Source organism: Megascapheus bottae, chromosome 21, assembly GCF_031878675.1.
Source record: "Megascapheus bottae isolate mThoBot1 chromosome 21, mThoBot2.hap1, whole genome shotgun sequence".
Taxonomy (NCBI): domain Eukaryota; kingdom Metazoa; phylum Chordata; class Mammalia; order Rodentia; family Geomyidae; genus Megascapheus; species Megascapheus bottae.
The window spans coordinates 9,917,256-9,989,344 of record NC_143529.1 but is presented as its reverse complement, the minus strand read 5'-3'; the positions used below and the strand labels follow the sequence as shown (position 1 = coordinate 9,989,344).

General features: G+C 37.3%; 3 protein-coding genes and 1 long non-coding RNA gene across 5 annotated transcripts; 2 read left to right on the top strand and 2 right to left on the bottom strand.

Annotated features, from left to right (window-relative positions):
* Positions 1 to 15,469: 15,469 nt before the first annotated feature.
* Positions 15,470 to 24,847, bottom strand: Maip1 (matrix AAA peptidase interacting protein 1). The gene is made up of 5 exons (XM_090354354.1): positions 24,397 to 24,847; positions 20,886 to 20,957; positions 20,255 to 20,381; positions 18,307 to 18,454; positions 15,470 to 15,688 (listed from the first exon to the last, which is right to left on the bottom strand). Exons 1-5 carry the CDS (start codon positions 24,844 to 24,846, stop codon positions 15,610 to 15,612), a joined length of 876 nt encoding a protein of 291 aa, XP_090210480.1. The 5' UTR covers position 24,847; the 3' UTR covers positions 15,470 to 15,609.
* A 222-nt stretch (positions 24,848 to 25,069) lies between these two features.
* Positions 25,070 to 47,791, top strand: Tyw5 (tRNA-yW synthesizing protein 5). The gene is made up of 8 exons (XM_090354564.1): positions 25,070 to 25,254; positions 29,736 to 29,890; positions 34,355 to 34,424; positions 37,744 to 37,788; positions 39,043 to 39,180; positions 42,154 to 42,241; positions 42,895 to 43,011; positions 46,315 to 47,791. Exons 1-8 carry the CDS (start codon positions 25,177 to 25,179, stop codon positions 46,569 to 46,571), a joined length of 948 nt encoding a protein of 315 aa, XP_090210690.1. The 5' UTR covers positions 25,070 to 25,176; the 3' UTR covers positions 46,572 to 47,791.
* Positions 47,792 to 51,562: 3,771 nt separating this feature from the next.
* C21H2orf69 (chromosome 21 C2orf69 homolog) lies at positions 51,563 to 59,113 on the bottom strand. Its single transcript, XM_090354563.1, has 2 exons — positions 58,749 to 59,113; positions 51,563 to 52,997 (listed from the first exon to the last, which is right to left on the bottom strand). The coding sequence occupies exons 1-2, from the start codon at positions 59,091 to 59,093 to the stop codon at positions 52,176 to 52,178; spliced, it is 1,167 nt and encodes a 388-aa protein (XP_090210689.1). The 5' UTR covers positions 59,094 to 59,113; the 3' UTR covers positions 51,563 to 52,175.
* Positions 59,114 to 59,445: 332 nt separating this feature from the next.
* LOC150048601 (uncharacterized) lies at positions 59,446 to 65,693 on the top strand. Of its 2 annotated transcripts, none has more exons than XR_016539088.1 (3): positions 59,446 to 59,523; positions 59,869 to 59,918; positions 65,594 to 65,693. It is a non-coding gene; the product is annotated as an uncharacterized LOC150048601 (long non-coding RNA). The 2 variants fall into 2 exon arrangements; XR_016539087.1 differs by having other exon boundaries at positions 65,516 to 65,693.
* The last annotated feature ends 6,396 nt before the right edge of the window (positions 65,694 to 72,089 follow it).

Below are 72,089 nucleotides of genomic sequence, written 5' to 3'. Positions count from 1 at the left end.
CACAAATTTTCAGTAGGGAGACTGTCCTGCAAACAGGGGAGGTTAAACTGCAAAGGAAAATGTTAATGGATGAAGCAGCCTAACCAAATAATTTAAACACCTTTCTAGAAAGCATTTGATGCCATTCTTTATTGAAAGGAAAAAAGAAAGAAAGAAAGAAAGAAAGAAAGAAAGAAAGAAAGAAAGAAAGAAAGAAAGAAAGAAAGAAAACCAACAACCCTAGTGTGCAAAAATATATTCTAGCAGTTACTGGGTAGGTTATTTTAACTATATGGAGAAAAAGAATCCCACAAACCAATTTGGAGATACGCTATCGTATTACAGTCAATACTCTGGTCTGGCAGGAAGAACACTGAGGCTCATTTGAAATCCTGTGTGTGGCTCTGATAAGAACATAAATATGAAGAAAGAGGAGCAGAGAGCATCCAAGTGATAAAGAGACGCAGAGGAGGCATACTTTACATTAGCACGTATCTTGCAAAATCAGCAACTGCACAGGACTTGGTCAGCAAAGAAGGGGATTTGTGAGAGAATTTCGTTGAGATGCTAGGAAAAGAAATCTAAAGGGATTACACATGATAATGCAAAAGGGCTGCTAGAAGTTGAATGTAAAGACAGGGTCTGCAAATGTAGGGGAACAAAAACATAATTGTTTGTTGAGGGAGGGTTTAAAATTTGAGAGGTGGGAAAAAAGTCCTTAAGTAATGCTGAGTGGAAAAGAGGGACAGTAAGTGCCAACATAGTGGAAGGAACAAAGAAAGAAGCAAGTAAATTTTATAACATCTTACACATGCATTCGAGGAGCATTAGACTAGAGAGCCAGACATTTTCTGTCTTGGGTCTGCTGCACAGTTTTATGTATAAATATTTCTCTTCTTGGGTTCACCTCAGAAATTGTGTGTAGTCTGCTGTAGGATATGGAAAGTACCTTCCTTTGCTGATAGAGAATCTGAATCACACAGCTCAGGCTTTTTAATAACCTCTCTGGCTTTCTTTTTTATTTCAAGAAGACATGCTTCAAGAGTCAGTTCAAATTCCATCTGTCTCTTCCATTATATAGTACTACCTCTCACAAACATAATTGTACTGTGAGTGAGAGAGAGAGATAAGTGAGTGAGAGAGAGAAGGAAGGTGAGAGGTCCCTAGCTAGATGCTATATATGATACCTATGATAAGTTTAATTCTTCTCACTACATTTTTGGTAGAACTTGACAATGAATTAGTGTTTACTAAGTAAATTACAAGTATAGACAAGCATTTCTACTGAGCTTATTACACCTTATTTTTCCTAATGTTTGATTTTTCAAAGAGAGACCCAGGTAATGATGTGGTACTAATAAAGATATGTAATTTATTGTGTACCAATTTCATCGCTTGCATAAATTATGCTAAGAGAAAAGAAAAAAGTGGTGAGAGGGGTTAAATATGACATCTTGAGTGAAAAGATGCAGCAAAAAGCTAGGCACCAGCAACTCATGCCTGCAATCCTAGCTACTCAGGAGGCTGAGATCTGAGGATGAAAGTTTGAAGCCAGCCTGGGCAGGAAAGTCTGTGAGATTCTTATCTCCAATTAATCACCAAAAAAGCAGAAACTGGAGCTATGGCGCAAGTGGCAGAATGCTAATCTTGAGCATATAAGCTTAGGAACAGTGCCAAAACCTTAAATTCAAGTCTCAGGAAACACACACACACACACACACACACACACACACACACACACACACACACACACAGAAAAGAAAAGAAAAAATAGAAGCAGGAACAAATTAAAACTAGAGAGCTAGGATCTAACCTAAAATTTAAAAATGAAAAAGATTCCATTTTCATAAAAAGGGAAAAGAAAGCATTTATTTTTTAATAATTTTACTACATTTCTCTTATGTGATCCTTCTCTTCAATATATGAATATGTACATGCATTTTTGTAGATGTATTTGGGGGAGTGGTGCTGGGGTTTGGCCTCAGGGATTTGCCTTTCCTAGGATAGTGCTCTACCACTAACCTAATCTCCACACCCTTTTTGCAGTAGTTATTTTGAGACAGGGCTTTACCTTCTGCTGGTAGATGCATGTGGACTACGATCCTCTTATTTTTCACTTCCCAGGGAAACTAGAGTGACAGACTCTGTCATGTCAACTTTCTTCCATTGAGATAGAATCCTGTGGACTTTTCTCCCCAGGCTGACCTGAAACTATGACTCTTTCCAATCCCAGCCTCTGACCTGGCTAGGGTGACAGGCATGGCCACAGTACCTGGCTAGATCTTGGTTAGGAAGACTCACAGGTTTTTCTGCCTGAGAGGCCTAGCAGATCCACATAGCTAGGATGATAGGCATACACCACCACAGTTTTGTGAGGTTTTTTGGTTTGTTTTGTTTTTTGTTTTTTTTTTTTAGTTCTGAAAGGAAAGACATCTGATAACTGTGTTTTCCATTAGGGAATGGAATATCCAAGTGATAGACACTCAAGGGAGACATAATTTACCTGACCACATCCAGGATTGAGTGTGATTATGAGGAAAGTGTTATTGATAAATGGCAATTTCCCTTTCCTTCTGCATTATTTTCAGTTTTCATAAATGTCTAGTCATGAGTATATTAGCCAAGATCCAAGCAAAAAGATGTAAACCACTCTGGTGATTTCACCAATGAGAATGTAATCTAAAGAGATTTTAACGTGGGTACTAAAGACTTCAAAAAAGCAAAAATGAGCCACTAAAGTATCACAGAGATAATAACAGGAGAAAGCAGCTCACTGTCCCAGGCAGAGAGAAACAGAGGGTGGGGTTTTGTTGGTGCTAGTGTCACCTCATCTCAGAGGACAGATTCAGATCTCTGAGAAAGGCTGTCTGTAAGTGCTAAGAAAACTGCACACTGGAAATGAACTGCCTCTGCTGGGGTAAAAGGTCACTTCTGGGCAAGCCTAGGAAGAACAAGAAGCAGCTTGCTCTTCCTTTTCCTTCCAACGTTGTCTCTCTGTGGTACTCCTTCATGGAGGCAGATGACTGAACTCTTTTCTCAGTCCCAGGGGAAGTCATAGACCTTATTAGAGAATCACCCAATAAACTGTGCTGCAAATGTTGTTGATGTAAGTGAATAAAAGAAACAATTTTTGATAGCTCATAGTTGCAGGAGTCAGAAATGTCTGAAAGAAGAAATGGGTCTGCTGCTCATTTGTTACTAGGTCTAGTGGTTTAGTAGAACATAGATTCATTCACAATTATGAAACAATCTAGGCAAACTTATTTTTTAAAAATGACATACTTTCTTTTGAAATGCTCATCACCAGAATTAAGTTATATGTATCACTAACCATATGCCAGGCAATGGATGTTCTACATATGTAAACTAATTCAACCCTTGGAACAACTCTATAAACAAAACCATTCAACAACAGCCCTAAGGTCTCAAAATGGTAAGAAAATGACAGGTGTCACCCAGCAGTGTGATTGGGAGATTGTCTCTTCATTATCAAGCTTTCCTGCATCTCAAACACTAATATGTGCCAGGGACTATAGTAGGCCCTTAAAATTTAGATGCCAGCCAGTGCTCAGAACTGTTATCTCCATTTTACAGATGAGGGAGAAGCCCCTGACACCCTCAGACCTATATTTTCCTTTCTGTCCAGTGAGCAGGTGTAGTTTCTTCTACAAGACACCAGGTCCTAAAATGAGAGAGCTCCAGTGTCTTGCCTCAAACATGACTAGGAAATAAAGGCTCCTTCACATAACCATAGGCCCCTAACCTCATGAGCCTGTTATAAAATACATTTACACATGAGTACACATGAGTACACATTTACCAACTCTACATGGGGTTTTATTCCCAACATTTTATTCTCATGCTAGAAATTAGATGAGAAATAAAAAGAGGGAATGAAATCAACTCATTTAACGAAATCTGCTGCTGCTTGCTTTTGGCGAGTACCTCTCTAGCCATTTCCATATAAGACCATCATTCTTTATATTATGTTGGGGGGGGGATAAAATATTTTTTATTGCTCTGATTTATATCCTATTTGATTTCCATTTTCTGTCTACTATAAGCCTCGGGGATGAGATAATATTGCTGGGATGGAAAGACCCAGAGCACAGAGAAGCTCAAGAACTTGCCTGAGGACACCTACCTGGTAAGATCTGAGATGGGATTTGAACTAGTGTTGAGCTATACCTAAACCGACAGTATTAGATCTTAGAAATCCCCTCTCCATCCTTTTAATTCTAATGAAAACTCTCCTGTCAGTATGTAATGTGGTAACTCCTGACAAGACAGAATGCCAGTCTCTCTGCCAAGTGAACTGACATTACAGAGTCCCTGACAGCACCCAGCATGTGAGGTCTACAGGCATCAGCTGATCCCAAGACCTAAACCATGCCCTGAGGATGCAGGCATGTGGGGCAAGGAAGGGCTTGTGTGAGCTACAGAACTGAGAATGATTTCATAAAGACAAATTCATTTTGCTGGAAATGTCCCTAGCTGAGAAGGGGAAGAGATAGATTCTGCACTTGGTGGAAAGCAGTCCTCTGCCTTCTCTACTGGCAGACCGCTGAAGTCAGCCCTTTTTTAGAGCCACTTGAGTTTATAAAAATGTTCCTAATATACGCTGCTGGGAAATGGAGGGCTTGCTGTGATAAGAGGCCTGCCTCAGAGAAAGAGCTTAACTCCTCATCTTGAACATCTGCGGAGCCTCCCAGCACTATCTGGCTAGGGGTGGCAGAAACATTGTTTAGGCAATGGCATCAGGAGGAATTCTATTGCTGCTCCAGGGGAGTTAAGGAAAAACAGGGCGGAGCTGCCCCTGTTCCAACACTTCCCTCCACTGGGAATTGTCTTTGCCTTTTTTACTACAGAGCTGTGTCCAGTGACTGCCCTCCCTCAGATATGAATAATCAATGGTCCATCAATCCTTGATTAAATCCAACCCTAGAGGAGAGTGCAAGGTCTTGGGTTCACTTAGGTCACAGTTCAAATCCCAGGGCACCATCAGCTCTGCAAATCTTTATCTACTTTTCTTCAGGAACAAATTGGGATAAAAATACTTAGGCACTCACGGTTTGTGGTAGTATCACCCCTCCCCCACCCCGCTTCGATCTTCATGTGGTCTCTGAGTATCACCCCAATTCAGAATGATCTTCTTGATCTTTAAGTAATTGCATGTGGAAAGATCCACATAAGGTCAAATTTTGGGGTTCTAAGTGGATTGAATGGGGTGCGGCTGGTTGGAGATGTATGGAATGGTATGGTTAGACCACCTCACCCAGTCCTTGTGCAGTATACATCTTGGGAACAAAGCGGGGCGGGGCATCTTGTGGTGTTATTACTGCTGCTGAAGTCATCATTGTTTTTCTTAAGGAATGGAGAAAAAGACATGATCTGGGGATGAAAAGGCAGACTTGAGGAGTTCTGGCAAAGGGGTCTCCTTCTGAGAGGAAGGGGGAGGTTCCCAAAGGGGAGGAGAAAATGCTGAACTGAGCACCTTCCAGTGGACTCACTTGGCCTTGGAGACTAAAAGCCAACGGTAGGCTGGCAGAGTTGGTCAGAAAACTAGACAACTCAGCTGGCCCAGTCTTGAGCTGGTCCTCTTGTTCTTACTTCCCTTAGACAAAAGAAACAGAGGAATGTGGGAAATAACCTGCGTAAGCTTCCCATTCTTTCTTTGCTTCTTTTAAAAGTATTTTTTAATAAAGGTGATATACAGAGCAATTACAGTTACATATGTCATGAATGAGTCTATTTCTTTTGAACACTGACAACCCTTTCCTCACTCTCTCCCAGTTTTCCCCTCCTATCCCCACATGAGTTGTATAGTTCTTTTTCAACATTGTATCCAGTGAGTACCATGGCTACATTTATTTATCCTTTGCACCTCCATTTCTTCACCCCCTACCCTTTGTCTTCCAAAGACTGATAACCTTACAAAAAAGACAAAAAGAAACTAAAAACAGCAACAAAAGGGAGAAAATGTCTGTTTTCACGTCTTGGAATTTGTCTTGACAAACATTATTTTATATGCTCATAGGAGTATATAAAAATGAAGGTATTCTTGTGTGACTGGGAGAAGAATGGATTCTGGAAGCAACCCTACTAGGGTTCCGGTAGTCCTCTCCCCACCGGAGAGTAAGTAAACCACAGTGATTTCAGAGGATTCCTGCTTCCTGAACAGCAATCAGACACAACCAAAATATAAAAGCAGCTGTGAGCACTGGGGGTCTTCTTTCCAAAGCCAGCATGGCAAGTGTCAGGAACACGCTGAAGTTTACTCAGTCAGCATACTTGGGAATACACTGAAATTTTATCCCGAGGTTCACACAACTCTGCCACACATCATGGCAAATAGTTTTGATATAGGTGTGGTGCATGTTTATGTCATTGGAAAAAAATGGGAGGGGAAGAGTTGAGTCAAAACTAAATATTATTGAGCACAAAGATTCCTTTTAGTCAGAAAACTCATTTCTTTTCTATAGAAGCCATCCAATATCTGCTCAGCCAGATGTTTTTAGAGCTTTTATTTATTTTTTGTATCATGAACCATTTGACAGTACAGTGATATTCAATGGCCTTATAGAGTTACGTGCTAAACTAAATATGTTTTTAAATGAAATAAAATGAAGTACAAAAAAATATATAAAGGCAATCATTAAAATGAGAAAAACTAATTTGTATGATTCTACATGTGCTTTAAAAATTATTAATTCATTAAATAATCAGAGACAGCAGCAGGTTTTTATAGCTACTGGAATTTTAAAGCTCTGAGAGATGTAAACAACATTTCAAGGTATCTGCTGCAACTGTAGTGGGATCTGCAAACACCTGTGATTTGTTGCCTATATTCATAATTGAATAAAATGCTAAATTTCTGATGAAGAATGAGGGAAATAAACGCATGGGATTTTCCCCATGTCAGTTCTCAGAATTCTGTCCATGATGTGCGGGCCCCAGATTTAGAGCTTGCTACTCAGTGTTTGGTAGGGCTCTGCCTGCAAACCTGAGCATCAACTCAGTTATGTTCGCAATGAATGCCCCCTGCTGGACAAAATGGCTCATGTTATTTCACTCACAGACTCACTTAATTGGCCCTGTTAGAAAACAATAGGTTAGGCAATTTATTCTCTGCCTCACATCAAGAAATGGAGCAGGGGGCTACTTGTCAAATAGGCCCCACAGCATCTAATCAGTACAAATTTAAATGCCTCTCTTGGCTTCCTGGGAAAATGCTGATGGCTAATGCTGCTGGGTCATTAGCAAAGGAGGACAGGATGCCAGCAGGGCAGGCTGTTTCTTAGGGGACTGTACCCCCAAGGTCTAGTCTGTAACAGCAAAATGCTACAGATTACTTAAAGGTTAGATTTCCCAGCGGGCTTGTCTAACAAAGGTCTTTGGATGTGCTTTCCGTGCTTGGAGTTTGGAGCCAAATGTAAAAGAGGCGAGGAGGAAAGGAATTCAAAACTTCATGTATGCCAGAATCCAGTTAAGTATTTCCACATGTGCTATTGCATTTCATTCCTAAGGCAATTCTGTTATTGTTAATATTGGTGTTTGGGAGAGAGATAACTAAGTCTTAGAAAGGAAAGTTGTCATTTGCCCTTGGTTATTGGGAATGAATGGCTGTGTGGACTGGGATGTGGGAGGTGGCCCATTTATCCCTCAATCTCTGCCAGGCAAAGATCTCCACAGCAGCTCCTGCTCTAATTAGTGTAAAATTCTGGAACCTGTCATCTGGTTTGAGTCCCAGGTTGCACTTAGCAATAGGAAGAAAAAAAAAACTTTAGACAAGTTTGCCAATCATCCCGTGCCTCAGTTTCCCTATCAGGTAAAGGGGTGAAGAATAACAGTATCCATTGTGAGAATTGCTGGACATATTAAATGCAAAGTCTCTAAAACTTCCTGTGGCTGCAGGAAATCATGAATTGGGACTTTTGTGATCTAAGGTAGCATTCCTCCTGAGAACCACACAGACTCCACACCAGTAGCCAAGAGTCCACCAGCGCTTCTCAGTCACATGCGATGTTCTTGCCCAGAGGATATTTGGTGCTATGTGGAGTTGGTTGTAACTAGTATCTTGCTATGCACTTAATGGGTAGAGGCCAGGGATATTATTACACATTCTATACAGCCCTGACAATTCCCCCACAGAGAAAAATGTGATCCCAAATGTTAATAGTTTGAGACCAAAGAAACTCTACCCTAAATGGAACACCACTGATACAGAGAATATTATTACCAATATGCTGAAGTGCCAAATTGGAATTCTAATGGAAAGGAGGCATAAAATAAACAAGAACTGTCATATGATCATAAATGGGCGGTAAAAATAAAACGATGCGGCAGGAGAGAGTGATGGGGTAGGATTGCTTTAGACTGAGTGATCGGGACAGTTTTCTCAGAGGAGGTTATATTATTTATTTATTTATTTTGTGCTGGTACTGGGGCCTGGGTGCTGTCCCTGAGCTTCATTTCTCAAGGCTAATGCTCTATCACTTGAGCCACAGTTCCACTTCCAGCTTCTTGGTGGTTTAATTGGAGATAGGTGTCTCATGCACTTTTCTGCCAGAGTTGGCTTTGACCCCTAATCCTCAGATCTCGGCCTCCTGTATCATTAGGAATACAGGCATGAGCCACCAGTGCTTAGCCAAGAGGAGGTGATTTAATCTGCATCAAACAATAAGCCATGGCCACCTCTTGAAGATCTGAGCAGAGGTTACAGCTGGCAGGGGGAATAGCTGCTGCTATTCTTGACAGTGGAGGAATAGAAAGAAAAGTCAGTTGTAGTCCTGGAAGCAAGGTGTGGACAGGGTATGGATGACTAGAACTGGTCATGTCACTTGGAGCAATCTTTATGTAGCTCTGGAAACAAAAGGCTTTCTTTAAATGCTGTATTACAGTTTTAAAAACTAATCAGGGGGCGGGGGGAGGGTGGGAGGGAAATGAGGACCATGTCATGAGAAAGGGTATCAATGTTTGTGAAGTTATGCACCTTCTATCTGGTGAATATAATGTAATCCTTCTATTAATCACAATAAAAAATTATTTATGAAAAAAAACTAATCAGGCAGCCAGGCTTGGTGGCTCACACCTGTAATCCTAGCCACTCAGGAGGCTGAGATCTGAGGACCAAGGTTCAAAGCCAGCCCAGGCACAATAGGACCTGAGATTTATCTCCAATTAACCTCCAGAAAATGGGAAGTGGGGCTTGGCTCAAGGGTAGGGCAGTAGCCTTGAGCTGAAGAGCTCAGAGAAAGTGCCCATGCCAAGTTCAAGCCCCATGACCCACAAATAAATAAATAAATAAATAAATAAATAAATAAATAAATAAATAAATAAAAGCCACTCTAAGCCTAGGCCTGCCACTGCTCAAGTAACCCAACTATGGAAAATTTCTAGGTGCCTACACCCAAAAGCCTATCTTCCCTTCCTCTGTAGTTTTGCTTGGGGCAACAAGATATACTCACCTTAAAAGGTTATTTAACCCAGGCCCACCAAAATTATGTGTGTCCATATCAGTAATTCTTGGTGAGTGAAATTACTTGTATTTTTTTTTTTGTAACTTGCAGGGCACCATCCTAAAAGACAGCTGATGTATATCCTTTATTCATACTTTTCCATTTCTACTGCTTAAAAAAGGGATATGAAATTGGTGGCTCAAGCCTGTAATCCTAGCTACTCAAGAGGCTGAGATCTGAGGATCATATTTCAAAGCCAGCCCAGACAGTCTCTGTGAAACTCTTATCTCCAATTAACTCCTCAAAAGCCCTGAAGTGGCTCAAAGTGGTAGAATGCTAACCTTGAACAACAACAACAAAAAATCTCAGGGACAGTGACCAGGCCTTGAGTTCAAGCCCAGTGGCTGACAGCCCCCTTCCCCCCAAAAAAGGATACCATAGCTGAATCTCAATTACTATTTTGTGGTATGCAGACAACCAATGGATTATTATTGCAGCATAATCTGTTATCCTGGCAAATATATTACATGACCCAAAAAAGCCTTTGAAGTATGTGAGGAAGGACAACCTTGAAATGATGTAATCTTTGGTTCTAGTAACCGAAGAGATGTGGCTAAAATCTTTCACCTTGATCCATTTGTGTCTACCTTTTAAAGTCAAAGAATTATATTCATAGAACATTTTTTTTTGTGAAGCAGCAATTTGTTATTATGTATCTTAACTATAAGAATCTATTAATAGGCAAAGTTCCTCCAATTCCTCAGTGGATTCAGATCCTGTTGTCAGCCAGTGCTGACAATTCAAATTCTATACAATTAGCTCCACCATGTGGTACTTGGAATACATAACATTTCTTATAGGCTCTAAAACTAAAGTCATCTATCCAATAATATCATGCATTCTTTCATAAGTGAGTTGCATGTATTTTTTAAAAATCATATCCTGCTTCTTTGGGGGTCAAATCAAACCAAAAGTGAACTAGTATGATCAACGGAAGTAAAGCTCACCGAGTTACCTATTTATTTTATTACTGTTTATGAAGCTTCACTGTATGTCAGATATTGTTCTTCCTCCTGGAAATAAAGTAGTGAATAGACAGACAAGTTCCTGCCTACCTACAAATACAGACAACAGGATAAATAAAGTCATAAATACCACAGTGTCAGACAAAAATATGACCAAGGCAAGTGATGGAAGATTATTTTAAAGAAGGTAGTCAGAAATAAAGATAAAAGTCCACATTTTAATATCCCCGAATGAGCATTTTCTTACATACTTAAAATAAGCAATCTAATAAAAAACTTGTATAAATCTTGGTTTGTAACTTCACTACATCTAAAGGAAATCAAGTCTTATGGAAGAAATGGCCAATTCCAGGTTTCTGACAGGAAATGAGTAAGAAGATCATGTGATGTATTTTTATGCCAGAGAACATAAGAATGCTCAAAAGATCAGCATCAGGCCATATTAGTCTTTAGTCTGTCATGTGGGCTCTCACTGACAGAAATGGGACGTAAGGGAAGGTATTTAAGCATTAACAAGTATAACTGCAATTGATACTAATTACATAAAAGTTACTACCCAATTTCTATATAAGGAACACAAATAATCTAACAGATAATCTAATCAAGATAGCTTTAACAAACTTGCAGGTCCCAGAAATGAAGCTATGATGAAATAACGAAGCACATTAAGAGGAGGGCTTCCTGTATGTCTACCATGTCTGCTCTAGATGCCTCAAATGTACTAAGTCACTCAGAAAGAATGAGCATGTTCAAAAATTTTTTAAAGGACTAGAGATGTAATAATAAACATAATGCAAAAAATTGGATGACTTTTTCTGGGTGTGAAGTTCTTGGGACTTCAACTCAGAGCCTAGGCTTTTATGGCCATCACTAGTAACTCTACCACTTGAGTCACAGCTCTACTCCCTCTCTTCCTTTGGGATTAATTGGAGATAAAAGTCTCACAGACTTTCTTTCCAAGGGCTGACCTCAGATCTCAGCCTCCCGAGTAGCTAGGATGACAGGTGTGAACCATTAGTGCAGCGCCTGGTTTTGAATGCGTCTTAAAGTCACTTAAAGACAATTGGTGGACATTTAAGTATAGATTAATGTTAACGACATTATGGTTTTATGGTTCCCAACAGATTCATTTGTAAAACAAATGAAGTTGTGAAATTTTGAGGTTTTTATGCTGCAATAAATAACTGGGACACTTTTGGACATGTAAGACATAATAAATATTTAATTTTAACCTCTGTTTGGGGAATAGCTTTTGCCATAATGACTTCCAGTAGTACCCCAAAATATAATGAAGTTTAATGGGAACTAACAGCTTTTCCAAACGTGATATTTCAATCCATGAAGCCATTACTGTTACTCACTTTGGCCAATCTTCCACAGTGGAAGTCCTTGCAGGTAAGTTTGTGCCTTTTAACATTGAGGATTTCTCAACCAAGAATGTCTCTCAAGCTAATCTTGCTTATTACTTTCTGTACATACCTGGAAATGATTCCAAAGACTGGTACCTTTTAAAAGTATCACATAAAACTCCTGCAATGTGGGCATTAGTTATTTCTTCCTTACAGCTTTACTGAAGTATAATAAAGAAAAAATCCAACTACATTAAACTATACATTGACCGTGTATTTTTTTGTTGTTGTTTTTTGCCAGTCCTAGGGGCTTGAGCTCAGGACCTGACTACTGTCTTTGGACTTTCTCAAGGCTAGAGCTCTACCACTTGAGCCACAGCACCACTTTCAGCTTTTTCTGTGTGCATGGTACCGAGGGATCGAACCCATGTCTTCGTGCATGCTAGATAAGCACTCTACCACTAGGCCAAACTCCTGGCCCCTGACCATGTATTTTTTAAAAAGCCTTTGGTGATACATCTTAACATTCATATTGTGGTAATTTAATTGACTTTTTCTTTTTGTTTGGTGGGACTGGGAATTGACCTTAGGACTTCATGTGTGCTAAGAAAGCACTCTAAAATGGAGCCAATTCTCTAGTCCAACTGGCTACATTTATGTTTTTTGTAATGTATGTAGTATATTATCCATTTTATCTAAGATGGATCCATCTAAGATTAGATGAATTACATGAAGATTATTTGATTTTTATATGGACTAGATTAGTCTTTTTATAATTTATAAAAATAGAAGTGACCACAAGCATGGCTTAGTGGTAGAATGCCTGCCTAACATGCATGAAGACCTGGTTCAATTCCTCAGTACCACATACACAGAAAAAGCTGGAAGTGGTGCTGTGACTCAAATGATAGCGCAGCTAGCCTTAAAGAAAGCCCAAGGATAGTGCCCTGGTCCTGAGTTCAAGCACTAGGACTGGTATTTCAGCTATTCTGCAGTTTACTTTTCTTGCAAAATATCTTCTTACTATGAACTTTAAGTATAATTTATATATAACACAAATAATTAGTGTAACAAAACACTATTGTAAGTCTACAAAATGATGAGTCACAGTCGTACAGACATATAACAATGATCAAGGTATGCACAATTTCTATTACTCTTAAAACTTCATTTGTGCATGTTGAAACTGAAAACCTCCTTTTTCACATCTATCTTTCCCCACCCTCCTTCCACTCATTAATTTTGTCATTATAGGCTAGCATTAACATCTTCTAAAATTTTGCAGACCTAAAATTATACAGTGATGTACTTAGTCTTTATCTGGCTTTGTCATTCACTTATAGACCTTTCCATCTACTGAAACATCTCTGGGTTTTCCAATTATTAAGAAAAATGCTGGTTTGAGAGCGTAGCCTAGTGCTCACCTAGCATGCACAAAACTCTGAGTTTAATTCCTCAGTATCACATAAGACAGAAAAAGCCACAAGTGTAGCTGTGACTTACGTGGCAGAGCGCTAGCCTTGAGCAAAATGTATCCAAAGCCAGTGCCGAGGCCGAGTTTGAGGCCCAGAACTGGCCAAAAAAAAAAAAAAAAAGAGAAAATACTGCTAAGAACATACATTCTATATATACAGCATCATGTAGATATTTCCTCCAAATATCTAGGAATGAAGTTGGTGGAGCCAATGATAAATACATATTTAACTATATAATAATGGAATGATTTTGCATGCCTACTAGCATTGTATGTGAGTTCCACTTTATCTCTTTTACTAACATTTGGAATTGGCATAGCAATGATTAGTATATGGATTGAAATCTTTAAATCATTATTGAAATCTTGAAATCTTCATTATGAAATGCTAAGGCCCTGGATGAAATGATTAGGGTGGAGTCCTTTTGACCAAATCCCGATAGCTTCGTAAGTGATCAAATACTCACATACACACAGGAGGTATCTTTTGGCTCATGAAGCCCTAACAAGAAGCCATCACCAGTTGTAGCCCCACAGAGTTGGGCCAACAGAACTGAGCCAAAATAAACTTTTTCTTGACAATTCAGCCAGCCTGTAGTCATATGAGCAACAGAAAACAGACTAATGCAGCAGTTGTTATTTAAGCCATTCCAGGGAGTTCACAGTGATCTCTTGTGTTTTTTCTGCTTAGTTTTCTAATGGTTAGGGGTATTGGGCATACTTGCCAACATGAATTACTTTTTTTATTTTTTAAATGAATTACCTTTTATAAAAGAATCTATTCAAATCTTTTACAAGTGCTAATTCTTTGTCAGATATGTATCTTATAAATATAATACATTCTCTTCTCTTCCAGCCTGTGAACTGCTGTTTTCTTCTTTTACTGGTGTTTCAAAGAGCAATTTTAACAAGTTCTAGTTCAGCAAATTCTTTCACGATTCATATTTTATATGTTCTAAGAACATATAAGATGGTAATTTGTCCCATTTCCTTCTAGAATTTCTAGCTTTAGTTTTTAAGTCTATGATCCATTTCATATTCTGAATTTGTGATGTGAGACAAAAGAGTTGAAGTTAATTTCCTGTATAAATTTAATCAATTTGTTAAAAAAAGGGGGGGGAGGAGTCAGAGTTTGAGCTAGTGGTAGAGTACTTGCCTAGCATGCATAAAGAACTGGGCTCAATTCCTTGGTACCACATACAAATTAAAAACTGGAAGTGGTGCTAGAGTGTTAGCTTGGAGAAAGCTCAAGGACAGTGGTCAGGCAGAGTTCAAACCCCAGGACGGGCAAAAACAAAAACAAAAACAAAAACCCCACTACTTTTCCTCTTTGAAACTTTGTTCTTTTGTCAAAAATCAGTTGTCTACATCTGCATGGGCAAATTGTGAACTCCATCCTCTACATTTGTCTTTAGCAATTCTCATGAAACATGTCTCTTAGAAACAAACTCATATTTTCTGACCATCTGTCACTTTCAGTTCTGAAGAGAATTTTTCCTTGAAGGTAGACTTCTAGGTCAACAAGTTGCATATAAGGTTGTCATGCCAGGTTCTTTTACTTGCAATTTAAGAAAATGGGAGTCATTCTTATCTTGGCTTCTCTATATGGAATTCTTGTTTTAATTATTTCTATTTCAGTTGTGTTTACAAATTTTCTGATTCCAGCCATTTCATTATGTTGATGAGATCTTTATATGTAACTATACTTGTTGAATTTTGTGAATCTGTGATAGTTTTCATTAGTTCAAAAAAACTCCAGGAATTAAAGCCAAAACCAAAACCAAAACTTAGTGTATTTGCATCCCTACTCCAAGTTCTAGAACTCAAAATACAAGTATATTATCTTATTATAGGAACTGGGACATTGTTGTTTGGGGGTTTTGAAAGTTATTTTTTCCGTACTCAAAGGCTAATCTATGATTATTCTATGCATTTCTTCTAGCCAATGACCAACAACTGCCAAGCTGTTGTGACTTTTAAAAATAATCTTATCTTAATCATATAAATGTGTTAGCCATAATAATATTTAAGGACTAGTTAGAGATATACAAGTAATTTCAACATATTATGATGTCTACAAACTTTGTATGTATACACAAATCACTGGAGAATATGACACCAATATGATAGTGGGATTTTTTTGTTTTGTTTGACTTTGACCTCTTTTAAAGAACACCAATAATCTATGGAAAATGCTTTATTGTATCATGCCAATATACTACAAGGAGTATTTCAAAATAATACAAAAGTAATCCATAGACTTGATTAAGTAAAAATCAAATGATTCAAAAGTTTTTCTTCCTTAGATTTTTTTCCAAGAAAGATTATTCTAGTAACTTTGAATGTTCAATCCGTGCAATGATCCAATCAGGCTTTACTCCTTGTGTAAATTCCCTCTGAAATCTAGGAAAGATATTATAAAAATGTAAATCTTACATCAGCTTAAATACTTCTTCAATAACTATATAATTGCAAATGAGTATTACAAGCTGTTTTTAAACAAGAAACTAGTTTAATACTAATGGAAAATAAATTTAAAACAACAAAGTTTATCCTGCCAAAAACAGTACCTTAAAAATTGAAGTATACTCTATAGATATGTTTTATGTCATAAATTAATATGTATCTATGATATACAAACCCTTAACCTAATTTTGATTATGTTCTAAAAACTAAGTGCCAGTGATTGTATATAGATTCCCTTCTTGAGCACTTGTTTGTTAAACATGTCATTTGAAATATGAAGTAAAAATCAATAAAAAAATGAATAAAAATAAAGTAATTATTAAAGCAAGATGTTGTTTTACATTCAACATCTGCCAGCTCTGGGAAGAAGCTAGGATATTAGTCTATCTATACTAACTAAACATGCTTCTAGTACAAATAGAAATAAACTAGATTCTGGCAATACAAAAAGCATTTCGCTATTTCATAAATATACCATAGGAAAAGCTGTTTCTCAAATAACATTGCTATAGTTACCAATTTAGGAATAAATGAAGTTTGGTTTATATGCTACTAAATCAATCTTCAATATATAAGTGCTTTTGAGCTTCTTATAAGAAACCTCAGGGAAGCTGAGCACGGTGGCTCATGCCTATAATCCTGGCTACTTAGGAAGCTGAGATCTGAGGATGGTGGTTCAAAGTCAGCCCAGACACTAAAAGCCCTAAAGACTCTTATCATTAATTTCTAGAAAACGGGAAGGGGAAAAGGGGCTATGCCTCAAGAGGTAGGGTTGCAGCTTCTGGGGGCGGGGGGAGGAAGGGAGTAATAAAAGAAATCTCAGGAAAGACAAAAGTTTAGTAATTACTAATGAAAGATGCCCGCGTCCCACCTTTTTGTGTGGGACTTGAACTCTGGGCCTGGGAGCTGTCTCTAAGCTCTTCAGCTCAAGCAAGGTTACCGTCCTACCCCTTGAGCTTCAGTGACACTTCCCATTTTCTAGTGGTTAATTGGAGATTAGAGTCTCTTGGCCTTTAGTGCCTGGGGCTGGCTTTGAACCGATCCTCAGATCTCAGCCCCTGAGTAGCTAGGATTACAGGCATGAGCTACTGCACCAGGCTAAAAGATGCCTTTTTTTGGTTGGTTTTGGTGGGTCATGGGGCTTGGGGCTTGAACTCTGGGCCTGGGAGATGTCCCTGAGCTCTTCAGCTCAAGGCTACAGCCCTACCCCTGGGCCAAGGCGTTGTCCCTGAGCTCTTCAGCTCAAGGCTACTGCTCTACCCTTAAGCTAAGTCCCACTTCTCATTTTCTAGAGATAAGAGTCTTGGGTCCTTTTGTGCCAGGGCTGGCTTTGAACCTTGATCCTCAGATCTCTGCCTCCTGAGTAGCTAGGATAACAGGTGTGAGCCACTGGCGCTGGTTGAAAGATGCCTTTATAAAGAGAAAACTTGGTAGATGTAAGCTATTTAAATATATAGAATATTATGAATAATAATCAAGTATTTAAAAATACTTTTCAAGAGAAGTGAAAAATAAGGATTATATATATAATCCATATATAACAGTGAAATAAAATACATTTTCTTTCTTCGAACATAGAATTTATTCATTATCTGAAAGCAATCTGTAAAACTTAGGCAAAACAACAGCATTGTCTTTAAAGTATTACTATACCTCTATTGATTTGTCAAGTTGTATGCTGTTTCAAATTTTATTAGTACAAAAACAATAAAATTACTGCTTTAAACACTTTGCATGTTCCAGCAGAAATGTACTCAGTACCTTACAAGTGTAACTGTAAGGCCTCTATACATCACCCTGACAATAAAATTTTAAATACATATATTTTGCTAATTTCCTACTAGAAATATCCCCTAAAGGAAAGAATTCCTTTAGTTTTGTATCTGTACTTAGCATAGGTGACTCATAAATGTCTAGTCGTGAATTGTTAACATGCCAGTTTTGGCTGATTTTATTTTCCAAAGATGGCTGCAAACATCATGTCCATCTCACATGCTCTTCTGTAATCTGGACATAATGACGGTTACTCCAAGAAGTGGTGGGTCTCTCACAGCCTTTAAATTTCATAGATCCTGTGACTACTATGATGGAAAAACCTTCTATAAGCCCAAATTACAGAGAGAGACCTGGAGAATGATAGGTTGTGGTGATGCCAAGAAACACCAAAGTGCCACACAGGAGAAGGCACTGTGGAAATGAACCCTCGTGTCATCCCAGTGGATGGCAAGTGGATGGAGAGAAACCCACAGGTGAGCTTTCCACAATTCCTTAGCAGTGAAATCACAGGTAACATAAATGTCTGTTGGAAGCCACCTGTGGTTTGTTTCATAGTAGTAGATAGCTGAAGCACTGTTTAATTAATCAGCAGTAGTACTTCTAATTTTTTGAAAAGCTTCATGTTAAAATCACATCCAGTGTGTCTTTATGTCCTTTTTGTCTTTTTAAATGTGTCAAATTTTAATACTTCTTGTCCCCAAACTCCCTTTAGATTTTATATTTTCACACTGCCTTCCACATTCCAGGGAAAAGAAAGAATGATGCATGATCACACTTACTCATAGCTTGCACTAAGAAGTTGTTTCGTTTCCACATTATGATTTCCCAACTTAACCTGGAATATATTGGTTCCCCTTAAAGTTTCACTGGGTATTTTGGCACTCGTTAGATACCAAAAGCACATCAAGATGTTAACAAACTTCCTTCCTTAGAGAAAAACACACACACACAAACATATACAAATCACAGTAATCTATTATCCATATATCCACAACAGGCAACAACAAAATACTTAAAATATCAAATTGTACATGATCTGGTGAAAGTAGTATTAATAGGAAATTAATAAAATAGTAATGCTCTTTATTTCTAGAAAATTGTCTTAGAGTTTATTTCCTCTTCTGTATATCCCACTAGAATAAAGTTACTATATTTTGAGTATACTTCACTAAGTGTACTGTATGGATTATTCTCAATTTCTAGAGGGGAGAGGGAGGGGGTCATGAGGCTTGAACTCTGCCTGGGCACTGTTCCTGAGCTCTTCAGCTCAAGGCTACTGCCCTACCCGTGAGCCAAGCCCCACTTCCGGTTTTCTAGAGGTTAACTGGAGATACGAATCTCAGGTCCTATTGTGCCTGGGCTGGCTTTGAACCTTGATCCTCAGATCTCAGCCTCCTGAGTAGCTAAGGTTACAGGTATGAGCCACCGCACCAGGCTTCAATTTCTAGCATTTAAAAAAATTGTAATAGTCCGGGGCCGGGAGTTTGGCTTAGTGGTAGAGTGCTTGCCTACCATGCACGAAGACCCGGATTCGATTCCTTGGTACCACATACATAGAAAAAAGCCGGAAGTGGTGCTGAGGCTCAAGTGGTAGAGCTCTAGCCTTGAGAAAGTCCAAGGACAGTGCTCAGGCCCTAAGCTCAAGCCCAGGACTGGCTAAAAAAAAAAAAATTATAATAGTCCTATAGCAGATATCTGTTGTCAACATAAAATGGGAGGGGCTGCTAAGTAATTAGCTGCATCAAAGAATAAAGGCTTTTTTTTTCCTTTTTGGGAGGGGTATTGAACTTAGAGCTTGTTGAGTAGGCACTCTGTCATCTGAGCCATGCCTCCAGCTTTATGATCTCATTTTATGCCTAGGTCATCGGGGCTGAGATCACCCTATTCGTGCTTCTCCATGTTTTAGGGATGACAGATATGCCATGTCATCAGCCACTGGTAGCTAGGACAGCAGATACATTATTGTGTCAAGCAGTGGTTCAGATAGAATCTAGAACAGGGGCTGGTCTCAAACTGAGTTTCCTTCCTCTCCCAAGTAGCTAGGATAGGCTGGAGCCACTATAATAGTCTAGGCATCATCTTTTGTAGCCTAATTTTTTCTACCACACTTGGCAATTTGCACCATATGGTGTATAATAATAAGTAACCACATTGCTAACATGAAATCTGGAATACCAGAGGAGAAAACACTCATAAATATTTAATAAGGTGCACAAAATTTTTCTATTAAGAATTCTCTACCATTACTATCTTGGGAAATATATGAATTAAGGCTAGATTTCCTATGTGCGTGGCATATAATATATATCCAAATATGTAAAAGAATTAATCCATCAATGAATTGTAAGGACTGCTACTTTGAAAATGTATAGATTGGACAAAGAAAAGAACCAGATAACCATTAAACTTGCCTTTCAACTGTTTTCACTATTCTCAGTCTGGAGTTTTATAGTTAATCTGTTTCTCCTATCAGTCTGAGACTACTTTGGTTTAACAATTTGTTCTGAACAGACCATTTTATCAATCTAAGTGATAATTTTCTTTGATAAGTATTAAATAGTAGTACCAAAATATCTAAAAGGAAAGAGTTAGAAATATCTCAGCTCTTCGAGAACAATGAAAATCTTTTCATTGATATCCACTAGTGCAGACAAAACTCTTCTTATTTTTGGTCACTACTTTGGCTTAACTGGACAATTGTGCATGTTGCTTATGCTCCAGCATTACCTTTTTCATCATAGTAAATGGAGATATCTCCTGTTGATGTATAAACAATTTCATTTATGTCAGCAGCAAGAGCATTTTTATGGTTATCAGGTAATGAGGTAACCTTTTCTTTCAGTATCTGTAACACCTAAGTTTGGGGGAAAAAAAGCAAACCATTAGTTCACCAATTAAGTTTTGGAAAGTATTTCAAAAAGTGATCTTTACTGTGGAATGAATTTTTCTATGTTCAAATTAAATACTATGTCTACTAATCCTCAAAGAATTTAAGTAAAGGCATACAGATATTCAAGTAGGTAATTCCTAGCAGAAAATTACAAAAACAGAAACTGAAAGACAATACCATTACTTATTTATGCCCTTCTGAGCAGGAATGATTCCAGCTTTTATAACAAGATGGATTCTACTTGATTGCCAGCACACACTGTATTTTTGTTTTTTTTTTTAACTGTATTTTTTTTTTCCCCCTTTGGTACTAGAGATTGAACCTAGGACTTTGCACTTGCTAGGCAAGGACTTTGCTACTGAGCTACATTCCAGCCCTACACACACAGAATTTTTAAGCATAATGTGTACCGTTCTATTACAAGAGAATCATACATTTACTTTTAAGAAAAATTAAAAGCATACTTACCTCTTTGGCAACAAATTCTTCCAATAGATCAAATTTACACTGTGATAACAACTTGGATACATGTGCAAAAGCCTTAAAAAATGAGAGTAACAATTATTATTTCAGAGTATACATTACTATACAGTCTTATATGGCTAAGTGTAACAGACTCTCCGGTAGCAAAGGTGATATGTCAAATACCAATTTAACAATGTTAAGCATGGCACCTTCAAAAGTTGGCTGACTTTTCTTAAGAGGCATTCCTACATATATAGTAGGGATACATCACCTAAGTAGTTATATACCACTCTCAAGATCCAAGAAATGAGAGTGTATGCCTCAAAAAAACACTCATATGGGGCTGGGAGTTTGGCCTAGTGGTATAGTGCTTGCCTAGCGTGCACAAAGACCAGGGTTCAATTCCTTGGTACCATATACATAGAAAAAAAAGAAATGGTGCTGAGGCTCAAGTGGTAGAGCTCTAGCCTTGAGAAAGTCCAAGGACAGTACTCAGGCCTTGAGCTCAAGCCCAGGACTGGCAAAACAAAAACAAAAACAAACACTCATATATATTCTATTTAATGATAAGGTAAATAACTAATGGCAATTATAGAAAGGTACTTCAAGTTTTGTTGTTGGTTTGTTTTGAAGCCAATCCTATGGCTTGAACTTTGCGTCTAGGTGCTGTCCCTGAGCTTCTTTTGCTCAAGGTTAGCCTACCCCTCTACCACTAGAGCCACAAGACCACTTCAGGCTTTCGGGGGGTGGGGGGGTTAAGATTTTGGTAATTCCAGATAAGAGTTTCATGAACTTTCCTTCCCAAGCTGACTTCAACCCTCAATCCTCAGATCTCAGCCTCCTGAGTAGCTAGGATCACAGGTGTGAGCCACAAACACCTAGCCTACAAGCTACTTCTTAATCACACTGATAGTACTTTGAGCCAGTGCAGTGGCTCATGCCTGTAATCCTAGCCACTCATGAGGCTGAGATCTGAGGATCAAGGTTCAGAGCCAGCCAGAGCACCAAAGGACCTGAGACTCTTATCTCCAATTAACTTCTGGAAAATGGGAAGTGGGGCTTGACTCAAGGATTGGGTGGTGGCCTTGAGCTGTAGAGCTCAGGGACAATGCCCAGGCTCAAGGGTAGGGCAGTAGCCAAGAGGTGAAGAGCTCAGGGGCAGTGCCCAGGCTGAGAATAAGCCACATGACCACAAAAAAAGAAAAAGAAAAAAAGCTAGTACTTTGAAAGAAGGACATTTTAGACTGTTCTGGATTGCAGTTTAAACTTCATTAATGGAGATAAAGTAGGTTTTGGAAAGTGGGAAAAGAAAGAACAAATTTATAGACTACAACAGTGGATCTGAAACTCGAAGTAATGGTGCAATTTTCCACATTCCTAGTATTGAGAAACAAAACTTAAATTTTTTCTCTTTTTCTCTTCCATGGGTTTTCAGTCTACTTTGGGAAAGACACAAGAGACAAGTTCAAGAATTATGACAGGATAAAGAGAGGACAATGACTTGGAAAGACAGAAAGGAGCTATCCAATCTAGAAGAGCCAGAAAGGGCTTCCTAAAAGGATGAACAACTCTGTGAAATTTTAAGAACTGGCAGGAGAAAGAAGACAGGTGTGTGACACAGAGGACACTGCATAATTGTTATGAGCTACATCGTGTCACTCATGATGTTAAAGCACTATAATGAACTGTGACTGTATTTGGAGACAGGGTCATCAAAGAAGTGATTAGGTTAAAATGAGGTCTTTAAGAACTGTAATACAACCTCTGTCCTTATAAGAGAAAGAAGTGTGAACAAAGAAGTGAACAAAGTGTGAAAAAGAGGTGCGAGGGAACCCTAATAAATGCAGAAGACCGACCATGGGAGAGTAGAAACAAAGACACTCATCTGAAGGACAAGGAAAGAAGCCCTGGGAAAACCCAGTCCTCTGGATCCCTGGTAGTTTACAATGTGTGGTACTCTGCTGTAACAAACCTAGAAAACTAATACAGTAACAGAGAAAAGACATGCATCCAAATGTTTTTAGGACTCTATTCAGGATCCAGGGATACTGTATTTTGCCAAGCTCTCATGTGAAAGGTGATAATTTGGGTAAAAGAAATGACTGAGTTTCATATTGGAACCTTGCCATCAGACTCTTAATTTTTGTGATCAAGATAATACCTAGAAAAATTATTCTAAGATGTAATAATGAACAATTATAAGGCTGTCTTTAGAAGGTCTTGATAACATGTGGGTCTTCTAGAAGCTTTTAGAAAATATCTTCTTTCTGGGACTGGGAATTTGGCCTAGTGGTAGAGTGCTTGCCTAGCATGCATGAAGACCTGGTTTGATTCCTCAGTACCACATACTTAGAAAAGGCCAGAAATGGTGCTGTGGCTCAAGTGGTAGAGCTCTAGCGTTGAGAAAGCCCAAGGACAGTACTCAGGCACTGAGTTCAAACCCCAAGACTAGCCAAAAAAAAAAAAAAAATCCTCTTTTGTAGAAAAGGTAAAAAGGTACAAAAAAGATGTCAAAAGCAAACAACTGTTTCACGACTGTCCTTTTATGAGAACATACATGTTGTTTTGGGTGTTGAAGAACTGTTTTGTTTGATCTGACTGGTATGCTCAGGAACTATAGATTTATAGGAATTATCAAATATTCTCCATAGCTGAACCAGATATTCCTTTGTGGAAATTAGAATAGTTAAATGAACAAAAAAATGACAGAGCAAAAAGTGAACACAAACTGTATGACAGTAGAAAGTTCAAACCGCTAGCAGCTAGGATCAGAGTGATTGCAAAAGTGTCCAAACTTCCTCTATGTGCTCAGAAGCAAAAGGATGCTGGCCTGACTATTGCTCATGAGAGGAAGACGACTTTCATACACACACATGAGCTGGTAGTTATATATGTATTATGAGATGCAGAGACTGACATGGTCATTAGAGGACATTGTAGAAAGGTAAGGTCATACCAATTTACCACGGCATGTACAACTGACATGGAGAACTAACATTTGCAGAGAGGTTTATCCCTGCATTATAAGGCTGAATTAGGTATATTAATCAAGCTTGGTGTTTGTGATTTAACTTTGTTAAAAATATAGCAACACATATAAAGTAGTTAAGAGTTGACCTGGAAGCGGAGCTAATACTGATTACATAAAGCTGAAAACACTCCATTTATAACTGACAGATTGGGATATTAAAGTGTCGACCAGTCATTTTTTTCCTTCCTATTTTTGCAGGTTTGAGAAATCACGGCCACAAGGAAAGGGAAAAGGCCCAACCGTTTTAAAGTAGCAGAAATGAATGTCTTTCTGCCTGACTCTTCACTCTGATGTCTCAATGGATCCCCCTCAGTTGGCCACGACGATGCTAACACACCCAGAAGCTTGCTTTTAGAAGTGACTGGAGGACACGGTATACAGTTTAACTGCCAACGGTTTGGGTGACTTAGATCACCCCTACAACACTTCTGACAAAACCGAATGCCTCAGGGGCAGTCGAGTCAGCTAGGGAAGCGAACAAACCTGCTTCGCCCCCAGAGAGAACTCGGCGATTGTGAATTCCCTGTCGAAATAGGCCCAGATAAGGAAGGCGTAAATTCGAGTCCGGACCCAGTTGATGGGGCTGGAAAATCCCAGAACGATTATCTTGGTTTTCTGGCGTGGCTGGGGCTGCTCCTCGGTGCTGTAGCTGCGCGAGGGACGAGCGGGAAAAGCGGCGAGGGCTGCGGGAAGAGCAGGGGTGCTGAGCAGAGGCCGACGGGGACGCGGGGCGGGAGGCACTGGGGCCGCCAAGGCCCACGCACAGCGAGGAAACGGAGCCGCTCCTGATCCGAGGAGGCGGCGACACAAGCAGCAAAATCCGATCCAAGACAGTCTCACCTCGGTCCCCCTGGGAGCTCGCGGTTGCGCGGCTCCGTCAGGCAGAGACCGGGAGAAGAGCGAACGGGCAGACAGCCGGGCGGCCAGCGCCATGTTTGTGACCTTTCACCTTTCTGCTTCCGTGTGCAGCAGCAATAGCAAGCCGGAGGGAAACCACTCCACCGGGAGAAAAGAGACACGTCTGGAACCACGCTGGCTGATGGCGGCCACCTCAGGGGAGCCCGCCCATCCATTCTCAGGAGCTTAAGGACTGAGCAGAGGCCGTTGGCTATCCCGCCCCGTTGGAACCAGCTGCGCGCTGGAGTTCACGAGCCTCTCGGCCCTTTTCTCCCCGGGGTCGTGTTTCCGAACGGAGCGTTCGCGGACGAACGCGCAGGCGCAGAGGCTCCGAGGCCTTCGGAGGAAGCCCAGGTGAGCGCGACCATGGCGGGAGAGCGCCTCCCGGTACCCCGGCTGCCGGGCGTTTCGCGGGAGCAGTTCCTGCAGCACCTCTACCCACAGGTGAGGTCCTCGCGGGCCCCCGCCGCCAGAGGCCGGAGGATGCCGCCCGCGTCTCTTTCTGGCGGCCTTGAACTGGGCTGGCGACGGAGGCCGGGAAGCCGGTGAGGAGCAGGCATTTAAAAGGGGGGGGAAAAATCCCTAAAGGTTAAAGTAAGCCTGTGGCTGGTTAGACAAAACTAAGTAGTCAAAAACGAGCAAGCAGACAACAGGAATATAGCAGTTTTCTTCGTTGATGTACACATCTGTAAGTGTGGTCTGTGTATTACAAGTCAGCGATGGACATATTTTTTTTCTCTCCCTTTGTTAAGTTACAAAACCTGCTGGAGATCATTCAGACCTTCGTTTATTTTCCGAACTAGTCCTAGATGGATTGCTTTTGCTCTCCCTCAAACTCCTTCTCAGGAATGGCAGTGATGCAGTTTGTCTGCACTACAGGGCAATGTTGTGAAGACTGGATCCTACATGTGGAAGTGTTTTGTAAGATGCACAGCAAATCGTACTTTGTAACTTAAGTCTTCTCTGTCCAGACATAATATATGTGGAAGCCTTGCTAAGTTTTCATAAAGTATGAAATTGCTACAACTTTTTTTTTTTGCAAATAGTAGGACTAAAAATTAAAAAGATGGAGAGAAAAAGGAAAAAAATCTGTTCAGTTTTTAACATGTTATAAAAACTCTACCATTAACACTAAGTATGATAAGTTGCATGACTAGACATCAGAGGAATGAAAAGTAGAAAGTCCAATAGACCCTGATACATGTGTTTTATATTCAGTATTACAATATTTGAAGGATATAAAATGAATTAGTAATACCTTAGGCATATCTTTGGAGACAGCATAAAAAGCCAAAAGCAGAACTTTACTTTTTACTTAATGCTCTTTTGTTCAAACATTTTATATGCCTGTGCTATTTTTAGAAAAAGTATTTCTTGGGCGAGGAGTTTGGCCTAGTCCTTGTCTAGCATTCATGAAGACCTGGGTTCGAGTCCTCAGTACCACATACAAAGATAAAAGCTGGAAGTGGTGCTGTGGCTCACGTGGTAAGCACTAGCCTTGAGAAAGCCTAAGGACAGTGCCCAAGCCCTGAGTGCAAGGCCCAGGGCAAGCAAAAATTAAAAAAAAAAAAAAACCCACAACAATAGAATAAAGCATTTTTTTCATTGGTCTCCCCCCTTCCCCTTTGGTGCCAGTACTAGGGCTTGAGCTCAGGGTCTTGTGCTCTTAGCTTTTTTGTTCAAGGTTGGTGCTCTACCTCTTGAGCTAAACTCAACTTCCAATAATAATAACAATAATAATAAACCTTTAAAATACTTTATTAGTAAATTTAACACTGAGCTTTACAGGCACTGGTGGCCCCAGCCTGTAATCCTAGCTACTGGGGAGGCTGATATCTGAGGATCATCATTAAAAGTCAGCCCAGGTAGGGAAGTCCATGAAACTTCTATCTCCAACCTCTAGAAAAAGCTGTAAGAGGCTCTGTGGCTCAACTGGTAGAACAAGCTCAGAAACAGTGCCCAGGCACAGAATTCAAAACCAGAATCAGCCACAAAAAAAGGGCAGAAAGTCCAACAATGACACTGTCACTTATAACTTTGTTTCCCAGGATGAAAACTGAGTACATATGTGAACACGATATTTCAAAAATCATAGTCAAAAGTATCATTTTTAATATATTTTGTTTTCAAGTAGATCTAGCTTCATCCCGAATTAAATAGATCATACAGAAACCTCTCATGTATTTACTGCTTTCACCCATATATAGTCTCCTTTGTTAAAAAAAAAATGGAGGAGAATGGAAAAGAAACATGCCAGACTCAATCATCAACAGGCAAGGACTGTTTATTGAGGAACAGCGAAGGGCACAGACCTTTCTGCAGGATTGGAAGTTGTGTCCAGGTCTGGGTTTTGGGGGTAGGCTTATGTATGGTTTAACAAGGAGGTAAAATTTTAAAAATGGGTTATGGTCTCTTGGAGGTCCAGGATGGTGTCCTTGACCAGGTCCACAGTAGAATGCTACACCTGGGGGGGAGGGGCATTATCCACTGAGGTTCAAGACCAGATTGATCTGCCTGCACACCGGCATGCACCTGGTGCTTTGCTTGACTCTGGGTATAAGGCAGGACTCAATTCTTTATATTCCAGCTTGAGATACATAAAAAGATAGGGCCTAGAAGAGGCAGGTCGTTCATCCTTCATTATCATGTTTCTCATCAGAGTGGTACATTTTTCAAAATTGATGAGCTTACTTGGTGTTGGGCAGTCTCTGTGGTTTTAGAAAAATTCATCAAAGATATCAGAACATGAAATCACACAAATATTGGAACAGTAAATTCCTCTATAATCCAGTGCCATTGGAAACCTTTCTAACTATAACTCAAACTTCAGACATAGTAAAAAGTTGCACTCTGACTACATGAAAATTTTGCCTGACAAGAACTGTGAACAAATTTGAAATAACAAGTGGAACATAGATCTCATAAAGTATTGTAAAAACCCTTGTCATATACAAAGAACTTTTAAAAGGAGGGGTTGGAGGTGGGGAAAAGGCTAAAACTGAGAATTAATTGAACAATAACAAAAAGATAAGACTTTAATCCTTTAATAATCAACTTTAGTGTTCTCACATTTTATGTCAAGTGATGTAAATTTTTATTACTTAGTAAATTCTTATTTCAGAGTTATCCCAGAGAGTATTTTCCCAAAAATGTTGAACTTAGAATTATTGAAATAACCTGAATGACAACATAAGAGAGTGATTAAATATATAATTGCCTATTTATATTGTACAGTTAAAAAAAACTGATAGCAGTAATTTCCAAAGTATATTTTTGTACTTTACAAGAAGCAAATTATAGAAGAAAATAAAACAAGCCAGTTCTTACATAAAAAGGTGGGATTAAAAAAATGGATTTTTTAAAGCACATAGCAGACAAGAAACAGGAGTGTTAAGAAATTTATAATATTGGTTATGTTTATGCCTGAATAAATAATCAGTAACCATATGAAATGTTACAATAACAAAACCTTAAATTAGGAAACAAAATAACAAATGTAACTATCCTGAAGAGGAGAAGGAGAAGCAACCTAAAACCATTTTTAACATAGTCCTTTGATCCTAAACTAGCTGAGTCCTGGTGGCTTATGCCTGTACTCCTAGCTACTTGGGACTCTGAGATCTGAGTATTGTGATTACAAGCCTGCCCAGGCAGTAAATCCTGTAAGACTTTTACCTCCAGTTATCTACCAAAAAGACTATAAGTATAGCTGTGACTCAAATGCTAGATTGCTAGCCTTGATCACAAAAATTTCAGGGACAGCACTCAGGCCAAAAATTCAAGCCCCAGGACTGGCACCAAAAGAAAAAAAAAGATTGGGGGGTGGGGGGGGAGAGGGAATGCAAAAGACTGAAAAATAGTGGAGTTGCTGTGTGGGTGGGGAGGTAGGGAAAGAGAGGGAGAGGGAGAGGGGAGAGACATGGTTAACAACAGATTGTAGTCTTCTCAGGCTGAATTCTAGACCAGGGGAACAAATGATTAAAGAAAATTATTGGGGCAATTAATGAAATCTGAAGAGGACTGTTTTTGATAATTACTTTGTGGTTATGAAAGAGAATGTCTTGTTTCCTGAAAATGCACTGACGTCTTTAGAAACAAAGGGCATGATGTTGGCAACGTTTCCCTCTCAAAATTGTATGAAAAGAAATGATAAAGCAAATAGGATAAAATAGTAATAGCTGACAAATTGGGGTAGAGATGTTAAATTCTTTGTAATACTCTTCCATCTTTTTTAGAATCTGGAATAGGTATCAAAATGTTGTTATAAAATGTTTAACTATAAGAACCTAAAATGTTTGACTTAAAAATACAGTTTTCAGGGCCGGGAGTTTGGCTTAGTGGTTAAAGTGCTTGCCTAGCATGCATGAAGACCCGGGTTCGATTCCTCGGTACCACATATATAGAAAAAAGCCGGAAGTGATGCTGAGGCTCAAGTGGTAGAGCTCTAGCCTTGAGAAAGTCCAAGGACAGTGCTCAGACCCTGAGCTCAAACCCAGGACTGGCAAAAAAAAAAAAAATGTTAAAAATACAGTTTTCAGATATTTATTATAAATAAGATGAAAATTCCTTTAATGTTTTAGTTTTTCTTGTCTATTCATGCTCCTGTTTTTATTTTCCTGTCTTAAAACTTTGTATTAGACATGTTTGACTTAGAAATAGTTTTCAGATATTTATTATAAGATGAAAATTCCTTTAATGTTTGAGTTTTTCTTGTCTATTCATGCTCCTGTTTTTATTTTCCTGTCTTAAAATTTTGTATTAGACATATTATGTGGATCCTCTTCTCATTTTAGTCAAAAGCTCTAAATTTGAGCATCTTGGTATCAAAAATCAAAACTTATCCCTGATATACCAAATACAATTCCTAATGTAGTATTGGTTTTCACACACACACAATTAGTTGTTATTTATTTTTTTCTTTGCAGAGAAAACCACTTGTGTTGGAAGGAATTGATTTGGGATCCTGCACAAGTAAATGGACAGTGGATTACCTAAGCCAGATTGGAGGGACAAAAGAAGTAAAAATTCATGTTTCTACAGTTGCACAGATGGACTTCATTAGTAAGAACTTTGTATATAGGTATCTTCTTCTGAGGTTTACTTTTTGGGATACAAATAATTTTTTAAAAACTTTAAATATATTTTTTTACATTATTATGCAAAGACCATATGGCATTTCAACTTTTGGCTAGTTTATGTAATCATGCTTACTGACTTTTTTGAGAGTGGCTTTTAAAAGACAAGAATTCTGAGTTTACATAATTGTACAGAGACATTTCCAAAAAAATATTTTTATACCTAATATCTTTGGAGCCATGAAAGAGAACTTCAGTAACTGGAGTTAGATCTGCAATTGAGTGTGCTGTATTCATTCAGTGCTGGACTGAGTGATTTATCCTATTGCATTAGTAATTTACCTGGTGTAGAATATGTCCTAACAAGCACCTGTTTTATGTATCTGCCCTTTCTAGAATTATAGGACCAGCTATCTTTCATTAAAGTAACTACTTTTTAAGATTTAACTACTTAATTTTCTCTTTGTTGAAATAATATTCAATACTTTTAATTTCTCTCATGGTTACTATTTTATATTGTGGAATCTCATAAAAATATAAAAGAGGTAGAAACTTGAAAACTTTAACTTGATGTTGCAGGTTTCATATGATATTTATTCCCATGAGATGTACTAAAGATGTTAAGTTGGAAAACAACTTCCAAGTTCTGAGCACATGCAGTTTCCAACAAATTAAGCCTATTGAGAAACCACATAGTTAACCAGAGGCTTCAGTTTAGAGATGAGCTAAATAAACAGTTTCCAGTGTCCTGGGCTGTTTCTTTCTCATTAGAATTTCCCAAGTTTCTGTAGCAGCTGCCAAGCCACTTCTCAGTTGCAGTGCTGTGAATTCTCATATTATAGTTTGGGTTTTTAATAGGTCATGAATTAAATCTAATTGTGGTAAGGTTTTCTAAGTGTATGAACTTTTCACTTTTTATTAAATCAAAAGTGGAAGAAAATGTTGGAGTAATGAATGTTTTTCAGCCTGTGGTTGATGTTTATTTTCCAGTATCTAATGCTATAATAAAATGTTATCCTGATTTGCCTTGATGTTTTCTCATATCTTTTAAACTTTTCAGATGTACATTGTGTTATAGTTTCATGCTAGCTGTCTCAAAACATTTCACTGGTGATACTAAAAAGCTGAGAAATTACTGCTTTAGAAAACAATAGGTTTAAGCTGGGCATGGTGGCTCATGCCTGTAATCCTAGCTACTCAGGAGGCTGAGATCTGATGATCGAGGTTCAAAGCCAGCCTGGGAAAAACTGACATTCCTATCTCCAGTTATCCAGTAGAAAACAGGAAATGGGGCTGAGGCTCAAGGGGTAGGGCGGTAGCCTTGAGCTGAAGAGCTCAGGGACAGTACCCAGGCCCCTAGTTCAAACCCCTTGACCCACAAAAAAAAAAAAAAAAAAGAAAGAAAAGGTTTAATTCTTTGTAGCATTTAGTAAGCCACAGGAAAGAGAGAAATTACTAAACCAGATACTAGTAAAAAATTCTGCAGACCCATACATTATTAAACGAATTCTGTGTGAGGCTCCTTTCCCCTTTTATCAGACATCTGAAGATATGTGCAGTAAAAAGTGTTTCATGCCTGTGATCCTAGCTACTCAGGAGGCTGACATTCCATTTGAAGCTAGCCAAGGCAAGAAAGCCGGGGAGACTCTTACCTCCAATTAACCACTAGAAGACAGGAAATGTCTATATGGCTTCTAAATGGTAGAGTGCTAGCCTTCAGTGCAGAAGCTCAGGGACAGAGCCCAGACTCTGAGTTCAAGCCCCGCGATCAACAACAACAAAAAAGTGTTAACTTTCTTGTTTTTCTTGTTAGCTCTGGATACTATCAACAAAAGAATTAATGAAAGAAAGCTGTTAATATCTTCTAGTAGGATTTATAGTATAAAAGTAGTAAACACAAGCTTTACTTTTCTGTATCCTGCTACTCTGCCATCATCCTCCCCTTCTTGTTTCTAACACTATCATTATTCCTGATCTGGATTTTGTAAAGAAGTCATTCCAAGATGGGAAGCTGGGCACTGAACAGCTTTTTTTCCTATGTTCTTATGATGTGCCTAGCATGCTGCTGAGGGTACATTATCATTGTTACTAACCACAACATCTGTCCTTGAACACTTACAGTATATCAGGCACTGTGCCAAACATCCCATTTCTAATTTAAAACACAAGACAATCTGTGATGTAGCTTTATGATTCTACAGATGAGAAAGCAAAGCTTTAAAAATATTAAGTCATATACCCAAAAATGTAATTTAAAGTGATAAAACGCAAGATGTATATTCAAATTGGCCTGACTCTAGAGAGTCCATTATAACCCCTTTTCAATACTGACTACTTTGGTCTATATGCTTATACCCAGTCACCAGGCACTTTAATAGCAGGTACATGGGTAGATAAAACCTTTAAGCCAAGGGACTTCCCAGCTTGTATTCCTCATAGAAAATGAATCCTCTCCTCCACAGGGACTGATGATTTGTAGAAGTTTATGTACCTAAAGGGACATTTCTGGCTACATCCCAATTCTGCTTCTTTGGCCTGCCCTACTGTATTTGCTTGTTCAGCCTTGTTTTTATTCTTCCCTGTTTTTTTGTAAAGGTTGTAAGACACATTTGTGTTCTTCCTACTAAGTAAGGTAAACCTGTGTAGTCACACCAATTTATACATAAAGTTCTGAGCCATATGTAAGTTTTCCTGCTAGCCCAAACTCTTCAAGGATGCTTTGATAGGAAAGAAATTTATGTACATGGTGATTCCTGGGGTGAAAAAATATTGAGTAGGATGATGTTAAGTGAATTTGCTGATGTAATGAGCTCTTTGCATTGGTGTATATGGATTGTAGACTCCACTTTCTACTCCTGCAGTTCTTGTTCTCCCTCATTACCAGCAGTACCTTCTGGTGCAGATGGACATTCACACTCATGGGCCCACTAGTTCATAACCTTCATCAGATTCACTGAAGCTTTTCAGAAGACTACAGGCAAGGAATAGTATATGAGCTGGATAGTTTTAGTAGGCCTAAAGGCCATGACTTACTAGTTGATGACTGAGTTGTAAGGAGGCAGGATTATGGAGGTGGTTCTGAAATATACCAAAGCTTAAATAAGTGACATAGTCCCCCAAATCAATCGTTTAAAAGATCCGGGCATCAGTGACTCATGCCTGTAATCCTAGCTAGGAGTAAGCTGAGATCTGAGGATTGCATTTCAAAGCTAGCCTGGGCATAAAAATGCACAAAAGTCTGTGAGACTCATCTCCAATTAACCACCAGAAAACTGGCAGTGGCACTGTAACTCAAGGGGTAGGGCGATAGCCTTGAGCTGAACAGTTTAGGGACAGTGCCCAGGCCCAGCGTTCAAGTCCTACTACTCTGCTCTCCTCCCCCCCCCCCAAAAAAAAGTAGTCCATCTTCTAGGTTTCTCCAAGGAGCATATATCTCAGCTATGAGTTATATAGCATACAGGAAAGCCTCTTGATATTTTTAGACCACTCACATAACTTTATGTGCAGACATAGTTCACCAGCCATAAAGGACTTTTATTGTGAATAATTTTGCCTAAATATGTATCTTTATCCAGTGCCAGGAGAAAGTGAGCTAGTCCCAGATCATCTCATAGAGGACTGATCGCTTCCTACCTCCCCAGTACAAAATTCAAATTTTCTAAGAAGACTGATAAATTGCAGTTCTTTATTCATATTTGAGACCACTTGTGCAGTCAGGGAGCAGAGGAAAGCTTTTGAGGGCTTCCTTGTCTCACTGATACAATGTTATCTTCATAGAATGTGAAATAACTTCTGAGTGTAGAAAGTTGAAAAGATGGGACAAGAACTGGAAAAAAGACAACTCTCAAGAATATTGTGTAAAGGAAACAAACTTCTGTTCCCCAAGATGGAAATAGGCTTTGAAGCAGAAACTTGGCAGAATAAGAATCAATTTCATTGGAATTCTTGAGCTATTTTCAGAAGCCTTAGCACACAGAGGGTGGTGATAGTATGAGTTTAGTCTGGGTTGGTGCCAGAAGGTAGGAATACAAGGTTGGGTTGTCTTTATTGGACCATTGGCCTACTTCCTTTCCAGTGTAACACTAGAGATTCAATTTATCACGTGACCTGCTTTATGACACTTGAAAACAGGTAGCAGAACCTGGAATTCTGTGTCTTTCCAAAGGTAATCAGATGTTGTAGCAACACTTCTCTGTCAGTGACAAGATGCAAGGATATTGACCTATAGTGGTCCATCCATAACATTAAACTAAACTTCCTTAGTTTTGAAATTTCAGATAACTTAGGTCAAAGAGACCTACTACTCTAATTAACTTTAAAAGCTGAGAATTCCACTTCATAGGTCATAACAAAAGCTATTAGTATAGCAGATGATAACCAGCTTCCATGAGTCTGTGTGCATAGTGATTATATTATTACTAGCTGATCTACAATCACAAAGTGTAAGGATTCTTTTATGTTTATTTCAGAACTTTACCGTTTGACAAGTTAGTTCAGAGGGCTGCCGAAGAAAAGCATGATGAATTCTTCATTTCAGAGGTAACATTTTAGCTTTTTTGTTATTGTTGATACTGGGGTTTGAACTCAGGGCTTTGTACTTGCTAAGCAGGAGTTCTACCACTTGAGCAATACCCCCAGCCATTTTTGCTTTAGTTATTTTTCAAATAGTATCTCACATTTTGTCTGGGCTGGCCTGCACTGTGATCTTCCTATTTATAATTCCTGTGAAGTTGATACTACAGGGACATATTGCCATACATAACATTTTATTGGTTGAGATGGGGTCTTTGTACTTTTTTTACCTGGGCTGGCCTCATACTGTGATCCTTGCACTTTAGCCTTTCATGTAGCTAGGATTATAGGCAAAAGCCACCCCATGTCTCCCTCCTTTTGCTTTTTTTCTAGAAAGCATTAATATCTATATTACAAGTAGATTTTCTTATAAAGATCTTCACATATTCAGGAGTTGCAGCCTGTGATAGCCTTTCTTAAGATGTGATTTGCTTGTAATACAGACTCTAGCTCTGCTATTTACTAGCTTTCACACTTTGGCCATACTATCTTTTCTGTGCTTTGAAAATACTCATCTATGAATTGGAGACAATAATAGTATATCATAAGGGTTTTGTGTGCAGTAACTGCTTAAAATTTGTAAAGTACTTAGCAGTGCCTGACACATAGAAACACTGTTACTATTGCTACTTCTTTTGAAAATAGTTTTGTCTAATATAAATACTAATAGAAATTTTCTTAAACTAATTTCTTTCCATATTTTATTGTTAGTTATTAATTTGTGTGTATTTGCTTTAGTATTGATTCAAGATTAAATTACAAGAATTTTTATATTGTACAGCTTTAAGTGATTAAGTATCTAGAAATAAGGCATTGAAGCTTATTTATAAGTCTTTTTTTCAAATTCACCATATTATTTCTAAACTATATTTCAAACTAAACTAAAGCCTGGAATGAAGTCTGCAGTTGAACTAGCTGTACAGATTGGTTTAAAAGATTTGAGTTTACATTTGATTACTACCAAGAACCTTACAGACTTAGGGGTCTACCATGTCATGTTTTTAAAATCTGAACTCTGTGAGGTTTACCTGAGAGCATTCTTTCAACCTCCATAGCCATGCTTTGAACATGTATATTGTTGACCTTTGGAGTATCCTGTCTGAGTATACTGAGTGGTACAAAGTAAAATAGTCATGAAGGAAAAAAGAGAGGACTAGGGGACCTAGCTCAGTGATAAAGTATTTGTATAGTGTGTACAAGGACTTGGGTTTGATCCCCAGTACCACCAGAAAGTTTAAAATAAAGTTAAAAAGCAGCTGGGCATTAGTGGCTCATATCTATAATCCTAGCTACTCAAGGAGGCAGAGATTTAAGAACCATGGTTCAAAGCCAGTCCAGGCAAGAAAGTTTGTGAGAGGCTTAGCTCCAGTTAACCACCAAAAAGCCAGAAATGGAGTTGTAGCTCAAGTGGTAAACTGCTAACTTTGAGTAAAAATGCTCAAGGAGCTGAACCCAAGCCCTAAGTTCAAGCCTCAGAACAGGCACTGAACAAATGAATGAATGAATGAATAATAAATAGATAAAGCAAGCAAGCTAGTAGTACAGGGAAGCACATACCAATAATACCAGCACTTGAAAAGCAAGGTAGGAGACTGAAGAGTTCTAGTCTAGGTAGGGCTGCAAAATGAGACCTTGTCTCAAAAAACAGGGCCACGAGTTTGGCCTAGTGGTAGAGTGCTTGCCTAGCATGCACGAAGACCCGGGTTCGATTCCTTGGTACCACATACTTAGAAAAAGCCAGAAGTGGTGCTGAGGCTCAAGTGGTAGAGTTCTGTCCTTGAGAGAAAAAAATCCAAGGACAGTCCTCAGGCCCTGAGCATACGCCCAGGACTGGCAAAAAAAAAAAAAAAAAAAAAAAGATAAGAAAGAATAAAGGGATAATAATAAAGAAATGTAGGCTAGATACAGAATTAAATCTAATTATAGACATGTGCAAACAAGATATACATGGATTGTCCGTGCGGTCATCTGGAGATGTATGTCAGGGAGTACTGCCTGTGTAAGGAAGGAGGAAGCAGAGTTAGGCATGAGACACAGACATGCACCTGACAGTCCTTCCAGCTCACTGTGGATCCCTGAGTAGACTCAGCAGATGAGTTCTGCTTGAGTAGCAGTGTCTATGCCATTTTACTGTTTTGGTCAGTCACTGGTTAGACTTTTCTTGGTTCAAATGCTGAGGTGAACTTAAATTGAACAGTGAATAGCTGACAGCCAGAAGTTAACCACATTTCAGTTAAACAATGAGTCCTTAAAAGGAATCTGAGCAGTTCGTCTCTATCTGCTGCATAAATGTGTTGTTCCCCTCTCCCCTCAGTCCTGGGGCTTGAACTCTGGGCCTGAGCACTGTCCTTGGGCTTTCTCAAAGCTAGAGCTCTACCACAGCATCACTTCCGGCTTTTTCAGTGGTTACCAAGGAATCGAATCCAATAGCTGATACCACACTATCAGGGCCTATTTTTTTTTTTTTAGCAAGTAATAAACTCACAGAATCTATCTGATATTGTGCTAAAATATGAAAACAGAGTTGAGAGTTCACTGAAGTTTATGTGACAGAATTATATTTTAAGGTAAAACATTTTGAAGTTTAAGACAGCCCATATTGGTTTCAAAAGAGGCAGAATTCTTGAGTGCAGTTGCCTCTGTTTTTGGTATGTCAGTTCTCTAATTCTCAAATACATTCAGGTGGCAGTGGATGCTTTCTATTTTTGTTGTGCTAGAAACCAGTTCTCTTGTTACTCAGTCAAATACAAATGATAATTTTTAGGAGTATTTATTTTCATTTGACTGCCTTGAAATGATGTATTTCTAATTCATACATGAGCTAACTGTCAAGGATTTGGCTTGAAAAAAGTTATTTTGTTGAGGATAGTGATAAAATTTACAAAAAAAATTGTTAAAAGGTTGGGGTTTTATATTTCTCTTTTTCTACACATGAGGAGTATATTGTTGAAAAAAAGGACATTGAGACATTGTTAACAGCATCTCAATAATTTGGATTATAATGCTAAATTAATCGTAATGGCCTTAGAAGTGTGTATTGTCTTTAGACTTTATTTTACTTAATGTTTTGTGGAACCAGTAGGTAACGTTTAGAGACATTTCTTCCTATGGCCACCAGAGAGCATTAGTAGAAAGGATAAAATAACTGTAGTTAGAAAAAGACTTTTAGCAGGTCAGATTTTAAGACTTACTTTCTTCCTTCTCTCTTAATATTTTTAAATGAATTTTTTAGCATTCATTTATATGTTATTTAAATAATAAATGCTGATGTTATTTTTCTTTTAAGGATGAGAAGTACTATTTACGGTCACTTGGAGAAGATCCTAGAAAGGTAAGAATTGTGTATTTAAAACGATTGGTTAAAAATGAAATGAGTATACCTATAGTGTATTGTTTTATATTTATTGACTGGTACATTTCTTCCTCTTCTACCTTTTTCTTTATGATTTATGTCCCTCTATAAGAAGTGAGACTATGGCAAAGTAATTACTTAATCTCAGGTAGGATTGTGGAGTCTAAGTCTTTAAGTCATTTAATTTATTTTTTTCCTGTCAGTTGTGGGGCTTGAACTCTGGGCCTGGGTGATGTCCCTGAGCTCTTGTGCTCAAGTCTAGTGCTCTACCACTGAGCCAAAGCACCACTTCCAGTTTTCTTGTAGTTAATTGGCGATAACAGTCTTTTATGCGTGGGCTGACTTTGAACTGTGATCCCCAGATCTCAGCCTCCTGAGTAACTAGGATTAGAAGTGTGAGCCACCGGCGCCCGACAAGTCATTTAATATCTATATGATCAGAAACCCCATATGTGTGTATATAATCCCAAATGCCAATAATGTTTATAATATATATGATACATAAAAAATCCCATAAGGTATTTATTTATATGTTATCTATTATATGTCTTATACATATATATTACGTATATATAGATATATATATAGAGAGAGAGAGAGACTTCTTAGATGTTCATTAATACAAACTAATTATAAAAATCCTGAATGATGTTAGTTGCTGGACTCACACCTTAATCCTACCTACTTAGGAGGCTGAGATCTGAGGATCATGGTTCAAAGCCAATCAAGGCAGGAAAGTCCGTGAGACTAATAAACTACCAAAAAAGCCAAAAGTGGAGCTGTGGCTCAAGTGGTAGATCATTAGCCTTGAGCAAAAGCAGCTCAGGGATAGTGCCCAGGTCCAGAGTTCAAAACCCAGGACAACCACTCTCACAAAAAAAAAAAGAAAAAACATTCTAAACATTTACCATTCACTGTCTAAGCTTTAACATGTATTCAGAGCCAAAATATGGTTACACTAGAGTAGTTGACAACTGTGTCAGTCTTGCTTAAAATAGGGAAAAACTTTCTGTTAATTAAGTATGTTGAGATTATCAGTGTTTCTGTTGACTTTGTAACCTGATTGTTTCTATCCCTTCATTGGAAATATCCTGCATTTGTAGATGGTCACAAAGTATCTTCAAGTATTGAACAAATATTGCTATAGATAAAGCATTACACTAATATTATATGAATTTAAATTCTGGATCTTATATTTTACCTAATCATTTATTTTTATTTCTGTTAATATAGGATGTTGCAGATATTCGGAAGCAGTTTCCTTCATTAGAAGGAGATATTAAGTTTCCAAAGTTCTTCAGAGAGGAGCAGTTCTTTTCCAGTGTTTTTCGAATTAGTTCACCTGGATTACAACTTTGGACTCATTATGATGTAGGCTACATAAATGAGAAATTTGAATCTTCAGTGGATTCTTAGTGTTTGTTGATTTAACATTCTTGGTTTCAATTTAGTAAGCTGCTTTGAAAATCTTTTATATGTAATTTATTTGTTCAAACACAGAGTTTTAAAAACAGGCACTGGATAAAAAGTGATAGGCAAATGAATTATTTGGCTAATGGCAAAGCCTACTTCATTTCTCACATTTACATTCCTCTGTAATCTTGTTCTTGATTTAGCATCATGTGAATTTTGTGAAGTGGTTGATTCTGGCTTATGATAAGTAACTACAGATAGAACAGGGAAAATGTTAAGAGTGTGTGCTTATGATAAGCCCATGTGTAAGTGGTACACAGGACTCAGGTCACCTCAGTTCTGTTGCTTAGGATAAAGGCAGAAGCCTATGGAGAACTATTTCCAATGTGAAGAATTTGAGAGTATTTGGAGGTCTTGTGAACATGAAATTCTGCTGTATTTGTAGAGCAGCGGGATGGTATAGAATTACTATCTTGATCATGGAGTTATAATATTCTTGGCTTAAATATGTGTAGATGTAAATATTTTTGTGTATAGTTTAGTGTTGAGAGGTAGAGAAATAAAAGCTAAATTTTAATAGATTTTCAAACATGAAAGACATTCTTCAATTTTTTTATTTTTATTTTATTTTTTTTGCCAATCCTGGGCTTGGGCTCAGGGCTTGAGCACTGTCCTTGGACTTTCTCAAGGCTAGCACTCTACCACTTCTCAGCACCACTTCCGGTTTTTTGCTATGTATGTGGTACCGAGGAATCGAACCCGGGTCTTCATGCATGCTAGGCAAGCACTCTACCACTAGGCCAAACTCCCGACCGACATTCTTCAAAATTTTATTATTTGTTCTTTCGAGGCAGATTCTTGCTGAGTAGTGCAGACTGGCCTAAAGCTTGTCATTTTTGCTTCAGCTTTCTAAGTGCTAAGATTAAAAAATGTGCCACCAGAACCCTGTTAAAAAATTTGTTTTTAATGTTCTGAATCAAACTCTTGGGTTTTATGTATGTTGTAATAGGTGGTTTTTTAAATGTATTTTAAAACTTGAGGAGTATTTTATTATTATAGTAATTCTAAAGTTAAATAAGAGGCATTTTGCTTTTTAGGTTTTACATGAATGGTAGGGTAAGAAAATGATGTGGTAATGTATCTATCTTAGACTGTATTTTATGAATGTGTAAATTTAAAATTTAAGTACTCTCCCTTTTCCCTTGAGTTATAGTAGAAAATAAGATTAAAAAAGCTTTTCTTTAAAAGCAATATTAGGGGGCTGAGAATTTGACCTAGTAATAGAGTGCTTGCCTAGCATGCACAAAGACCTGGGTTCGAATCCTCAGTACCACATACATAGAGAAAAAGGCAAAAATGGTGCTGAGGCTCGGTAGAACTCTATCCTTGAGAAAGTCCAAGGACAGAGCCCAGGCCCTGAGCTCAAGCCCAGAACTGGCAAAAAAAAAAAAAGGAACATTAGTTTAGTTATAGTTATATAGTGATATAGCTATAGCTATATAACTATTGTTTATATAAATAAATAGTAAGAGCTAAAGGAGTAATTTTCCAGATGTAATGATATATGATCATATCTTGCCCAGTGTATATCTTAATTTTTTTTTTTTTTGCCAGTCCTAGGGCTTCAGCTCAGGGCCCGAGCACTACCCTTGGGCTTTCTCGAGTCTAGTGCTCTACTGCTTGAGCCAGGTGTTTTTTTGTGTATGTGGTACCAAGGAATCGAAGCCAGGGCTTTGTGTGTGTTAGGCAAGCACTCTACCACTAGGCTACACTCTCGGCCCCTATGTGTTAATTCTTTAGCTAAGAGTAATGTGGATTCTCCTTTTAACATTTTTTACAATCTATACAAAGATCTTGTACTCTTGCATGCACAAGAAAAGTCAAGATTAATCTATTAGAAAATATCTTGTCAGATTACATTCCTGTGCAAATAATTTTATAATCAGAATACCCATAATTAAATTATGATTGGCATAGAATTAAGAGTTTAGCAGAGGTACAGTCAATGTTGTCAGTCTGTGTATTCTCTAGAGTTGGTCTTGAATTCCTTCATAGCTAAGTATGTAAGGATTAATGAAGGAGAACCTCAAGTAACATTAATTGTCCTCACTTCATTTAGTAGTGGAGCAAGGGCTAGTAGTTTTTCTTGTTTGGCAGTTCTTCCCTTTTTAAGGAAGTATTACAAACGCTTTATTCAAAAAGTCATGTTATATTTGGACTACAGATGTTTTCATTATTAAATTAGAACATAGCTAGTAATTTAAAGTAGTGTTAAGTTTTATAAAAGAAAAGGGTAAGCTGGGCCAGGAGTTTGGCCCAGTGGTAGAATGCTTGCCTAGCATGCATGAAGACCTGGGTTCAATTCCACGGTACCACGTACATAGGAAAAAAAGCTGGAAGTGGTGCTGAGGTTCAAATGGTAGAGCTCTATCCTTGAGAAAGTCCAAGGACAGTGCTCAGGCCCTGAGCTCAAGCCCAGGATTGGCAAAAAAAAAAAAAAAAAAAGAATAGGATAAGCTGGGCGCCGGTGGCTTATGGCTATAATCCTAGCTACTCGGGATGCTGAGATCTGAGGATCGTTGTTCAAAGTCAGCTCAGTCACAGAAGTCAATGAGACACTTATCTCTATTTCACCACCAGAAAACGAGAAGTGGTGCTGTGACTCCACATGGTAGATCACTAGCCTTGAGCTGAAGAGCTCAGGGACAGCGTCCAGGCCCAGAGTTCAAGCCCCATGACACACACACACACACACACACACACACACACACACACACAAAGGTTAGGGTATAAGGTAAGCACAGAGGCTGAGAATAACATAGTGAACAATGTCCCAAAAAATGGGAAAAGGGTTACAGCTAACTAGAGTATTATTGGTTGTTTATCTGTATTTTAGATACTGTTTATTCATATACTTTTATTTGTCTTTAGGTAATGGATAACTTCTTAATACAAGTGACAGGGAAAAAGCGTGTTGTATTATTCAGTCCTCGAGATTCCCAATATTTATATTTATCAGGTATGCTTTTTTAAAGTTTATATTTCTAAATCCTATTCAATTACCATTACTCATCACTATTACTGTTACTATATTTATTTTTGGTGCCAGTCTTGGGGCTTGAACTCGGGGCCTGGGCACTATCCCTAAACTTTTTTGCTCAAAGTTAGCATTCTACCACTTGAGCCACAGTTCTACTTCAGGCATTTTCGGTGGTTCATTGGAGATGAGTCTCAGGGACCTTCCTCACTTTGCTCAGATCTCAGCTTCCTGAGTAGTTTGGATTATAGTCAGGGCCCACCAGCACCCAGTTCACTTACTCCTTTTGATGACTGTATTCACATAGGGAGCTAGCATTGATTAAAAGTATGTGTTTTTCATTGAATGTATGGTGTGTGTGTGTGTGTGTGCGTGTGTGTGTGCGCGTGTGTGTGCGTGTGCGCGCACGCACTGTGGAGAGTGAAATTTTCAGGTTATTTTAATTGTGTTGCATGGGTGTCAAAGTCTCTTAGAGAACCTCGAGAGAAAACTGTCTTGGATCTCAGGAGAATAGTTCTCACAGTGTGAAATTTTAAATGGAACAGAATTTCCATGTTTTTCATGATTTTTTTAATGCTAACTTAAACTTTATTTCTTTTTTAAAAGTTGGTTTTTTTTTTTTTTTAATTTCTTAGGTTCTAAGTCAAAAGTGATGAATATAGATAACCCAGACTTGGCTAAATACCCATTATTTTCCAAGGCTCGAAGGTACGAATGTTCCCTTGAAGCTGGTGATGTGTTATTCATTCCTGGTAAGATTTCTAGGCTTTATTTATAAATGAGACTTCATTTTATAAATGTGTTTATAAAATCTGTATTCTATCACACATCTTTTATGTGATTTTCTTTAATTTTATTGTTGAGGTACTGTATAGAGGGGTTACAGTTACATTCATCAGGTAGTAGATACATTACTTCTTGAGCATTGTTATCCCTTCCCATGTTTTTCTCCCACTTTCCCCTCCCATCCCCTCCTACTCACTTTGTTTTTCCCTTCCTTCCCTATTTCAAGTGAACAAATAGATGAATATACAATATACAAGGACCAAAGTCAGATACAGTAACAACATGACCTAAACCCTAACTTATGATTTTCTTAGTATAAAAGTATATTTGTATTATCATATGCCAGATGATTTTTATACGTAATGTTCATGTGTGTGTTTAAAAAGTATAGTCATGAAATTGTCTTATTTTTCAAGAGCAACTTATTATAATTGTACATTATATTAACAGTGATACAGTCAATGACAGATCACGTAAAAACAGTATCCTCATAAAATTATAATGGAACTGAAAACTTTGTATCACATAAGCTGTCATGACATAGCAAAAAACATTACTCATGCTTATAGTGATGCTACCAAACTTAGTAGCTGCCAGTCACAAAAGCATAGCTACGTATAGAACATAGTGTATGATAATGACCTTAAACTACATAATTAATTTTTGCATCTATTATAGATGTTTTTTATTTTAAATTACTTATAGCTATAGTTTTGTGTACATGTCATGGTTCTGGGCCTCCAGCTCTTGCTCAGCTTTTTTAATCATAGCTGGTACTCTATGACTTGAGCCATACCTCCAACTAGAGCATGTTGCTGTTTAATAAATTAAATCTCACACACGTTTCTCAGTTTCTTGAGTAGCCAGGATTCCAGGCATGAGGCAGCACTTTTGGTTTTATATTATCTGGAAGCAGCCTTGGACAGGCTATTATAGAGGTATTCTATATGCTGTTGTCTTAGCAGATGTCTGCTCTCTGCTTTTCCCTGAAAAGCTAGATTGACAAGATGGGGAGGAGAGAGCAGTGATACTCAGGCATCATCACCCTGTCTAGGTATAGGTGTGCATAGGCATAGGAGAGTGTTTCTTAGTTTTTACAAAAAAAAAAAAATCTTTAAAAGTGGAAAGAGTTTTAAAAATAAAGCTTAGAAAAAGGAGTTATAGAAATATATAGTTACAAAGTATTTGCAGTTAAGTCTTGCTATGAGTCAGAAAGCTAAAACAAATAGAAGTTTGCAATAGAAAAAGATCTTGGGGAATTTTTTAGTGAAGTTAATGAAGTGTAAGTGCACAGTAATATAAAGTCTATGGGAGATGGGAGGAAAAGGGATGGGAGAGAAGATGGGAAGGGGAAGAGAAAGAAAGAAGGAAGAAAAAGAAGGGAGAATATTCTAGTGTCTAGGCCTAGTCTCCTAGACCTTCACGTTACTCACTAGTCCCATAGGCTCCATTCATGGTAGGTGCCCTAGGCAGCTTCTTTTCTTACCTTTTAGGACTTTCTGTATCTTTTGTGTATTGAGGTATCTTTATACAGTTAGCTTCCATTGTTTTATTATTATTGTACCTACTAGACAAGTTTGTATGATAGAGCCATAGGCTTAGGTATGTGTTTACTTTGGTAGTCCCACAATGGCAATTGTTATTTCTCAGAATGCATTCCCTATCATGCAGTGCATTGCTGCTTAATATTAACATTTTAATATTAACATTCTGTAAAGATTTTATTAAATGTAAAATATACAGCTGTGATACAGTTGTATACATTAGTTTTCTGAACACGGAATGTGTGGAATTTAAGAAATAAGCATTAGTTTGGATGTGTGTATAGTGTCCATGTTGTCAGTAATCACAATGGTAAAATTAAATTAACATCCATAATTCATAAGGGAATGCACAAAAAATTCCATTTGTATATTTTCCATAGTTCCATATATGAATACTCATGATTCTCTTTATTAAAGAATTTATTAACATTGATTTTTACATCATATATGATTATCTTTTTAGTGATAGAATTTTAAAGTATCTATGAAGAATAAACACATGGCGATCTAATCTGTTTCAGTATTATAAGTTGAGGACAAGGAACTATATTTTTGTTAATCTTTCTATCCCTAAAGGTTCTAATAAAAACTTGGTAGATTTGGTTGTTTCTTGTGTTCCTTACAAACAACCACTACTGTAGACGTCAGTGCATTGCTGTTTTTTATATTTCAAATTTTGGATTTTGTACATTTTCAATATGGTTAAGGTCTATGCTATTGTTTATAATTTTATCTGCAGCTTTTTATGAAAAAAAGAACAACAGGAATTCCAAAATTTTTTATTTCCAAACAAGAAGGTTAAAATTTAGATTTATCAAAATGGTTAGATTTTTTTTTCTATCTACTATACTGAACTAGGGGAAAAGGATTCTGAAGACTACTTTGAGAAATTGGGATATTTTAGTCTTTCATTTTCCCACAAACATTCTTAGAATAAGTTTGTGAAGTATAAATCTTCCTTTCACAAGATTAAACATCTTGGACATGATCATTTCTCCATCTGCTATGCTATGGTGTTACCTTAATATTCCTATAGCACTAACATTTTTTAGACTCAAACTGAAAACAAAGTAAATTTCCTAGTGAAAATAAAAAAAAATAATTAGGTGTATGGTAAACTTTAAGCATTTCCACTCCCAAAATATATGTTGAAGTTTTATATATTTATCGTAAAGGCTCTGAAGGGAACACTAGATATTGTGTTAGAAACACAAAACCAAGGGAGCTACAGAGAATGCACACTTATAATCAGAAAGGTAAACTGCAACTTGAACAGGAAGTCTTTATAAACAAAAATACTGTGCTGAATCAAGAAAAGGTCAAACATACTCCTCAAATCATTGAAATGTTCTTTGTACATAATAAAACATTTTTGATGTGGTTTTATGACAAGGAAGCATAAACAAGTACCCCCAAAATATGCCTCAAATTAAAAAGCTCCAAAACACAACTTTATTATGTTGTTCAGGTTAAAAGAAAAAAAATTACTATTCCTAAAGGGTATTTTTTAAATAAGAATTTATGCTATTGACAGTTTAAATTGGTTGGCAATTCACAAAAGTTAAAATGATTCTGTTAAAAGCTGAGAGTGTGCTAAAGGAAGGGATCTGGTTACAAGAATTATTTCTTAGATTGGCTATATGCAATTTGTGATATTTCACTGACATTTTAGTTTTTTTTAACTGTAAATTTTATTTTTAACTTGTTTTTTAAAACTTACTCCAGCTTTATGGTTCCATAATGTAATTTCTGAAGAGTTTGGAGTGGGAGTGAATGTCTTTTGGAAGCACCTTCCATCTGAATGCTATGATAAAACAGATACCTATGGCAACAAAGATCCCGTTGCAGCATCAAGAGCTGCCCAAATCTTGGACAGAGCCTTAAAAACATTGGCTGAATTGCCAGAGGAATACAGGGACTTCTATGCACGGCAAATGGTCTTACAAATTCAAGACAAAGCCTACAGCAAGAACTTTGAATAAAAAAAATGAAGTGAATGCAGTGAAAATACACATTTCAGTAAGATTGAGGTCGGGCATGGAAAAATACTAAGATTCTAAAAAATATGTATTCTCTGTTAACGAAATCTCAGATTGTGTGTGTGCCAGGGGGCTGTTTGTACTGTATTGTTTCTACTTGATACAAAATGTTAGAAGTTTAAATAACATTGCAATAGAACCACTTTAGCTTCGCAAGTACAAGTAATAGAAGTACCACTGAAACAGTGAGACTATATTAAGTCATGTTCCATGAAATCTTCTGTTTAAACGGGCTTCAGTGTTTTCAGTCCTGTGATTCAGTCATGTTACCCAAAAATTCAGTTTTGTTTTGTTGTTTCCCCTTGCTCGCTTTTCAGCCACAGCACTGGCATCATCCCGAGGCTGGCTACCCTCGTGGTCATAGGATGGTTGCCAGTAGCATTTGGGGCCTTGTGCATCTTCATTTACATGCAGCAGAAGAGGCTGGCTGGGTTTCAGGGGCCCTGTCAATCTGAAGTTGTCCCAGAATTCATTACCAGACCCTAGGATGTTAGTGCTCTAATGGACTTGGATTCATATATCCCTGAGCCAGTCTTTGGTAAAAGGTAGGAAATAACCCTTAGGTCAGTTAGGCCTATCAGAGCTGGCAGAAAGTAGAATCTTCTTTGGAGCATGTGAAGCACATGTAGGGCCAAAATGGTTAATTTTTATAATCAGGGTCTTGTTGAGAAAGGAAAAAAGGTAGAAACTAAGGATGTTGTCTACTACATTTGCCATAATCTTTGAGACCCTGTTTTAGATTAAGATACCTAGGTGTCAACTTATTTGTAGCTTTTGAATCATTTGGGGTTTGGTTTAAGTACCTAATACACCTTGCAGAGTGTTCTGATGCATAATCAAGGCTAAGAATCACAAGATTTGGTTACAGTGGTTTAGATGATTTTTTTTTTTCTGACTTGTCCATAGCATACTATGTCAAATCTGGTTTTCTTGTTTTGAATGTTAGAAAGTAAACTGGTTTTTAGTGTGAAATCTCTGCTAAATCCTAACTTACTTTTTTTCTTTATTAAAAAAACTCCAATACCACTAGAGGAAAAAACAAAATACTGTTTTAAAGAGAGATCTAACTATTGTTTTTGAAGACAGTGAGCCTCATTGTATCTACTATTGTTTTGTACCTAGTAATTTATTACAGTGGAAATAAAGACAGAATATTTACTGAATACAAATGTTGTCATCTTTAAAGTTATATACATAGACTTGGTACATTTGAATTATGGAATAATTTTTTCAATTGAAGATAATCCATTTACTCATGTCCTGTATTTAGAGATACATTAGTTTCAGGCATAAAATGTAAACTACAGTAAACAAACAGGGAAAGATATATAAAACAGTCTGACTTTCTCATGCATCTTTTCTTAAGAGATACTGTTACTGAGATTAACAGAGGTGGAAAAATTTAATTCTCATATTTTGATCTTTGGTTACGTCTTAGGCTAAGCAAAGAACTGTGATGATCTTTGTACTTCAGAAAGGAAAAAGATAATACCCTGTTTCTTTGCACATTGTTTATAGTCAGCTTTAATAAACTTTGTTTTTTTCCTTAACCAGTAAGAGGAACCAGTGCAAAGTGTAAATCCAAAGTCATGTAGAAAACTTGGAAGTAAAACAGAATTCATCTATTGAATATTTTACTTTGGCTAGTGGGAAACAAACTAGATCTTAAGCAAATTAAATAACCTATGGGGCATGTTTTCCCCTTTAAAACACAGTATCACAGAGTTGCTACAAAAGAAGTGAATATATATGCATATATATATATATTTATATATACACACACACATAAGCACACAGTGTAGGGTATATACATAGTTGGTGACTGGTGGTATTGATTCTATTTCATTATATACCTTTGCTGAGAGATTTGAGGTAGCTCCTCTTAATTTAGTCTGTTTAGAAAGGTAGACATGAATCCTTTGGGGAGTTTTGAAATTATTTTCCTGGTCATAATTTTTGTTGAAATCTGTCTTAAGATCAAAAGGTCTTTTATTTCTATGCTAAGGGCAAATGAATATTATTAGCTGCAACATCTCAGGGATTCAAAATCGTTTGCTTCTGAAAGAAATCTTCAATAATCAATCCAGATTGCAAAAGATGATTGTGACAAACTGGATTGACAGTGATGGCCTTAGTAGTGATTATTTCCCTTTCTGAATGTATGCTTGATCTGATACACAACCGATTTCCCCCCAATATAAAAGTTTCAAAATGAAATGAGTACGTGGCAGAATACAAACAGAAAACTACCAAAGAATGAGGGAGAGGTGGCATACAGTGCAATTACATAAAAAGCTTGAAGCTATGCTGCCATTCGCTTAAAATGAAAGTATTCTCTGTGAAAACTGATTTAATAGTTTTGCAAGGATACAAAAACTACTGACAGTGTTGCCACTGAGACGTGGCTGAATCACTAGCTACGAAGACAAACTGCAGTTTTGAATGATTTGAATATGATTTGGTCATATAATCCTATTAAGATATATTTTAAAAATAATGTAGCTGTTAACTTTCCATTTTTAATCTGAGGGTTCTTTTTTACAGTACCAACATTTACATAAACATTTTTAAACAAATGTGGAAAACAGGACTCACAGATCAGAACTATTAAAATGTTTGAAAACAGATTAACTTTAGAACATTTTCATTTAGAAAATACTTTTACTTTTCAATATTGTCTTCCTTTGATTGTGAGAGCACTCAAATTGTAAATAAGATTAAGCTTCCACATGACTGGATAGCTTAAGGTCTCAGTTTGAAAAGTATTTTAATATTTTTTTTACTTAATTCTTTTTTTATTAAAGAATTTATTAACATTGATTTTTACATCAATATTTCAAATGACATTTAACAAACAAGTATTCAAGAAGGGAGTATTTTATACTTTTAAAGTGAATTATATTAAGGCCTAGCACTGGCAGGCAGTATACCATTAATGCCATGTTCCAGTTCTTCATTGCTAGTGTTTCATGAATATTAACAATATTTGTCTTGTTAGATGAACACACTGGTATTCTATTCAGTATCTACGTTGATGAAAACCGGCTTTTGTTTCTGTCACCCTTTTGAAGCAGCTATGAGAACATTTGAGAAGAAACTAGTAACTCTCACCTATATAAAGTTATCAACAAACAACTTAGTTGAATCTAAGGATCTGACCAGGGTAGGAAAATGCAATTAGTTGGTAGGCAGTCTAGAGTTGCAACTGTGCTGTAGTGACTCCTTTAGTGCTGATGATGGCTAAGAAGGAATATAAACTGACATCTTACACATCTCTGTGGTTACCTTACACAAACCATGCGTGTTTGGATATCTTCAATAAGTGGTCACTAAAGTGAGTATCCTCAGTGACCGCCTGTCTCTACTAACTGATGTGATTGCTGCTGAATCTCTTGCACCTTTATAAAGGGGAGCATGAGTTACAAATGAGGTCTAATTATATTTTATCCCTAATAAGGTAGTAAATAAAAAATATGAAGTACTTCATTTTCAAAAGGTATCCAAAGTTATTCATTTCAAAGACATGGAAGTTAATGAAAAACAAAAAAATGTAAAGATGAGAGAAAGAGTCCTCTTTCAAATAATAGTCTGGATGAATAATGCTAAGATAAAGGACATTCAAACACACTTCTGAAGACTATTAATTTTAATTATACATTCATGCTGTGGTGGTAACAACTTCCACATTATTTGTAGGACTAATTTTCTCAATTTAAAAGGCACAGTCAAGAGGACACTAACATTTACATTAAACAAGTGTGGAAACAGGACCGATTTGAGCTATTAAACAGAAAACATTTGAATATGGATGGACTCAGAACATATTTTTGTTCTGAAAAATACTTTTGCTTTTCAGTAACTAACTATAATGACACTTTCCGGGGCCCAGTGAATTCTTATATCTAGTCAATTTATAACAACTGAAATCAAGCATTCACATGACTGGATAGCTCAACATCTCAAGATTTTTACAGATATTTCAGATTTTTAATGGGAATTTTATGCAAGTCCTACCTTAATATTTTAATAGTCCTGTGAAAATCACAGCCTTTTCTTTCTCTGTCCTTTGACCAGTAATTCAGCTATTTTTAAATTAAATAAATGGGAATTTAACCAACTATTATTAAACTGAGCAAAAACCATCCAATCATAACACTAAAATATTATCAAAGTAACTGGCTCCTGCAATGGAATATTTTGTTTCAATACAAAGCAGGTATATGAATAAAATGGAGTAATGTACAACTGCTTTGCCTTTAAAAGTTTAGATACTATTGTAGTTTTATAGACATTTGTAAGCATCTGGTCTCCAAGGATCCTTTATCATGAGTATGAATATTTGGAATGTGTTTTCAGTCATCGAAATATAATTCTGGGAAGAAAGCAAGAAATTTGCATTTTCTGTATTGTTTTATAAAATTTAGGTCCTCTTGGTCTTAAGACATTAATCATATTTTTCGGTCCTGAAACAGCATATCATATTACTTTCCTGCTTATTCCATGACGTTCAAGTTAATTATTCATTAACCAAAAAAGTAACCGGTCACTTTTTATAATCCTACAATTATGTTTCAAGCTTGGTTGGAATCCCTTAGATCTTGCTTTCTCAAAATGTACTTATATCTAGGTCAAGAAAAAAAACGGGCAGAAGGAAACTTCACCCAAATCATGTAGCAGCGTTAAACAAATTCAGTTTTTGAGCCAACATTAAATCATTTGTGTCTCTAAACTTTCCCTTTGTAACTTTTCTTATCGCGAAGTCACTTTGCATTTTGGCCAAAGAGAGCTATTTTCTTCTGGCAGACAAAGATCATGCTTCGGAAAAACACTGTTCTAACGTCTGGAATTGTCTCCTTTTCAGCAGAGCACTAACAAATCATTATGTATTTATTTTACCTATGTTGGTCTCTTAAAAGACAGCTGCACTGTTTTATTCACTACATATAATTATAGTCAAACTAATTTCTTTTCAAACTGGCTATGGCCAAGATTCAAGAAACCCAAGGTCAATTAGCAACTGACAAAAATTAAGCCATAGTTCTTAAGTGCAATGTTTTAAAACCAACCTTATACTACTGCATGTTCTTGGACATTTGCAAATAAAATACTCTGACTAGGAAAAACAAAAAACAAAAACACTTGGTAACACATCAAGAATAAATCCATGAATGTCAAAGTAACTAACCTCTGTTAGGTCATCAAAATTAGTTTAGAATGTTACTCAGTAAGTCAACTACTTCCAACAATTTTAGTTGCTCTTTCAAGATTAAATTGTTAACTTTTTTTCATTTTTAAGGTTTATATTTTCTTACAGGATTATCACAAAACCATCCTTATAGATGTCAAATTAATTCATCTTAACCTAGCCCAAAGTAAAAACTCACACTCACAAGAATACACATTAGTCACATTTTTAGGAATGTGTGCGTCTCCCACTGCAAACTGACAGTGCACTACCGATTACATCACACATTTTATTTATGAATTTACAACACTCAGAAGACTCATGCTCTTCCACTGAACAAGTACATTAATATGCTTGTAGTCTTAAAATACTTCATGAACCCTGAAGTGATTCTCTATGGAAGGAGTTTCCTTTGCAAAATGAATCTGGCTAGTCACCTGCATACCAAAATCTCCAAGTATCTGAACAAATTTCTTATGCTCTTTTCCAATCCAAGATCTCATTGGATCACGTACTTGATAAGGTGTTACATGGGTGTGAACAACAATTCCTGTTTGTGCAAATTCTTTCAAGACTTCTGGATACGTAACCCAAGTATTGCTTCCTCCAGAATGACCACCATCCAACCAATACACTGTTTTGATGCTTTTGATGAAAGCATCTATGTTCTTGTCTTTCTTGGCTTCTTTTAATTCAAACAGCAACTGATTCAAAACAACACAACCTTTACTGAATCCAATCAAAGTAAAAGACGCACCTTTCAGTGATGGCGGTTCTCCACCCTCACTTGTGGCTGACTCATCAAGTCTTTTACAGGTCCTCTCCTTCTCTACCTGGCAACCATTACTAGAGGAATTCGGTCTATAGTCAGATGCTTTGGAGTCCATATTCCAAACATTCGCATTCTTCAACAAACCATTCTGACATAAGTTAAAAGCATTAACTAACAACATATAAAGGTGTTTAAAAGCTCCAAAGTCAGTGTTATGTTCTGGGGCACCAAACATGTTGCTCTTCACAAAGTTGTCATAGCAGCTGAATTTGTGCAAATGCATCCGGGAGCACTTTATCACCCAAATATAACTATTGGGGAACCGATTAGCTAAAATGGTGGCAATGTTTTCTAGACTCCAGTTTTCCCACTGATAGTTCTCCGGATGGCGAGTCATAACTTCATGGTAATTCTGAAAGGTAAGGAAGAGGAAATAAGCATTAAAATATATTTACATAAAATTATTTCCAAAAACTAGTTTCAAATTTTTATTGTAGACAGAGGAAACTATCATGGCCAATAGCTAGTAAATCAGAAATGAAAACTAATGTTCTCATTACCTTTCAGTTATAAGATTTTGAACAAAATAGTTTTTGTTTTAAGCCTCAAATCCACTAAGAAAGTAATTGAACACATGGAATATTAAGAATTTGTACATCATTTAAATGTATGATATATAATATATACAATGTATGGTATATATATATTTTAAAATATTTAAGTATACATAGCAAGTTTCCTAAAACAATTGAAAGTAAAATTCAGTTCATTACATAAAATTATTAACAAGGATAAATTTTAAGAATATTTTGCTTTTGATGAATGGAAATTTTGAACCCTTCTCTCTCTAGGGTTTAGCAACCTGACTGTTGGTTTGCTTTTCCATGTTTGTAGCTCAGGTCTAACTTTGATTTTGGTGTAAGGAATGAAGTTGTAGTGAAATCACAGGAAAATCCTAGTGCCCATCTGTGGTTATATTAAAAGTAAATGCCTAGATAGAGAAAAACTATGTGAAAAATAAACTTGGTGATAATAGACTACAAAGTTACCTTCCACAGAGGTACAAATACATTTTCCTTATTCTTGAGTTTCACCCACAGGATAAATCATTCAAACTGGATTGAAAATTAGAATGAAGTTGAAGTTTGTTCCTGCACTTATTAGTCGTCAAGATTTTATTCTTACCTATCTATATCTTTTGCTTTTTTTGTGTATGTAGATGTTACTTTCAAGACTTGATACTTTGTTTTTCTTTTAATTTTTATTCATAGTGGCTTTTAAAAGAAACAACTCATTCAAATGTACCCCTTTATTCTATAAGATTGATTGGATACTTACTGGATGATCAAGAAACAAAATGAAGTAAGTCCTTGTCAACATGACATATTCTATTGCAGAATTAAACTAAACAACTCTAAAAGTAAGTGTAGAGTACTACTTTCTATCAGATATATGAGCCACATATAAAAATTCCTACTAGCTTTATTAAAATATAAAGTTAATAGGTACAATTATATTTTAACAATGTAATTTACAGTGTCACATTCCTCTAAGATTATCATTTCAATATGTAACCAATATAAATAATTACTGGAAAATTATTACATCTTTTTCTTACTATGTCTGGAATGTACTGTGCATTTCACACCCATAGTACATCTCAATTTGGATGCGAATTTTTCACCAGAAATACTTGATGTGAATTTAGATTTCATAAAATTTTATAGCTGGAAAAGTGGATTCACATGCCCAGATCATTCCAAGTATGCTTTTAAAACTTTCCCAGTAACTGAGTATAAAATTCTTAATTTAAACTAGCTGAAACTAAATATAACATATAAAATTTGAGCCTTCACTAGAATAACAACATTTCAAGTAGTCAATGGCCACAGTGATTAGTGGCTACCATACTGGATAGGACAAGACATACCAAATGATAGTAAATACAAGGGAAAGGAATACAAGGTTTTGGAGAGGTGGAAAATTAATGTTATACACAAGAATGGTCAGGCAAGCTTCTTTCAAATAAGGTTAACCTAAAGAAATCGAGGAAGTGAGCCATGTGAATATTTCAAGCCATTATGAAAGGTCCTTAGTATGTTCAATATAACTAAGATCCTGTAATGAGACCAGTGTGATTCTGGCAGAGTAAACTGGAACAAAAGTCACAAAAGAGGGAGATTACTGAGGAAGGAGCTGCTGAGAAAACTTGGTATGATAACTCAAAACTTTGGCTTTTGTTCTGACCAGGTTTGGAACAGAGGATAATTCAATCTAAATTTTGAAATGATTGCTCTGGTCCTATATGGTAAGGGGCAAAAGCTGAAGCAGGGAGACAAAAGGCTACTGAAATATCTCCATAAGCGTTGGTTTAGATCAGAGTAGTAGTCAAAGTAAAGGAGCTGAAAAGTAACTCAGATTTCTGAATATATCTGAAGTAAAGTCAACCTACCTCCTCAGACTGGCTGCTGGACTTAACAGATTATGGGAGAAAGAGGAATAACACAAGTGTTGGTATGCTACCATTTACATTTTTCTAAGGTCTCACAAATAGTATCTCTGGAGGGACTAGTGTATGTGTGTGTATGAATATGTATACACATGCACACATATTTAGGGGAACTAGTAGTGTTTATAAAGGAACATAGATGAGACAATGGGTGAAAGATTTTTCAAGGTACAACCTTCAGATGCTGGTGGTAGCTATACACAAAGACAAAAAGAAAAATCATCTGAGTTCAGTACTAACACACACATAGAGTCTGCAATCTAGACTACTTATATCAATCTACAAAAAAAGAACTTTTTATTGTGAAAAGAGTTTCCATCCTATCTAGAGGATGATGCACTTACTATCATTGGAGGTATGCCTGTGGTTTACCAGCCTGGCAAGACAGGTAACAAGAGAATATCTTGCAAAAATTAAGAGAATATCTTGGGAAAATTAAGCTATGTTTATCTCAGTTGTTTGATGACCTGCAAAAACTTATAGACCTATTTCATATCGCATAATTAAAGTAAGGGCGAGAGGATTTTTAGGAAAACTTGACATATCCACAAGGATCTGGAAACACTCATTATAAAGCTTTAAACTAGGTGGCCAACACTTTGAGTACAGTGAGGAGAAGCACACAGAATAACAGTTACACTTTCATCAAAAATATACCAAGAAAACATCTTTGCCTAAGCGTAAGTTGCACATCTAGACCAGAATGACCAGACAGTTGCCTGAAACAGCACAGAAAGCCCCAAAACCACAGAAAAAGTAAAGAAATCCAGACTTAGGACTGGGTCAACTATACATATTTTACTTTTAAAACTGAAAATGATACGAATGTTATGAATTACTGAACCAAGTAAATTGTATATCCATACATAGGATAATTACTTAGTAATAAAAAGAAACTAGCCAAGTATAGATAAATTTCAAAAGAATGCTACTAACGTAGACACAAAAGACTAGATTTCAGATCGATGACACTCCTAGAAAAGATAAAATTATTGTGGATGAAAGTAGGTCAATGGTTGCATTAGTCTAGGAAAAGGGAGTTGATCAAAAGGGACAAAAAGTACATATCAGAATGATGGCAGAATGATGGAGATGTTTTAAGACCTGTCAAAATTCACCCGTTGTGTGTGTGAGAGAGAGACAGAGAGAGAGAGAGAGAGAGAGAGAGAGAGAGAGAGAGAGAGAGAGAGAGAGAGAGAGAGAGAGAGAGACAGAGACAGAGACAGAGACAGACAGAGACAGAGAGAGAGAGGGACAGAGAGAGAGAGAGAGAGAGAGAGAGAGAGAGAGAGAGAGAGAGAGAGAGAGAGAGAGAGAATGAGCAAAAGAGAGTACTCTAAAGTGGGTGCCTGTGGCTCATACCTATCTATAATCCTAGCTACTCAGGAGGCTGAGATCTGATTGTGGTTCAAAGCCAGCTTGGGCAAGAAAGTCCATTAGACTTATCTCCAATTAAGCCTTGAGCAAAAAGGCTCAGGGACAGCACCCTGGTTCCAAGTTCAAGCTCCAGGACTTGAACCAAAAGAAGAAGAAGAAGAAAAAGACAGTTCTGTATTCCAAGCTTTCAAAAGTTAATTCAAAATTCAAAACCAACAGACTCAAACATGCATTCTCATGTATGCTTTAAAATCTGATGGGATATTAAGAACTATAAAGGAGTTATCTAAGTATGATTAATTATGGCTTCTATTTTTATTCAAATGATAAAAATGTACAGATTTTTTTAAAAGGCTACACATGGGGAACTCACTACAAAAAGAACATCAGGAAAATGAAAAGGATTTAAAATTATTTGAACAACCATTGTAATTAATACCAACTAATAAGTCAATGTCAAGAGGAGGCAATAGCAAGTTCTGTTTAGACTTATTCTATTTTAACATTTACTCAAACTAAAGAAGCCATAAAAACAATATATGTAAAACAAATCTAAGTGTTGTGGAAAGATCAATAAATTCAAAAGATGGGCTGTATCTCATAGGAAAACAGGATAAACAGTGTGCTCAAAAGAACAATATGTAAAACATAAATGAAGAAATCTGAGCCTGAAAGCACTTTAAAATAAACCCAACCCATTGCAAGCACTTAACAGCATTGTTTAAAGCAATTTACATGGATTCAGTTATGTAGATTATCTGCTGACCACTGTGAACCAACTAGCCACCCAGCATGGCATAGATCTGTGAACAGATACATGCTTACAATGTACAAAGAGAAAACAAAACCCAGAATGAAAGGTAACAGTCACAATAGGTAAAAGAAAGGTTGCAGGTGACTATGAGTAAGGCATATTACATACATGTATGGGAAAAGCCAATGAGACTCCTCACACTGTGCAACTAATTATGTGCAAATAAAAATGTGGGAGTAAAGAGAAAAGTTGGAAGGCTGTGCATATGTATAATTAGTAAACAGCCTGGTGAAAAAAGGCCTCACTGACAGGGAAGGTCCCAAGAAGCCTGAAAGAGGGGAGGCAAGAGAGGCGTCCCTAGGAAGACTGCAGGAAGCTTTGGAGGTAAAGTGGGTCTGACATGTCTGAACAATACCAAGAAGAGGCTGAAACAAGAGTAAAACAATAATACTCAGCCTTCTTAGTAACTAAGCACTGGCTATACAACTAGTATGACAGAGAAACTGGGTTTTCATTTTCACTTTATAATTCTGCTGGCGTCACAAGTCTAAATGACTAATGACAAGTTTTAAAATTCAGCCTTTACAACAACATAATCAAGGCTATTTCTCCCCCTCCACCCCCCTGCTGTTTATGAAATGAGACACGCCCTCGGCTATGAAATTACTAACAGAAATCATAAAAACCAGACACAAAGACAGAAAACGATGTGCAACCAGTGAAAGTTACTGAAAAGCCTAAGAGACTTCTGGAAGGGACTAGTTAACATTGTTACAGCTTTTACCTAACAGAACTTGTGGGAGGCCAGCAATGTTCCACAAAACCCGGTCCAAAGAAAAGGGTGCTCCCACGAACCATTCTCAGGGACTGCGCACTCGGGATCCAACCAGTACAGCAGAGAAACCCGATTTTTACTATGCCTGGATTGTAATCACTTCAGATTGTCTCATAGAGCTAATGGCCAACATTAACGACTGCACAGTGCAGTCGTAGATGAAAAACCCAGCTTCCAGGACACATAATCATAGATGGATATGCGCCTGCAGGTATTAAATTAATAACATGCCAGAAGCTATATAATATATATATATATGTAGCCAAAGAAACATGAAGAGCACAAGACTGGGTGGGCATCAAAATATCAGGATGGCTGGCAATCGATGCATCCATCAGCACCTTTCCCCTCCTCCCCTAGGATTACTGAGAATAGAATGACCATACCTTGACGCTTAGAAAGAAAGAAAAAGGAAGAGAAAATTACTGTCCGCGTTTTCGGAACGCTGTGATGTGGCTAAAAGCCATCTCTCTGTCCCCTGCCACACCACACACACACACACACACACACACACACACACACCCATGTGTGTCTCCTCTTCTCCACCCTACACTCCTGGCTCCACAGCCGGCAACGGCCCTCAGAACGCTTCTAGGGACAAGGAAGGGATCCAGGGCTGTGCAAGGGGCTGTGTGGGAGCCCGGGGGCGCCGTGGAGGGACCCGGCGCCCAGGCAGGCCCCGGGTTACCTGCACATCCCCGGGGAAATAGAGGACGTGGTGCTGGGGCGCCGGCGGCGGCTCCTCGGCGGCCAGGTCCACGGGGAGGCCCCGCGGCTCCGGCGCCTCCGCCTCGGCCGCCGCCGCCAACAGCAGCAGCAGCAGGTCGTTGCCGCGCTGCGGGTCGGATCCCGGCACCGAGGACAGCCGCAGGCACCGCGGGCGGCGGCCCTCCGCCGACGGGGCGCACCCCGCCCCGCCGCTGCCCCCCGGGTTCATGGTGTGGACTGGCAGGCAGAACGAGCCGTTTCCGGTCCCGAGCCGGTGCAGCAGGAGCAGCAGCGGCGCGGACCGCAGGAGAGCGAACCCACACATGGGTGTCGGCTGCCAGAGCGGTTCCGAGAGGGGGGTGGGGGCGGAGGGCGGGACTCGGGCCCGCAGCCCAACGGCCCGCGGAAGTGGCCCCGGCGGGCGCCAGCGCCCGGGGACGGCCGCACCACGGACCGACGTCCGCGCGCGGCGTGCGTGAGGAGAGGAGGGGGGGGAGCGCGCACTGGCCCTCGGGTTCCGGAGGGGGCGGGGGAGAGGGGGCGGGGCCTAGGAGCAACGTTCGTGATTGGTGGATCCACACACGGCCGGGAAGTTCGAACGGAAGTCAGGGAAGGAGCCCAAGAAACGACCTAACGTCCCGGTCCAAAACCGATAGCAGCTGTGGCGCCTGCGCAACGGGAGGTTCACGCCCACTGTGGCTTCCGGATTGTGAGTCCCAGTGAAGATGCTGGTCCCGGTGGAGTCGACGATTAGGGTGTGTGATACTCCAAGGAGGGGGTTTCCACCTGGCTCTGGAGTAGTGAGTGTGTGAAGTCGCCAAAATGTACTTTTAAGGCACATGGAGATAAAGATCAAGATGTTCCCTTAGTAAAGACACAGAGGTAGTCTATACAGTGAATGGGCGCGGGCAGGTCTGGGGACAAGTGTAATGAGGATTTGTGGTGAAAAAAGTAGACTGGGCTTTGGTGCAGATTTGCCTTAGACTAGGCGCCCCTCTCAGAGACACACCGGATTGTTTTTGTTTTTCTGCTACCCTGTGCATGGGGGTGGGGGCAGTGGAGCTTGAACGCAGGGTCTCATAACTTCTGTTTTTCTTTAGACTGTTCTTCAGTTCCCAAACTACACTCATTATTTCATCAAGCAGACAAGGTCAGAAAAGACAGTTATTCTCTTTCCTTTTTCTTTTTTCCTTTTATTAATGCTTATGCAGGAGTGTAAGATTTAAGGGTTTTTTTTATTAAAGAATTTATATTGATTTTTACATCATATTTCAAATGTCATGTTTAACAAGTATTCAAGAAGGGAATCTCTATATATTCAAGTGTTTGTTTCTTTGAAGTGTTTTCAGTCAGCTTGTTCATTAATGTGCTTGTCTCTAAATTCCTGGTTCCAGTTTCCCATGCTATCCTTTCTCACAATTATCTATATTAACTATATAAAGTTTTGAATGTACTATGTAGAATTTCTATCTCATTACATTCACCTTTCTAATTACCCCTTCTCTCATTAAAGACATGAATAATTCTGTTCTGTAAAGAAAACTGGAAGAAGTCATCTACATGAATCTCTGACCTTTAGTTTCACAAGAACAATTAAAAGTAGAGCTTACTAGATTTTTTTGGTAGATAATGGTTGACAGAGTACTGTGACCTAGGACACAAAAGATGGGGAAAGGAATAACTTGTTAACATGTTTGCTCTGTGTAATGTTTGTAGCCAATGGGATTTGCCATTTTAACGTTTTTCAAAACAAATCTGAACAATATAGAAAAGCCATAGATATTCAAGAACTATTTTATAGCCAGCTAGTTGTGTAGGAACAGAATTTGAGAAGATATATTCACAACCAGGGAAGGAAGGGAGGATCTATTATCCTGATTTTAAGAATTTTAAAGGACAAGCAATTGTCTCTTGGAGAAAGCATTAAAATTATAAAAATTAAAGCCAACATTAATTGTTTACTACAAGTTAGAAATCTAAGCATTTTATACTTAGCTACTCAAAATCATAAGTATTTAATCCTACCTACTGTTTTCTTTACATGCACATATATTAATATGCTAATATTAATATATTAAGTTCAAGCATGTACAGATGTTGTTAAAGCAACTTTTGAGTTTTCAAGTCTTGTTTGTCTAGTTTACCCTTTAATGAAATCCCTTTGTTTTAAGGAGGCAGAGAGTTCTTTTGTTTGGAAAGAAAATTGTAGCAAATATCAAATACAAAGTTGTTCAGATATATCTAAAGGAACTGAGGTCTCTGACAAAGGCAAGTAAAGATTTCAAGGGCAGAGCAAGTAGGTGGAGGTTTTTTTCCTCAATCAAAATTTTGTATGACTTTAGAGAAGGCATTTCTCAGAGTGATGGCCCTTTCATCATTTGAGGTGTGTTATATATGGTATGTTATTGATACTGCAGTTCTTTCTCTTTTAATATTACTGAAGGATTTTTCTCTGTCAGTATCTTTGGGCTCCTTCCAGGAGATTGGTATTGTTTAATCTATTTTTGGAACTACAAGGATTTACCCCTTTTTACCTTCTTGCATAGCTAGACTTTCCAAGCTTTGTAACTACTTGAGTGAAATTTCCCTTTCCTAACTGATGAGAATCTCTGTAATGATTTTATTTTTTATCTTGCCCAAAAGGCTACCGCTCATGTCCTGCTTCTTGACAATTCTCATAGGTTTCCTGTTGGATTATTAGAACTTTTGTTATGTTATTCAACATAATAAAAAAGTTGCAAATTTGGAAGGAATCTGAGAACCACCAATTTATGTAGGAACATACAACATTAAAACCACAAATACCAACAGCAACAGAGGTCAAGTCTTTATTATAATCAAATTTCCCATATATCCATATGTAAAATGGTAAAGACTCTGGCAGTCTAAAGGTAGATATCGTATTTGAAGAAAGAAATAGCTAGTCTCCACTAGCCACTTGTAAAATGGCGGAACTTTTTTTTTTTAACCAACTCCACTTATTTCTTGAGAGAAATCAGATAAACAGATTTTATATGTCATTCCTCAATTAGAAATAACAGCCAGTTAAGCTTATTTATAAAAGACAAATTTAATACACACATAGTCAAGATTTTTATCTGTAAGCAATAAGAATGCTTGAACTCAGGGCCTGAGCACTGTCCCTGGATTTTCTCAAGGCTAAGGCTCTACCACTTGAGCCACAGCACCACTTCTAGCTTTTTGCTATGTATGTGGTACCGAGGAACCGAACCCGGGTCTTTATGCATGCTAGGCAAGCACTCTACCAGTAAGCCAAACTCCCGGCCCACTCCTAATGTCTTTTAAGGCCAGTCTTTTAAAACTTTGTTCCTGAAATCCTGGTTCTTTGCCTTTCTCTAGCTTTCTGGGGATTCTCTTGAGTTTCCTTATTTTGTTTAAATTTTTGCTCACATGGGCTCTGTTATGCATTGTTTGGTACTATAACAGACTGAGGAAAAAAATCAGCTGAAACAAAGGGACATTGTGCTGGAAAGTACATTCTATGAAAGTTCAGTGAACTGTTACTAAGTACAGATAGGAATGTAGCTTTTAAGGAATTGATATGTAATGTTAGAATGCCTTTCCAAATTTATCTTGCTTTATTAATATTAGAAATAATTAGGAGAACTAAGACATCCATAGTCCTTTTGAAGCTACTTTTCTAAATCAGTTTTTTTTTTTAAAGTTTAGTCCCTGGTTATTGATTCTTCACAGCATTCCCAAGTGAGTTTTGTGCATTCAAGTCAAAGCTAGCATCAAAATTAATCAAGCATTGTATGGCCTATTAAAATTTCTGGAGCTCAACTCAACTCCCTTAATCTCTTAGCAGCCGCTACAGAGTGGCAGCTCTCAGTCATTGCAGTGGGGAAACAACAAAGCAGGAGTAAAATTGCTATTGTAAAGTGAAGCACATCACCAGATTTCCATCTAATGCATTAGACTTCATGAGTCTCCCAGGAGCCAGAAAAACACAGTGAAGTCTTTAAAAGTAAATCCAGATGTCAGCCATCACCATCACAGTGCTTTAATTATCAAAAAAACAAAGAAATAACTCCTTAGGTACATTCTAAGCAGGTGTTCTCTCCCAGAAAACAGAATAGTTTGAAGAAACAGCTGTGGCATTATTTCTGCCTCATAACTAAGGAAGAAAATGACAACTTAAATAACAGGCTACCCAGAGGGGTCATAGAAAATTCATCACTTAAAACAGTATTGCAAGCATTCATCCTCACAGAATAATGAGTGATTAATATTAATTACTCCATTCTGCAGATGGGAAAACTGAGTGCCCTGTGTCATAATAATTTCCAATCCAATGTAGGTCAGTTTTTTTAAAATAAGTTTACCACATAATGGGTTTATTTTACAAGGTCCCTTAAGCATATCATATAGAATATTGTTTCTGAAAAAATATGCAATTTTTGTTTAAGGAAAATATGCAATTTTTGTTTAGCTTAGAGTCTTTAAGTTACCTCTAAAGTGGCTAAACTTTTAAATTGGGAGGTAATTTTAGGTCTTTGATTGGGTCTTATGATACACCAGTTCCTGAAATTAAGAGAAAGTGACAATGTGGATTTCTCTAGGAGAAGGCTCATTTTCTTTTTTCATCAGTTTCTCAAGGGTTATTATTAAAAAGTTAACTATATAATCTGCATGTAAACTGTGTGACTGGAAGAATGAAGTCATTACTGGCTACAAACCACAGCTCGAGAAGGAAAATTACCTTTGCTTAGAATAGAAGAGGGCCCAAACAAGGGGTTACTTCTTAATTGTGGACCAGGATTGATGTGATGATCTTGAAAAATTAAGAAATATTAATATATTGGTGCTTTCTTCTTGAAGGGCCTTTGCTGTATGTGTGTGTTGGAACACATGTGCACATAATGTGCATGTATCTGTGCCACCTGTTTCACTGTTAAATCAGTGCTTGCATTTCATGATGATGGGAGGCCTTGCACAAATTATGAAGTATCTACAAGAAGCAGTAGTGTCAAGCTAGTGAGGTAGTGGATGAATATTTAAAATCTGAACTTACTTGATAGCTGAAGGATTGAAACAGTGAACAAGAGAAAAAGAGATAAATAAGGAAATTGGAAAGTTCCTTGAATGGATAAAACACCTTGAAGGCTGTAAGAGCGTTATGACTAATCAGTAGAGCAAACTAGAGGACCATGTTCCTTTGATATAGTATTAAGAAAAGGGTAAAACAGGGAGAGATACTTTCTTGATGAAGAATACATAGATGCACGTGTCATTTGATATATTACATCTTTCACTCATCATGCTCTTTGTGAAAACTTGATGTGTACAGAGCACGGTGGAGAGAAATATATAAGGAATAAGTCTTGGCGCAAAGAATTCACAGCCTGATCAGAAAGGCAAATATGCAGCCACAGGAATGGAATTGTAATGTTTGTGAAGCCAAAATTAGTCAAGATGGTCATTGAAGACATTTAAAAATGGCAATCAAACTGAGGCTTCTATGCAAGAGATTAGTCATTGCCTGGTTGATATGGGGTAAAGACAGGGACCAAGTACAAAGGCATGTGGACGAGGGAAAGTTTGGCGAAGGTAGAAAATACCCTATAAATGCAAATAAGGGTATGAAAAGAAGGGTATGATAGGTCCAGACATGACGAAAGATGGCAAATTTCTGCAAAAGCCCAGGGAAAAGAAGATCAATCGAGAACTAAAAGTAATAGGAGAAGGAGGGGACAATAAACTGAATAATTGAAGCCTAAAAATTTTCAAGACTTTAAAAAAAAATTTGCAGTACTGGGATCAAATCCAGGGTATTAAGTATTCTGGGCAAGTGTTCTATCACTAAGCTACACCCTCAACCCCAACCCTCAGGACTTAGGACTTCTTCACAAAGCATTTGAAAAGGCTAGGATGAATGTTTTCCTCAGTTACCTTATCAACCAGCCATCACAACGGTAACTTAGAATTAGAATCAAAATTCAACTTTTCTTAAGAGACTCTACAGAATAGTTCTGTAATGTTTTGTGTTTTATTTCACCTTGGTATATCTCTGTTTGGGACAAGCTCCTCTAAAATTTCCCCATGCTCATTTTGCTCCAATTACCTGCCTCTAGGGATCTCATGTTGAGCAGCCCAGAGGAGCTCTCTGTGCATTCTGTATGAACTGCTCTTAAATGTCCTTAGATTGCTGGGAGAATTGTACATAGGGCACAGTTGAGTGATTCCCATGCTTACCCCCTTCCTAACTCCCAAATCTTTTCACAATCATTTCAAAATATCCCCCCGAATGCCTCACCTAGTGATTGGCAAATTGCCCCATGACCTAAACCTGTTTTCTAAATGTTTCCTTGCGTTTTTAAACTGAAATCTGCCTGTGCTCTGATGGCTTTGCTTCTCTTAAAGCCCTTCCCTGTGGAAGCTGGATTTGTTTGTGATTTTTATCCCCTCTCACCATTTCACATTTCTTTTATGGCTTCACTGTCTTTAAAACATAGATTTGTGTACCTATGTACAAATGTAACATGTTTGTTGTACCAGATGACAACAAATCCCTTTCTTCTCCATTCATTGATAATGTTTAGTGTCCTTTCTGTTCTCTCATATACTGACGGTTTGCTTTGTTAGATTCATGGTTTGTTTGCTACTTCCGTCCTCCACTATCCTTCAAATTTTATTGTCTATGTGGGGTAGTACCCTGTTATATATCCGTTATCTTAGTTCCTTGAGCTTCTTACCTCTGACACCCTGTTTCCTGTTGCACTCTAGGCACAGTCCCATATCCGCTTCCCGAACTTCTCAGAACTCCAAATTCTGGAACACACACTTCTCTCTGATCTCTCCTAGTGTTGCACAGTGGACAGGGAAATGTGGGATTCGATGTGGGTTAGGAAAATATCTACTCGTCTAAAGTGCAGCTGTTTCTATATCAACTTAATCAAGGTGATAATTTGGCTTATTTCTTCATTCTAAACTCTTAACAGGTAAGAAAATACCAGTTTGTTTGGTTTTCTTCAAGACTTAAAAATTTATAAATTTCCATCCACTCTCCTCTCTATGGTTGGTATAAAATGAACAATATTATTTTTAATTTTCTGCCCCTTAGTCTCACCCAATAATGCATAGCATTTTCCCATAATCTCCTATATATTTATTTATTTTAATAGGTACATAGTGTTTAATTTTGTAATTGTGTTTATAAGATGTAACTACTCCTTTATCCCTGAACACTTTGGTTTTCTGCCATTGGATAAAGCGAACAACATTACAGTTGCAATTATTATATATAATATTATCTCTTTGATCATACAAGTATAACTAAGGAAGATTTTTCACATTAAATTCATAAATTCAACATTCAGTTGAGGCAGTCTGTGGATTGTCTTGGAATTAGTCCTAGTTAGTATTATTTTAAACTACAAGTGTAGTTTTTTGTTTGAATAACTTATTTCCTACCTTCTCTCCCTTTCAACTGATGACAATATTTCATGTCATTAGAGAAAATGTAATTCACCAGACACAAGTACCCTTATTTTTACACCACTAATTCGTAAACTTAATCATGTATGTCATTTTCCTTCCATCCCCTAATAATAGAAAAATAGCCTTTCATTATTTGTGTTCTCCTCACCATTTATGTTCTGTGTGTGTGTGTGTGTGTGTGTGTGTGTGTGTGTGTGTGTGTGTGATGGGATTTGAACTCTGGGCACTGTCCCAGAGCTCTTCAGCTCAAAGCTACCACCCTACCCCTGGGCTTGGGTGTTGTCCTTGAGCTATATTGCCCTTGAGCCACAGCGCTGGTTTTCTAGTGGTTAATTGGAGATAAGAGTCTCAAGGTCTTTGGTGCTCGAGCTGGCTTTGAACCTTGATCCTCAGATTTCAGCCTCCTAAGTAGCTAGGATCACAGGTGTGAGCCATCACACCCAGCTTCTTTCCAGTCTTTCTTAAGGACTTAACCTTCTTAGTTACAACTTCCCCATTCTCTCCTTTCCACAACTGTATATCCTCTACCTACCATTGTTTGCTTGAATCTTTTCCCAACAAAACTCATAAGTAGCTAACATTGTCTCTCACTTATTACTCCTTTGACCTGGTCCAGTCAGATGCTCATTTTTATACGCATTATGTCATGGGCATTGCTCTCACCAGTGATCTATGCTGTCCATCCTGCTGGACCTAACAGATACTCCTGCTTCATAACTGAAATATACAGACACAGTCTTCTCTCAGTTTCTCTTTGTTTCATTTGTTTCTTTGAATTCAGTATTTACATACATTATTTTGGTTCTGGGATTAGAACTCAGAGACTGGGAGCTGTCCCTGAACTTTTATGCTTAAGGCTAGGGCTCTTCTACTTTTAGCCAGAGTTCCATTTTCAACTGTTGTTTGTTTGTTTGTTAGTCAACTGGAGAGAAGAGGTTAACAGATTTTTCTGCCCAGGCTATCTTTGAACTACATCTTCAGATTTCAGCCGCCTGAGTAGATAGTATTACAGGTGTGAGCTACCAGCACCTGCCTCTATACATATAATTAATATGTATATATGCATGCATATATGTGTGTGATACAAATCAAATTCTTTTATAAGTGCGAACTATTTCATAATTTTTTAAATCTATAATAAAAACACTTGTACTAAAAATGATGTTTAATGGCTTATGGAAAACATTTGACATTTTCAAGTTGAATAAATTCAATGCTATTAAAGTCACAGGAGTTATGAAATACTTTTCACTTTTGCAAGTCTTTAAGAACATCTGAGCTGGGCATTGGTGGCTCATGCTTATAAACCTAACTATCCAGGCGGCTAAGATCTGAGAATCATGGTTTGAAGCCAGCCTGAGCAGGAAGGTTTGTGGGACTCTTTATCTCCAATAAACTGCAAAAGAAGAAGAAGAAGAAACAATCTGAAAACTGACACAATGGACACTTTTTTTTTTTTTTTCCTGGCTGGCCTTCCTCCTTTCCCCACTAGGGGCTGTGATATACCTGATGAATTGTGGCTCTTACGAAAAGACTTTGTGGAGTGTAAGCAACTTTTACATTTAGGTTAAGTAAAATACAAGATTTGATGAATAGAATTCAAAGTATGACTACCTGATTGAAACAGTGGGAGAGACATATACAGGGAAATATGAGGAAAAAAGCAGAAACTGATAACAAATAAACCTACTGTAATTTTTTTGTATTATAAATTTTCATAGTCAACTTTTTTAGAATTTTTTGCACTCACATGATTTATTTTTATTACTTCATTGTAAATGCATTTTCATCTTAAAACTCCATGCCCTATTTTAGTATTTTAGAATACTTTCTTCCCTCAAAAATATTTGTCTAAAGCGTGTTTTGAATTCGTTTATTCCTGGAAAAAAATTTTTTTCTTCCTGGTATCTGATTCCAAGAAAACAAAAACCTTAAATCATTCTTAGTGACTACAAATTTCCCTTCACAAAATCCTTGTGTGAGTATTTTCTGCCTTAGAAGGAAGAAAATCTCCCATGTACAAATTGCTCCTTAGGTTCTCGGTTTTGTGCTTTTTACTTTTAGAAATTCCACTTCGTTTTGCTTAGATTGCTTGTGGATCTTAAGGGAGTCATTAGCAAGATACAAATTCCAGAACCCTATATTTGCTTTCCTTTTCCTAAATGAAACAGTGTTCCTCTTCTGGCTTTTGCTCTCAAGGCCTTTTGCTACTCTTCCTTTTAACCCTTTCCTTTTTCTGAGTGTATAATGATTGTTCATATTCTAGCTCCTGAAGTAAACATGATGCTTTATGTTTGTTTGATTTTTCTGCCCAAATTTCTGCTGTCTCTAGCACTTTCCAACTTATTTATCCATATCTTGCGTTGTTCTGAACATAACTTTGTGCTTCTTGCCAGTCACATTCTCTTTTGGATTTATTTCCTTTTAAACTTTGACTCTATTTTTTTTTCTTTTGATCATCTGTTAGAAAAAATAATGTCCCTTGAGAAAGAAAGTGGACTTGATCTGTGCATTCTCATATAGTATTTTTATGGGAAGAAATAATTATTATTCACATTTTATAGCTGGCCAAAAAAAATAATGCAAAGGAAATATCTTACCTGAAAGCATTTATTAGCAAGGCAAACGAGAGCAGAGCAGAACCAGCCTTTGTATCTGCCATGACCCAGTTCCTTATCACCTGGACCATCCTTTTTTGGATGAAGATCCAGTGACTGTCCACATCTGAAGCTGGGTACTTTGCTATTCCAGACCCATAGGTTTACAGATTTAGGAGATGAGATCAAAGAATACTCATGTTTAAAAATAGTTTCCAAAGTTATTCACAGTGATTCACAGCAAGAATGGAAAGCCACCAATCTAGCTCTGCTTTTTAAGCTAGTGAAGGAACTGATCCTTTTTGTATGCTTGCGGTAAATATAGAATGCACATACATAAAAAAAGTGCTGTATTTTATATGTGCATGACTAGTTGATTTAATTCTATAAAAAGCCATTGGGATATATCCATTGTTATATACATCATATGGTAGAAAAATTGAAGTTTGTTGAAGTGGCACTGTGGTAGACCAGTAGCCTTGAGCAGAAGAGCTCAGGGACAGTGCCCAGGCCCAGAGTTCAAGCCCCAAGACTGGCAAAACAAAAAAGAAAGAAAGAAATGAAATGAAAAATTGATGTTTGATTTTTTATTTTCCAGGAGCACTCAGCTAGTTACTAGAAGAGACCGTTTGAAAGAGTACCAGTCTGACTTCACCATCCTGGATTTCATGAACTCTGTTATGGCACATGTTTTAAATATTAGCAGGAATAGAAATTAGCTATAATAAGCGCTACTATATATAGGATTATATTCATCACATAATGCATTACATTAGGAAACAAAAAATTTAACTCAAGCAAGTAAGTATGGTAAATTGTAATGATATATTTTTAGTAAAATATATATAATTTAAAATGTGGGTTATAAATTGATATTTAATGTGTTTTCTATATATAAACTAATTTCTATGTAGCACAGAAGCTAATCATATCTACTCATTCTATTTTCCTAGTCTCAGGTTAAAAATTAAAACACTTTTTTTATCTGCTATTTTTTGAGCCAATCAGGCTTTTTTAAATGTCAAAATAATGCTACTTACTAGTGTCATAATCATATGAAGCAAGACTTGAATTTTCTTTGTCTTATACAAATTGTGAAATTTATTAAAACTTTTCATATTTTTATGTACTACATTGTATATAAAAACTATGGAATGCCTTCTGTGAAAATGTTATATTATAAAACTATGTCCTTCCCAAATTTGGTACATATATTAGTCTATTCTTTCTGTTCCAAACTTAAGATTTTCCTCTTTCCTTCCAAGTACCATTTTCATTTCATAGTTTGTCAAATCATCTAAGTGGAAAATAATGTAGGTATGTCAAAGGAGGATGGAAAAACACTAACATATTTCTAACTTTTATATTTCAAACATTTCTATAGTTTTCAAAGTATTCAATGCCAATTAATAAGCACTGTTATTTTCTAAATATGCTTAATTATTTTGATGTATGTTCATAAACATATGTTAAGAATGATTTAAAAAAATGTTATTCTTCAGTGGAAAACTGCATCATATCTGCATACCACTTGATACTATTACCAGACTGTAGGCCTGTTTGTTGAATTTTAGATATTTTACAGCACTCTTTTTTTTTTTTTTTTTTTTTTGCCAGTCCTGGGCTTAAGCTCAGGGCCTGAGGGCTGTCCTTGGATTTTTCTCAAGGTTAGAACTCTACCACTTGAGCAAAGAATCAAACCCAGGTCTTCATGCATGCTAAGCAAGCACTCTACCACTAGGCCAAATTCCCAGCCCTACAGCACTGGTATGTTTGTAAATTTGTCCTGTTATCACAATGATTTACTTTGTCTTCTTACAAACACCCCAGGTTTCCACTGCAGTTCTTTTCAATAAATGTGTAGTGGTTGACTTTTCTTCCAAACTGATTGTAACTGTGTTCTCATGGACCGTGTAAAATGAAATCTTTATGTTTATGATGCTTTTCTGTTTATTTCTATATCTTAGGGTCATAACTTTTATCTTTTGCTGATGATTACCAAAAAAGTGCACCTCCTGAGCCAAAAATCTCAGGCGTATCTTTTCCTGACTCCAGGAGGTGAATCCACACTAACAAGATAACTCTGTTGGTTCTGGTTTTTGTAATTTGAATTTTTCTCTAGGTTAACTTTGGTTTGGTTTTGTTTGTGGCTGATAACTTATTCCCCACTGGGACTTTGATTTCATAGTCAAATGTATTGCTCTCTACAAACAAAAGTTTCCAGATGTTTTCAGAGATCTCCTGTCTGTTGGGTAAGAGTTGGCAAAATATCTAGCCTTTTCTATGCACTGGCTATTTTAAATTCAAATCAAGAATTTGTACTCATAGGGAGAGAACTGTACTTTGATACAAACTGGTGAGTTTTGTAATTCTGTTACTCATACTGTGACTGAAAGTTTGGAACAATAGCTATAAACTATCTGTGTCTCTTTATCATTCTTCAAATTCAGGAAGTTCTCTTTGTGAAAGAATATAATTTTTAATCTCATAGTTGAATTAATAAAAAAGATTATATCTTCTAATTGGCCTATAGATGAAATTTTAAAACTAAGTTGACTATTATGAAAATCTTAGAAAATAATAAAATTCAGTTTCTAATATTTCAGTATTTTAGTTTAAAAGGTATTCTTATGGAAATTAACTAGGGAATGTTTCAGAAACTTACCAAATTTTGATAAGTCTTTGTCAAGCTAGACTAATAATTTTGGCTTAGTGGAAAAACCAGGTATGTGTATTCTAAGATTTATCGTATTAAATATACCTTTTTAAAAAATTATACTTAGATATATTCTTTCTAATCATGGTTATTTACTGATGAAATAAGCTAATGTTTATAATGTTAATGTTTAAGGTTATAAAAAATGTAAATCTGTACTTAATTAAATTGATTATTTGACAAAATTTTATTTCAATAGTGATTATGTTTTGAAGTATAGAACTTGGAGATAATTTCAAACATCTACAGGTAATTAAAATTTTTGATTGATATTGAGTCAGTGACTTCATTGGATGTTGAAATCATTCCTAAGATTGAATACTGACATGCTGATTACTAAGCACACTTGTAAGATTGTGCTTTTGCTTCTTATTTTTATATGTTACGTGAGGACAATACCTTGGGGTCTGTTAACATGTTTTTACTTCCTTGAAAAGTTACATTAAGGTATGGCTATAGAAAGTTCTAATTTATGTATTCGTGATCTCTGTAAGACTGTTAGGGTTCTAGTAGATATCATTCATAGTGGTCAACTTCCTCAGTCTTG

Coding starts and splice junctions, on each gene's coding strand:
- Tyw5 (XM_090354564.1), top strand. CDS start 25,177: ATGGCGGGAGAGCGCCTCCCGGTACCCCGGCTGCCGGGCGTTTCGCGG. Junction 29,891..34,354: donor AGTAAGAACTTTGTATATAG/GTATCTTCTTCT, acceptor TGTTTATTTCAG/AACTTTACCGTTTGACAAGT. Junction 42,242..42,894: donor CCAATATTTATATTTATCAG/GTATGCTTTTTT, acceptor TTAATTTCTTAG/GTTCTAAGTCAAAAGTGATG.
- C21H2orf69 (XM_090354563.1), bottom strand. CDS start 59,093: ATGTGTGGGTTCGCTCTCCTGCGGTCCGCGCCGCTGCTGCTCCTGCTG. Junction 52,998..58,748: donor ATTTCCCCGGGGATGTGCAG/GTAACCCGGGGC, acceptor CTTACCTTTCAG/AATTACCATGAAGTTATGAC.
- Maip1 (XM_090354354.1), bottom strand. CDS start 24,846: ATGGCGCTGGCCGCCCGGCTGTCTGCCCGTTCGCTCTTCTCCCGGTCT. Junction 20,958..24,396: donor TCTCTCTGGGGGCGAAGCAG/GTTTGTTCGCTT, acceptor TCATTTTTTAAG/GCTTTTGCACATGTATCCAA. Junction 18,455..20,254: donor CATTTACTATGATGAAAAAG/GTAATGCTGGAG, acceptor TTTTTCTCTAAG/GAAGGAAGTTTGTTAACATC.